Genomic DNA, 72,089 nt, shown 5'->3' with positions numbered 1-72,089 from the left:
ACGCACCCTCTTCTGTTGCTCCCTGCGGATCATTTTGAAAGCACTGGACACTGCTTATGTCCGCCTGAGCATATAGGGAGTCTGCCAGTTGTTGTTGAACCTAAGAAGGGATTACATATGAAGAATACTGTATAAACACATACACACGTGCGTACGTGTGTGTATGCATATTCACATGTGCGTACGTGTGTATGCATAAACACGTACAAACGTGCGTGTGTATATATGCACACACACACACACACACGTAAGTACGTGTGACTGTATATAGACATACACACTTGGGCTCCCCCCTGTTCCCCGCTGCTACACCCCGCTCCGTCGAACCACCCGGCACCCCCCGAAGTACTCGAAAATCGTGGTGCTCGATCGAGTAATTACTCGAAACCAGTAGGTTCGCTCATCTCTATTACAAACCCATCAGAATTTTTAAAATTATAACACCTACCTCAGAATACTGCCGCCTTTCTGGAACATCCTCATTTTCATCGGAATCAGAAATGTATTCCTGCGAAAAAAAGATCAACATTAGTTTCATTATGTTTTTTGGCATGCTTTGCTGCAAAGCCATATTACTAAACAAATTCTATTTGCAGCAAAGTCTTACCTCTCCAACAGAATCGGATGAAGATTCAATTTCAAATTCAAGGTCTTCCTCCAGGTGGGACATGGTGGCGTGTGATTTTGACTAAATAAACAAAATCAAAGTACAAATAATTAATTGCAGTGCTATAACAGTTATGGAAAATGTAACTATTTCCCATTCCCATCTTACATATGTATAGTGTGGCCCACCTTAGAGGTACAGGGCAACCCGCTGTCATATCAGCCAGGGTTGATATCCTGTATGGTGGGTCACCACCCATCTATGGCTGACATCTTTGGTATCGTTCACATGCGCAGGCTATTAGTCTATGCAGTCACTCCTCCCCAATTTGGGCTGGGTTGAGTGGGTGACTGCATATTAGCCTGCCAGGAACAAGCTGCTCCTCCACTTTATTGTCTGGCTGACTGCATATCTTCAGGGCTTAAGGCCATTGTGCCTGCCCTACGGCGATTGTGCCTGCCTTATGGCGATCGTGCCTATGGCGACCGTGTCTGCTTTGCAGACCTTCAGGTATTGTATTTTTGGCTTTTTCAGTGAATAATGTGTTTGTTTTTTTCTTTTTCCTTACCTCTGTGATTTTATGTAATTTATCGTGAGTTAGCATAGGTACTGACGGAAGCGGTGTGACCTCGACGCGGTCCGTCAGCATATGCGTTTTGGCCAAAATGCAGTACCAACACCCGCATTTTATCAGTATGCATTAGTACTTTTGTATGTAGTTTGCTAGTTGGTGGGGGAGCCCAAGATGTCAGCCAGTGTGGCCCACCTTAGAGATACAGGGCAACCCGCTGTCATATCAGCCAGGGTTGATATCCTGTATGGTGGGTCACCACCCATCTATGGCTGACATCTTTGGTATCGTTCACATGCGCAGGCTATTAGTCTATGCAGTCACTCCTCCCCAATTTGGGCTGGGTTGAGTGGGTGACTGCATATTAGCCTGCCAGGAACAAGCTGCTCCTCCACTTTATTGTCTGGCTGACTGCATATCTTCAGGGCTTAAGGCCATTGTGCCTGCCCTACGGCGATTGTGCCTGCCTTATGGCGATCGTGCCTATGGCGACCGTGTCTGCTTTGCAGACCTTCAGGTATTGTATTTTTGGCTTTTTCAGTGAATAATGTGTTTGTTTTTTTCTTTTTCCTTACCTCTGTGATTTTACATATGTATATTGTAGGCAAATTGCAGGCAGATTGCAGGTAGATTGTTGGATGTAAAACAGACAGATTACAAGCAGTAAGTAGGCAGATTGTAGGATGGATTACAGACAGATTACAAGCAGTAAGTAGGCAGATTGTAGGATGGATTACAGACAGATTACAAGCAGTAAGTAGGCTGATTGTTTGCAGATTGTAAGCAGATTGTAGACAGATTACAATCAGTAAGTAGGCAGATTGCAGGCAGATTGTATGCAGATTGTAGGATGGATTACAGACAGATTCCAAGCAGTAAGTAGGCAGATTGCAGGCAGATTGTATGCAGATTGTAGGCAGATTACAAGCAGTAAGTAGGCAGATTGCAGGCAGATTGTATGCAAATTGTAGACAGATTACAATCAGTAAGTAGACAGATTGTATGCAGATTTTATGCAGATTGTAGGATGGATTACAGACAGATTCCAAGCAGTAAGTAGGCAGATTGTATGCAGATTGTAGGCAGATTACAAGCAGTAAATAGGCAGATTGTATGCAGATTGTAGGATGGATTACAGACAGATTGCAAGCAGTAAGTAGGCAGATTGTAGGCAGATTACAAGCAGTAAGTAGGCAGATTGCAGACAGATTGTATGCAGATTGTAGGATGGATTACAGACAGATTACAAGCAGTAAGTAGGCAGATTGTAGGCAGATTGTAGAATGGATTACAGACAGATTACAAGCAGTAAGTAGGCAGATCGTTTGACGGATTGCAGGCACATTACAGGCACATTGCAGGCAGATTACAGGCACATTGCAGGCAGATTGTATGCAGATTGTAGGCAGATTGTAGGATGGATTACAGACAGATTAGAAGCAGTAAGTAGGCAGATTGTATGCAGATTGCAGACAGATTACAAGCAGTAAGTAGGCATATTGCAGGCAAATTGTATGCAGATTGTAGGCAGATTGTAGGATGGATTACAGTCAGATTACAAGCAGTAAGTAGGCAGATTGTATGCATATTGTATGCAGATCGTTTGACGGATTACAGGCAGATTGCAGGCACATTGTATGCAGATTGTAGACAGATTACAAGCAGTAATAGGCTGATTGCAGGCAGATTGTAGGCGGATTGTAGGATGGATTACAGACAGATTACAAGCAGTAAGTAGGCAGATTGTAGGCAGATTATAGACAGATTGTATGCAGATTGTAGGCAGATTGTAGGATGGATTACAGACAGATTACAAGCAGTAAGTAGGCAGATTGTATGCCGATCGTTTGACGGATTACAGGCAGATTGCAGGCAGATTATAGGCACATTGCAGGCAGATTGCAGGCAGATTACAGGCACATTGCAGGCAGATTGCAGGCAGATTGCAGGCAGATTGTATGCAGATTGTATGCAGATTGTTGGATGGATTACAGACAGATTACAAGCAGTAAGTAGGCAGGTTGCAGGCAGATTATTGTCAGTATATAGGCAGTATATAGGAGGTGCTGAGACAGTGCATCAACGGGGACTATATAGAGGGCTGGATGGAGGGGGTTATTTGCTGCGGGGAGCGGGTCGGGTGCTCTTACCTAGGCTTCTTTATGGAAAATGGCAGTGAGAAACATGTGCTGGCTGAATCCTCCCTTGCACGGCCTCTCAAATCTCTCCACCTCCCTACTGCTGGTCGTGCCGTCCAACCAATGGGGTGGCTGGAATAGGCATTACAAGCAGTAGAGTTCCCCGCCTCCCGCGATGACATCATCGACTGAATCACGTGACTGGCGTCTCGGGAGCGCACACGTTGGGCTCCATCAAGCGCGGTGCACCATGGGAGAAAACCGCGGTGCACCTTGGGAAAGGACCGGCGGCCATCTTTGGAAGAAATTTTATAAGTTGCTGAAACGCTGGAACGGTGAGTAGAAACCATCATTAAAAGTCATTTACACTTGTGCATAGTAATGTTTGCTTTAGAAGGGGGACTGGGCAAAAAAAAAATTTCACTTCTGCCTCGGGACAACCCCTTTAATGGACTTCATTAACTACAACGGGGTCCATACAGCTTCCATTTGGCCGTCAGGCATTTTACAGGACAAAACAGTGTTGCCATTTGCCATATGCCCTTCCCCTAGCCAAAGACCGCCTTATCAGTATCGCTGCAGCAGCAGTGACCAGGTTGTCTTCATTATGACTGACCCCCTCAGACTGGACAAGGGGAGGAGAAGAATGGGTATGTCAGGCATGATATCCAGGAGGACACAGTTCTTCAAGGAAATTGGAATCTTTATTGGCTGGGCAAGGCATTTCAGTGCTGCATCAGCACCCTCCTCTGGCCATTCACAGAAAACTTAAAGTTAATAAACACATTTAAAGAGCCAGGATTATCAGACACTCGTGATAGCGTAATGACATCTGACAGCTGTCACACGAGTAGAATACACACAGAATCGATCATGAATGCAATAAAAAAAAAATACATACATATATATATATATATATATATATATATATACACACACTGACTGCTGTATGAATAAAGTAATTAATGCAGTAATGGAGGTGATTGCAAAGTGTCAAAATAGGAAAGAACTGTACTGAGCAACAACAAGCTGCTAAACATACAAAGATAATGCATTCTAGCGAAGCAGACCAGAGAGAATATTAATCCCTTAACAATACAGGGTGTATAGTTATGTCCTGCAGATTCGGGGTATGGATGAACAGCGATCACAGATTATTTACCTCGCACGGTGAATGTCATCAGAAAAGAAAATAACGCCAGAATTGCGCTTTTTTGGTTGCTCTTTCTCTAAGAAAATATGTAATAAAGCGATCAAAAATTCGTATTTACTCCAATATGGTACGAATAGAAACTACAGCAAGTCCCGCAAAAAAATGAGCCCTAACAAAACAACGCTGACGGAAAATAAAAAAGTTCTGGCTGTCAGAAGATGGCAGAATAAAATAATTAAAAAACATTAACTATCTTTGGAAAAAAGTAGTATAGGATAAAAAACCCTATATCCATAGAATAAAGTTATCATGTCATTTTTGTAGCAGTCTGTATGCCATAGAAATCGAGTTGTGACCCACTTACTTTTCCTATTTAGGACCGTATATTTCCTATTTAGGACCTGAAGAATGCGTGTGCCAAATTTCATGTTTGTACTGCATCCGGAAGTTAGAGAATTAGATTTGGTACATTACATAGGGGTGCCAATACTTTTGCACTTAGCATTGAGTAAACGAGTTGTGATCACTTTACTTTCCTATTTAGAACGTAAAGAATGGTCATGCCAAATTTCATGTTTGTACGACATTGGAAAGTTAGAGAATTAGATTTTGTACATTACACAGGTGTGTCAAGACTTTTGCACTGAGCATTGAATAATCGAGTTGTGACCCCTTTATCTTTCCTATTTGAGACCTGAAGAATGGTTATGCCACATTTCATAGAATTAGTGGTGAGTCAGTCAGTTAGTGAAGGCTTTCACCTTTATATAGATAGAAGCAAAGAAGGGAGAGGAGGACATGATGAAAACCATTATATATGTTACAGAACAAGAGAAGGGAGAGGGGGAATATGATGGAAGCCTTTATATATGTTACAGGAATAAGAAGAGAGAGGAGACATGGTGGAAACCTTTATATATGTTACAGGAAGAAGAAGAGAGAGGAGACATGATGGAAACCTTTATATATGTTACAGGAAGAAGAAGGGAGAGGGGGACATGATGAAAACCATTATATATGTTACAGAACGAGAGAAGGGAGAGGGGGAATATGATGGAAACCTTTATATATGTTACAGGAATAAGAAGAGACAGGAGACATGGTGGAAACCTTTATATATGTTACAGGAAGAAGAAGAGAGAGGAGACATGATGGAAACCTTTATATATGTTACAGGAAGAAGAAGGGAGAGGGGGACATGATGCAAATCTTTATATATGTTCCAGGAAGAAGAAGAGAGAGGAGACATGATGGAAACCTTTATATATGTTACAGGAAGAAGAAAAGAGAGGAGACATGATGCAAATCTTTATATATGTTACAGGAAGAAGAAGGGACAGGGGGGCATGATGGAAACCTTTATATATGTTACAGGAAGAAGAAGAGAGAGGAGACATGATGGAAACCTTTATATATGTTACAGGAAGAAGAAGGGAGAGGGGGACATGATGCAAATCTTTATATATGTTACAGGAAGAAGAAGGGATAGGGGGGCATGATGGAAACCTTTATATATGTTCCAGAAAGAAGATGGGAGAGGGGGAATGTGATGAAAACCCTTATATATGTTACAGGAGAACATAAAGGAAGAGGGTGACATGATGGAAACCTTTATATGTTACAGGAGAAGAGAAGGGAGAGGGGGGACATGATGGAAAACTTATACTATATATGCTAAAGGTATAACGAAGTGATTAATTGTTATTTATCCCCAATAAACCCTATCAACAATAGTCTCTTTATACTGCATGTACCAACTCTGGAGTACCCATGTGGATCACTGTATTTCCGGATATGGGGTGCTGACGGAGGTTCATCCGGGACCTATGCACCTCCTTGGTAGAGTAAGTATTCTACTTTACTCTTCCCACTTCTGATTACTGTATGACGATTGTCTTTGAGTGCTTTCTGCCATACTAAGGTTTACGAGGGAAGTGCTTTTATTGGGACCTTTCCCACGGGACAGAATTAGTCTGCGTGGAGATTTCTATGTTACAATGTTGTCCCTATGGGGCTTGAATTCTCAACCTGTTAAAATCTGTGTTTCTTTGCTTTAAAACTGCTCTCGCTCACAACCTGAAGGTTGCAACTTCAATCCCCGCTTGGTTCAGGTAGCCGGCTCAAGGTCGACTCAGCCTTCCATCCTTCCGAGGTCGGTAAAATGAGTACCCAATTTGGTGGGGGGTAATAAATAAAAAAATTACCTGAAAGCGCTGCGGAATAAGTTGGCGCTATACAAATAACAAGATTTATTTCATTTTATTTTGCAGTGGAAAAGCTTTCTGCTGTGGAATTAAGGACGTCTTGTGGAATCGTTGTTGCGGACGTCTAATGTACAAAAGATTTAATTCTGCAATAAAATTTTGTAGGAGAAAAAAGCAATAAATTCAACGAGAGGTTCTGCAGAACGCTGTTAAAAACTCAATAAAATCTGCACCAATGGTCTTGGAGAAAATTTCCATCTTGTGTGAAGCTAAGCAGTAGAACAAGGGAGTGCAATCCGAGACAGATTGGAGAAAAATCAGAAGCAACATCAAGAAATATAATTTTACTGAAAGTGTAGTCAATTCTTGGAACAAACTTCTAGCAGATGTGGTTGAAAAATCAACAATAGATGAATTCAAGCTGTCTGGGAGAAGCACCTATTTTGATATCTATCTATCAGAACTAAATAAAAAAAGGTTCTCCTGCACTTAGAGGTCAAACCCACAAAATTGAACTAATGATGTGACAAGTGATATCAAGTTAAGAGCAAGTTAGGAGGTATGTGGGTCGATAAATTGGTTTGCAGTATAGGGATGCCTAAATTGAGTTGTTTGAAATTTTTATGGTGGTGTCCAAAAAGTTGATTTCTGTGTGTGTGTCCCCTCCCTTCTGCATTTCTATGCTATATTTGTGCCCCGTCCAAACCAGTTTTATTAGCCTGATGAAGGGTCGATAGAAGAACTTGAAAGCTTGCTGTAACATCATGTATTTTTGTTAGTCATAAAAAGGTATCATACCTACATGCAGATTTTGTATGTCTGCTTATATCACACGAGCAGACATACAAAAATTACTGATAAACGAACAATCAAAATCCTAGCATAAGCCTACCAAAGGATGAAGGGATCAGGAACAGGCTCGGGTGGCCATTCACTAACAGACGGGTAGAATAAACAAACAAGAACCAGGAGTCCAACAACCAGTGGACCGGTGGATTTGACATAGGACAGAAAACAGACATAAGCCAGATTGACAGAATGACACGTAGGACTTATCCATACAGGCCTAATACAGATACACATGTGTGACAGACAAGGAGAGGAACAGAACACAAACAACACACACAGAGATCCGTTGTTAAACTGTTTCCTTTACTTTCTTTTCTTTGTATAACAATTCATCCTTCACTATTCTGCTTCCTGTAATCTAGTCACTCCTTCCTCAATACGTGTGCATTCTGTGAAGTCCAGCTAACACAAGAACTCAGGAACTCAGACAGAACACAGAAAACTGTGAACTGGACTCATGGACAGAGATACCGCAAACACAGACGAGGGGCCCAAATGACACGCATAATTCCACCTGGAACATGCACATTCTTTTCATTCTTCCCAACTGACACATGTGAATACTGTAAGTGGCCGAACAGGGCTATGAACAAATATCTCCTTATCTGTGTTAGGCCTTAGGCCTCATGTCCACGGGGAAAATCAGATCCGCTGCAGATTCTACATGTAGAATCTGCAGCGGGTCCCTCCTGCCCCGCGGACATGAGCGCCGAAAATGCAAATAAATCAGAATAAACTTACCTCCGATCCGCTCCGTTTCTTCTCTTCGCTGCGGCGTCATCTTCTCTCGTCGCGGCCGGATCTTCATTCTTCGGCTCGGCGGATGTGGACGATGACGTCGGTGACGTGCCCCGCGCATGCGCCGGGCCGAAGCAAAATGATCCGGCCGCGGCTGAGAGCAGATGGCGCCGCGGAGAAGAGAAGAACCGGAGCGGGTGAGTAAAATATGATTTTTGTGTCCCGCGGATCCGGACGGCTTCCATAGGCTTCAATAGAAGCCTGCGGGAGCCGTCCCCGCGGGAGACCCGCATGAAAATGGAGCATGGTCCAGATTTTTCCATGCTCCATTTTTTTTAAAATCACTTTTATTGACGATCCGCGGGTATTTATGTACCCGCGGGTGGTCAATGCATCCCTATGGGGTGCGGATCCGCATGCAGGAAATCCGCTGCGGATCCTAAATCCTATTTTCCCCGTGGACATGAGCCCTTAGTCAGACGGGCGTTTTTTCGCGCGATTTGCGGATCGCATGACGGATGCGCATCCGCAAATCAAGTGACCGGGTGCCCGAAAATCGTCCGAAAATCTGCTCCTAGCCGCGTTTCATTAGAAACGGACCGGAGCTGTCCAGTGCATTGCATTCAATGGAGCCGGCAATACAGCCCGCTCCATTGAAAACAATGCGCTGCGGGCGAGTGTGGGATGAATTGTCGGGAAGGGCTTAAATATATAAGCCCTTCCCTGCAATTCATCCAGAAAAGTGTTAAAATAAAAAATATATACATACTCACCTGCTCCCGGCAGCCGGAGTTCCGCGCGGCCGTCCTGCAGTGGGTGTGAAGGGGGTGTGAGTCAGACCTGCCCCCTGATTGGCTCAGCGCTGAGCCAATCAGAGGCATGTCTCACTCACACCCATTCATGAATTCATGAATGGATGTGAGTCAGACCTGCCCCTGATTGGCTCAGCGCTGAGAGGCAGCAGTCACTCACCCATTCATGAATTCATGAATGGGTGTGTGAGTGAAACCTGCCTCTGATTGGTCAGGGCTGTGACCAATCAGAGGCAGATCATTCAGCAGGCGGGGATTTTAAAGCTTGCAGCAGAAAGGTGAGTATACAATTTTTTTTATTTTAACACATTTTAGGATGAATTGCAGGGAAGGGCTTATATATTTAAGCCCTTCCCGACAATTCACCCGGCGCACGCCGGCAGCCCATTGCTTTCAATGGAGCGGCTGTATTGCCGGCTCCATTGAATTCAATGGGCAAACATCGTTCTTCTCTGTCACAGCTGTTACAGCTGTGGCAGAGAGGAATGATTTGTCTTCTATATGTTCTCAATGGGGTCGGCGCTTAATGTGCATTCTGAGGCCTTAGTCAGACGGGCGTTTTTAGCCGCGATTTGCGCATGCGCATGCGTCCGTCGATTTTATAAAACCATTGCTTTGCAATGGTATCGGACACATGAGCGCTTTTTATGCGCTCATCCGATAAATTATAGAACAGAAATCGCAGATCGCACCTATCTGCGATCTGCGATTCCTGTTCTCTTCTCTATATGCGCTCAATGGGGCCGGCGGCAGCAGCGCCGACCCCATTGAGAACATATAGAAGACAAATCATTCTTCTCTGCCACAGCTGTAACAGCTGTGGCAGAGAAGAACGACTTTTGCCCATTGAATTCAATGGAGCCGGCAATACAGCCGCTCCATTGAAAGCAATGGGCTGCCGGCGTGCGCGGGGTGAATTGTCGGGAAGGGCTTAAATATATAAGCCCTTCCCTGCAATTCATCCTAAAATGTGTTAAAATAAAAAAAAATTGGATACTCACCTTTCCGCTGCAGCCGGAGTCCAGCCGCGGCCGCTGTCAGTTCTCCTGAACTGCTTCTCGGCACTATTCAGCCGGCGGGGCTTTAAAATCCCCGCCTGCTGAATGATCTGCCTCTGATTGGTCACAGCCCTGACCAATCAGAGGCAGGTTTCACTCACACACCCATTCATGAATTCATGAATGGGTGAGTGACTGCTGCCTCTCAGTGCTGAGCCAATCAGGGGCAGGTCTGACTCACATCCATTCATGAATTCATGAATGGGTGTGAGTGAGACATGCCTCTGATTGGCTCAGCTCTGAGCCAATCAGGGGGCAGGTCTGACTCACACCCCCTTCACACCTACTGCAGGACGGCCGCGCGGAGCTCCGGCTGCCGGGAGAAGGTGAGTATATATATATTTTTTATTTTTACACATTTTAGGATGAATTGCAGGGAAGGGCTTATATATTTAAGCCCTTCCCGACAATTCATCCCGGGCTCGCCCGCAGCGCATTGCTTTAAATGGAGCTGGCTCTATTGCCGTCTCCATTGAATGCAATGCCCTGGACAGCTCCGGCCCGTTTCTAATGAAACACGGCTAGGAGCAGATTTTCGGGCGATTTGCGGGCGACTTGCGCGCACCAGTCACGTGATTTGCGGATGCGCATTCGTCATGCGATCGGCAAATCGCGTGAAAAAACGCCCGTGTGACTAAGGCCTAAGCACCAAAAGACATCGGTGTTTAATGAACTACAAGGAAACAAGATGTTGTGCGGTGTATAATGTTACCAATTATTGTACAAGAAGAGAAGGACAAAGAATGTTCTTATTTGATTAATCAATAATATGTATGAGAAAAAACATGGATATTTAAAGAAAAGTATACAATTAAAATGAACACAGAATGCATGACAATGTCATGAACTTATAAACCATATAAAGCAAAAAAATCACAAACCATGATAGAAAAAAACATACTACCATAAACAATAAACAAATATGTGCGAATGAAATAATGAACCCCTGAATGAAATAATGAACCCCTGAATGAAATAATGAACCCCCTGCTTGAATTTAGTATTTAAAGGGGTTGTCCCGAGGCAGCAAGTGGGTCTATACACTTCTGCATGGCCATAATAATGCACTTTGTAATGTACATTGTGCATTAATTATGAGCCATACAGAAGTTATAAAAAGTTTTATACTTACCTGCTCCGTTGCTGGCGTCCTCGTCTCCATGGTGCCGACTAATTTTCGCCCTCCGATGGCCAAATTAGCCGCGCTTGCGCAGTCCGGGTCTTCTCCTCTTCTCTATGGGGCTCCGTGTAGCTCCGTGTAGCTCCGCCCCGTCACGTGCCGATTCCAGCCAATCAGGAGGCTGGAATCGGCAATGGACCGCACAGAAGCCCTGCGGTCCATGAAGACAGAGGATCCCGGCGGCCATCTTCAGCAGGTGAGTATGAAGACGCCGGACCGCCGGGATTCAGGTAAGCGCTGTGCGGGTGGTTTTTTTAACCCCTGCATCGGTGTTGTCTCGCGCCGAACGGGGGGGGGGTTTAAAAAAAAAAAAACCCGTTTCGGCGCGGGACATCTCCTTTAAGACTGTTAAAGGACATATAATAAATGACTGAATGCCTGTCAGAATATTAAACAGCTGGTTAATAATATATCAAGTTTAGGGTATAGGAATAAGTAGTTAAATTATTAAAAAACTAATGCATTATAATTCCAATAAGAAGATGAAATAAAAGTAACCACAAACGGACCGTAGGGATGAGAGACGTATATAGGTGGGAATGTGTGTGTGTATATATATATATATATGTCACATGGTTAAGAGCAATATTATCTACAAAAATGTAATATATGTATACATTATTTAATAGTAATGGTGTTGTAATAATCAAATAGTAATATATAATGTATACTTCAAACTTTCTAAAACTTAAAGGGGTTGTACCGCGCCGAAACGGGTTTTTTTTTTTTCAATAGCCCCCCCGTTCGGCGCGAGACAAACCCGATGCAGGGGTTAAAAAAGAAAACCGGAGAGTGCTTACCTGAATCCCCGCGCTCCGGTGACTTCTTACTTACCTGGTGAAGATGGCCGCCGGGATCTTCACCCTCGGTGGACCGCAGGGCTTCTGTGCGGTCCATTGCCGATTCCAGCCACCTGATTGGCTGGAATAGGCACGTGACGGGGCGGAGCTACAAGGAGCCGCTCTCCGGCACGAGCGGCCCCATTCAGAAAAGAAGAAGACCGGATTGCGCAAGCGCGTCTAATCCGGCGATTAGACGCTGAAAATTAGACGGCACCATGGAGACGAGCACGCTAGCAACGGAACAGGTAAGTGAATAACTTCTGTATGGCTCATAATTAATGCACAATGTACATTACAAAGTGCATTAATATGGCCATACAGAAGTGTAAAGACCCACTTGCTTTCGCGGGACAACCCCTTTAATTTAAACCATGGGGTTTCAAAGTATTCAGACAAAAATCCAAACATCTCCTTGGGTTTTAAGTGTGATAAATGGAGTGATTCGCATTTTAGCAGCGTCCTTGTTGTGATGGTAAAAAAAAATGCTTGGACACACTTAAATATGAAGACCTGCAGTTTAAAAATTGCTTTATAATTTTTTTTTCTTTATTATTTTTGGGCCCACTCTGTAACATTTTATTAGGGGGGCATCGACAAGAGGGAGCTAAGATGTTCTTGAGGTTGCTGTTTTTTTGAAAGACGACCTTCAGTTTATGTAGGATCTATTCCTGTAAAAAAGGATCCCCCCTCAGAATGCCTCAATGCTTATTTACATTTTTTTTTCAAAAGATGATGTTGGGAGCTACAGTGGGTTATAACGAGGGGTTTAAAGTCAAAAGATCCTCTTTTGATACACCTATTAAACCACTGGTCCAATTTTCCCTATCACAGAGGGGACTTAAAATAAAAGAATGAATTTTATTAGGAAAATTGTTAAAATTGGAACACACTGGGGCACAACAAATAACAAACACAAAGAAAAACGTAGTGTGGTGGGATATAGGACACATATAACACGATCCCTGGGGATAATTTGTCAGCCAACGCAGATCTTGGTCCGATGCGAGAGTATCGGTTGCAACTTTTTGGACCACAACGTCCAAGGCGTAATGGCCTGACAAATAAACCCTTAATTGGAATCCACAAAGGTCTTGTCAATAATAGTTGGATGAATAGAAGACTATTGTGGTTTCGAATTAAATGGAGGAAATAAATATTTCCAGCTGCTAATTAGTCTCAGGAAAGTTAGTGGTGTTCAACAGCCTAGGCACCGTCACCGAGTCTAATGCATGCAAACTTGTTAAAAAAAAATTTTTTCTCTTCACAATTGATGGGTGTTTTTTTAGTTTCGGTATTCCGAATCTCTGAGTGTCAGAGTCGGAATTGAACCAAAAGTGATAGAGTTATGGAGATTTGGTACTGTTGTTTCTGCCAAATCCCTTTTTAACCAAAAAGTCTCACAAAGAAATATGAGACTCGGTGTATTCTTGAGGGTCAACTAACTCAGATTTTGGTTCAAGACCCGTGGCTCCAAATTCCTCTATTTTATTACTCTGTTACTCGACGCGTTTCACCACAAAATTACGTGGATCATCAGGAGCATACTGGAGTTAGAAAAAAGTTTTTTCCATCATGTGGAGAAAGTTAAAAAGTCTAAATAGACTTGAATGAAGAAAAATGAGTGTCCTAACGGACAGGGACAACTGTTTTAGCAGTTTTGGCCGCGTGTTCCTACTATCGTAAATTTGAAGATTGGTCCCTCTTCACTTTAAAGGACCAGGAACAGAGACCTTCTCCGTATTATGCTTACCTTCAGAATCTCCTGCTAAAACAGTTGTCCCTGTCCGTTAGGACACTCATTTTTCTTCATTCAAGTCTATTTAGACTTTTTAACTTTCTCCACATGATGGAAAAAACTTTTTTCTAACTCCAGTATGCTCCTGATGATCCACGTAATTTTGTGGTGAAACGCGTCAAGTAACAGAGTAATAAAATAGAGGAATTTGGAGCCACGGGTCTTGAACCAAAATCTGAGTTAGTTGACCCTCAAGAATACACCGAGTCTCATATTTCTTTGTGAGACTTTTTGGTTAAAAAGGGATTTGGCAGAAACAACAGTACCAAATCTCCATAACTCTATCACTTTTGGTTCAATTCCGACTCTGACACTCAGAGATTCGGAATACCGAAACTAAAAAAACACCCATCAATTGTGAAGAGAAAAAAATTTTTTTAACAAGTTTGCATGCATTAGACTCGGTGACGGTGTCTAGGCTGTTGAACACCACTAACTTTCCTGAGACTAATTAGCAGCTGGAAATATTTATTTCCTCCATTTAATTCGAAACCACAATAGTCTTCTATTCATCCAACTATTATTGACAAGACCTTTGTGGATTCCAATTAAGGGTTTATTTGTCAGGCCATTACGCATTGGACGTTGTGGTCCAAAAAGTTGCAACCGATACTCTCGCATCGGACCAAGATCTGCGTTGGCTGACAAATTATCCCCAGGGATCGTGTTATATGTGTCCTATATCCCACCACACTACGTTTTTCTTTGTGTTTGTTATTTGTTGTGCCCCAGTGTGTTCCAATTTTAACAATTTTCCTAATAAAATTCATTCTTTTATTTTAAGTCCCCTCTGTGATAGGGCTTTATATATAATTTTGGAGACTTTTTCGACTGCCTCCTCTGTGAATATACTGGTCCAATTTTGGCTCAAAACCGTACTATAGACAGACTCGACCAGAGTATTGGGATACCCTTTTTCCCTAAAACGTCTAATTAGAACTTCAGATTGATCTTTAGAATATTCAGCAGTCATACAATTTCTGCGTATTCTTCTAAATTGTTCATACAGGATATTTACTTTCCATTCTTTAGCGTAAAATCCAAGTAGGTGTTTGAGTCTACTGGTTTAAAAAAAGTGCCCTAGTTAAAATGGAACCATTTTTGATATAAATTGCCAAGTCTAAAGAGGTAATTCTGTCTCTATTAAAAGTCCCAGTGAACTCAAGCCCCCATGAGTTTTGGTTTAGGGAATGTGCAAAGTCAGACGATCGATCTCACCCGCATCCCAAATGATCAGAACATCATCAATGAATCTTGTAAAATATTATACGGCGGTCATGTATTTCCAACTCAAAAGCACCCATATACAAATTTGCATAACTTGGGGCAAATTTAGTCCCCTTGGCTGTTCTTTTCGTTTGAAGATAAAATTGTTTATTGTAGATTATTGCGTAAAATGAAATGAATAGATTTTAAAACAACTTCGGATGATTTGGCATCAAAGCATCTGAATCTAAAAGAGGCATATTGCCTCGATCCCCTTCATATCTGGTATATTGGAGTAAAGAAATGTATTTTGTCAAGCACTCATATAATAAAGCTTCCTCTGCCAGTTCATGTAAAGTGATAGTGATTTCTCCTGTAGGTTTATTGTCTAATTTTTTTGGGTAGTTTATATCTTTAAGAATTACAAAAGCCTCTAAATCATAAAATTCATCGTCTTTAATTACAATGCTTCCTCCTTTGTATCTATCTATCATCTACAAGCCTTCCCTCTACAGGCTCATGACAACACTTGTATATCTTCCCCTCCTATTTGCCTGGTACTTAATAAAAAAAAACATAGGACAACTTCTTATATTGGTTTGTGTTGTCTCTGACAATCGAGTCCTGACTCTACTATCTGGGGATGTTATATCTGTGAAGTTACCATCCAGACAGCCACCCTGCAAGGAAGGCCCTCGCTCCCTGTATACATTATACAATGGCCTGGAGGAAAGTGAGCGCTGCAAGGAGACACCTTAACCCTGACCTTGCCAGTGAAAGGGAAAGACCTTCCTTTAATGTGAAGACCCTTACTAATATTTTAATGGAGGTAAGGAGGAGACTCGCATCAGGAAAGCAGTAGGTAAGATCTGATCTGGAAGTCATTGTTGCGCTGCCGGCCCCATTGAAAGCAGTGGTTTTGTGGCAACCCCCGCAGCATGATTTTTGGGGAAGGGCTTGAAATATAAGCCCTTCCCTGAAAGTCATCCCTAGCTGGTTAAAAAAAAAAAATCTTTGCTCACCTCTCCGCCGCTCAGACGTGTCCTCTGGCTGGCTCCCCTGCACTGCTGTCCAGCACTTTCAGCAGGTGGGGATTTAAAAAGCCCCACCTCCTGAAAGGGATGTGCTGATTGGCTGAGCACTCAGCCAATTGCAGGCAGCGATATTCTCCTTATGTTTTCAATTGGGCTAGCGCTGCTGCCGCTGGCCCCATTGAAAACAGTGGTGACATCGCACTGTGAGGTGAGTGTTTTCACTCACTCTCGCAGCGCAAGAAAAAAAAACGCCAGTGGGTGTGAGCCCTTATTCTTATTTTTGCTTTGTGCTATTACTCGATAAAACCTAGAACTCTAATATTGGAAAAGATAGGGAGACCTTTTGACCCCAAAAGGTTGCTCCTCATGGATATCCAACAGGATATGTGTTCCATTGGATCAAGGGATAGGGGACCATAATTGTGATCCTCTCATAACAAACTCAGCTATAAGCTTCCTGATGATTTGAGTAATCAAAAGAAATGTGTCAAACCATGGACCTTGTAAACCTCTAATACATCAATTATACACTAGAACCCCATTCAATCTAAGCCTAACAGGAAAGTACACCTACTATTTAATTTGGCTGATCTCTTTTACCGGACATAGGATTAAGGATCAGTCAACCGAGCAATGCTACTCCTGTATTATGATATAATGGTCAGTCTAGTAACTAGAAAAAAATTTTATTTATTGGAGTATTGTTCTTCCGGTATGGCAGACTGCATACGACCGGATTTGCATTGCGTAAACCAGATTATGCAGCAAATACCTTACATAGCAGGCTATGGAAAAGCAGATTTCCCTGCCCATGAGCAAAAATCACCTAGTGACGGCGCAGTATAATCTGTACTGCTCATGTGCACTGGTGCGACCGCAGCACATCCACAGTACAGAATCACCGGCTGGGCACAGGGTCGGATGCCCCTGCAAGATCCAGCATGTGGAATCCGACCTGGACGTGCGCAGGCGGCCTATATTAGACTGATCTTGGCTGTAAGGACTTGAACCTCTAGTATATCGATTAGAGATGAGCGAACGTGTTCTTAACGAACACTTACGCACCCGGACACCGGCTTTACCGAGGACTTCAGTGTCCGCGCGTAAAGATTCGGGGGGCGCCGGGGGGCGGGGAGAGGCGCGGCGGCGCGGGCGGCAGCAGCGGGGAACAGGGGGGAGCCCTCTCTCTCTCCCTCTCCCCCCCACTCCCCGCCGCACCCCCCCGCGCTGCCACGGCGACCCCCGAACTTTTTTCGCCCGAGCACGGAATTGCTCGCAAAGTTCGGTGTTCGGGCGAAAAGGGGCGGAGCCGAACACGTTCGCTCATCTTTAATATCGATATGTTTCATAACGGTCTAGGAAGTAGCTACTTTGTGGTTGTTGCTAACTGAATATCCATCTGTAGTGATACAGTAATCATCATATGGGTGTATGATAGCTCAGTGAGTATATCTAATAAAAGACCTAAATTCATTTGACAGGTGGTCGACCTACATTTATGTAACTTCTCTCTTCTTAGTATTAGGGGGGCAGTTATACAAACAGGCAAGACATTTTCTCAGTCTGCCTCTTTTTGTCTGGACTATTCTTGATCACACCCTCATTGGTGGAGAACACAGCCTTTTTTATATGTATGTGTGTTTGCTCTCAGACCAATATACATATTTTTAAGTTGCATATAAATAAAAGTTACATTTTAAGGATTCTACCCAGTGAAGGGTTCTCACGGGCATATGGGCACTATGCAGCACAACGTATTTGTGCTATGAATGAGGTTGGTTTGTGTGCATACTGGCACATTTTACTGTATTTTTGTGCACGCAGAGCATTCATTTGCATACAGCAGACAAACCCGCCTAATGAGTTCCAGATGTGGGTACTTGTGGGTTATCTGTCACCACGTTTTTAATTAATTTCACAAATTGTTCACAAATACATATGTCTTACAAAAACACTATTTATTTCTTAAACTCTTCTCCAAAACATAAATATTTATAATATTATTCAGGTGGTATAAACGCGGCAATAGCCTGCAAGATAGCATCGAATGGGTCGACTCCAAAAAGTGGTGACAGATAACCCACAAGTACCCAGATGTGTTATTTTTTCATGAAATTGTACCGTTTATTGTAAGCACATTCTCGCATCTCCCATACACTTCTTTGGGGGACTTTGGTGCACAAATGCGCACAAAATAGACTAACTCCTATTTTATTGCACGCACGAGATACGCGCACACAAAAATGGAAAATGTGTATGAACCCATTGATATCAGTGGGCTCTATTCTCTGCGTATTGTGTACGCACATTTTGCATCTATAACTATGCCAGTGTGAAGGAAGCCTATAAGTACTGCATTACCTTAGCATTATCATGACGTACAAACAAGTCACATAGAAGAGAAACTGTAAGCTTTGCTCTATACTCGTGTGTTCATACTCTGCAATACAGATCCTTTATTTTCTTGCTGCTGGATCATTGGACAGATCTGTTTATTTGCATATTGTTGGTTGGTCACAGTTATAAAATTGCAGCATCCGAGGAGCGGGTACACAGCCGAGGAGATGGCGGGGTAGATAAAGGCTTCTGTCACGGTGGCTCTACCATCTCCTCTCCTGAGGGTAGCTTGGGACCCGTCCAAATTACTGCTGGGGGAGGTCTCAGGGAAAGGGTAACTAGCGGTTACCTTAAAGTCTGTTGTCACTCGTTAGTCGTTACACCACCGTTCCATTCTCTGCGGTGAATCTTGAAGTGAGTATAAAGTAGTCCGCGCACAGGGATAACTTTTTGTCTGTAATGTCCTTTTACTTAACTCCAATAAAGTTCCAATACAACAATAACAGTTTGACACAATTTACACTCTCAGAGGATGGCGTGTCAAGTAGGCTTTCTCGGAAAAATCCGGACAAACCACAGTCCCAGTTATCTGTGTGATCCTCCTCCTGCGACTCACCACTCGCACTTCAGGTGCTTTCCTGCTTTCCTCTCTCTCGTTCCCAGTGCTTAGTGGTAGCACTTCCGCATCCTGGTTGAAGCAGTCCCAGGTCAAGCTGATGGATAATTTTTTGCCTCTTCCATTCTGGAACAAACAGACCAGACAGTGTCTGTGTGGCTCACTCATTTGCAGACTTTTCAAGACTCTTCTAGACTAACTAACTAGCTTGCATTCCACCTTGCAATCACATATATAAGACATAGTCACATGACATAACACAAGATACATTCCTTAGAAATAATAATAATAAACTTTATTTGTATAGCACCAACATATTCCACAGCGCTAACCTAGATGTTAACTCATTCAGTGCTGCAGAGGTGCAATAAACATCAAATGCATACAACATAGAAGACACTGACAATACCATTGCACATGACAAACATACCATTATGGAGGGGCCCCGTTAACTCTGGGCCACTACAGAATGCTCTGAATGAATTATTGTGAAGGTTGATAGAAGCCGGTGGCAGTAAACCTCTCTAGGAAACGTGAATATTTGATGTTTCTGAGCTACAGGCTGTAAATGTGTTTTAAAGCTCCAGAACAAAGTACAAAGAACTGAAAATTATATAATAACCACCACATGCCTCACCGTCTCCAATATAACACAATGCAACAACACCGCATGCAATTAATTGTGATCTTAACCCCTTAAGAACGCTGCCTTTTTTTTTCATTTTTGTTTTTTCTTCCCCAGTTTCAAAAAGTCCTAACTCTTTTATTTATCCATCAACATAGCTGTCTCAGGGCTTGTTGTTTTGCTGTCAAATTATATATTTTAATGGTACTATTTAAGGTGCCATATAATGTACTGAAAAACTATTTAAAAATTCTAAGTGGAGTGAAATGGAAGAAAAACACAATTTTGCCACATTTTGGGGGGTCTTGTTTCTACAGTGTACACACTGCAGGCAAAAATGACAAGATGGTTTCTTCTACGGGTTAGTATGATTGTGACTGTATAAAATGTCTTTATTTTTCTTTCTTTGCTGTACCACTTTTAAAAATTAAATATCTTTAGAAAAATGAAATTATTTTTGCAACCGTAGCTTTTTTATTTTCTTATCGACATAGTGGTGGGAGGGCTTGTTTTTTGTGTCCTGTGGTTTCTATTAATACCAATTTGGAGTACATACAACATTTTGATTGCTTTTTATTAAATTTTCTCCTGGAGACAGGGTGACCAGAAAAGCACAAGTTTGACTTTTGTATTTTTTTCTGAGGATGTTCATTATGCGGTCCAAATAATGTGTTACTTTGATAAACTGGACTTTTACAGATGCAGCAATACCAAATATGCTTTTTTTATTTTGATTTTTTTTCATTATAAGGCCTCGGTCACACGGGCGCTTTTTGCCGCGATTTGCGGATCGCATGATGGATGCGTATCCGCAAATCGCGTGACCGGGGCCGAAAAATCTGCTTCTAGCTGCGTTTCCTTTGAAACAGGTCCGAGCAGTGGAGAGCTGTCCAGCCCATTGAATTCAATGGAGCCGACAATATAGCCGGCTCCATTGAAAGCAATGGGGCTGCGGGCGATCTCAGGATGAATTTTCGGGAAGGGCTTAAAAATATAAGCCCTTCCCTGAAAATCATCCAAAAATGTGTAAAAAGTAAAAAAATATATATACTCACCTTGTCCCGGCAGACGGAGTTCAGCCGCGGCCGGCTGGCAGTTCTCCTGAACTGATGTGAGTAGTATTCAGCAGGCGAGGATTTAAAATCCCCGCCTGCTGAATGAGCTGCCTCTGATTGGTCACAGCCCTCACCAATCAGAGGCAGCTCTCACTCACCCATTCATGAATTCATGAATGGGTAAGTGAGTGCTGCCTCTGATTGGCTCAGCGCAGGGACCAATCAGAGGCTGCTCTCAGCTATTGAATGACAGCCTGACACGGATTTGTTCGGCCAGGGGATTCCTCTTTCCGGCTCCGCGAATGGAGCAGAAAAATGGAACCCCCTCACAGGTGTAAAAGCAGCCTAAAGTACAGCTCGTAATCAAGGACCCTGTCTTCAGCCGAGAATACATGTACTTCAAGACCCGCTCCCAGAGATATGAAGGAGCCATTAGGAACAGTTTACACATGCAGAAGAAAATCAAAGAAATGGGATGGGATGAAAATGGCCGAGAGGTTAAATATATTTACAGGTTATTTACCCACATCCATGTGTCATGATGTTAAAGGGATGGCTGATGCAGTAACTAAAAGGGAACATGGATATTAATATTGTAATTATTAAGCAGCTAATCCTCCAATCTAATCAAGTACCGAGCTTCGTAGGCAGTCAGTGGAGTCTTGGCCACTGCCAGCAATAAAGTGACCTTGCTGGGTCTACTCATTGTTGGGTCAAGGAAAGCGATAAGTGAGGATTTTGCCAGAGTTTCATACCAGACGCAGAAGGCAGAAAATATACACCATGTCTGACCTTCTGATTCTGGTATAAAACTTTGGCAACTTCTTCATGTGAATTTTCCCATTGATTATGTTGCAAACTTGCTGCATTTTTCACATTTTGCTTTAAAAAAACAAAAACGTCTCACAACACATTTGCTTGAACATTTTTTTTTGCATGAAGTCCATTCCCAGTAGATCAGAAGATCCCTCTTAGGGCTCCTACCCATTTAAGTTCTTTTAATGCTGTGATATCGCAGTGTTTTTTTATCATGATTTTCAATGGGACTTTCTAATGTTAAAAACGCATTGCAAGTTGGTGCTTTGCAATTTTTGTGCGATGCGTTTTTAACATTAGAAAGTCCCATTGACAATCACGTTAAAAAATATATATAGACAGTGAGCAGGTTCCCACTTGTAAATGGTCAATCATTCATCTTTGAGTGACTGCCTGATCACAGTGAATGGAGGTAAGAAATCTATGGTGCGCTCTACCTTCATTCAATGAACGACTATAACTACAGTGTGAATGCACAGAAGCGATAGTGGTACTGACCACTGTCAGGCACTTAAGCGCCCAGCAGTTGTCCCATCTAAAAGTACTCTTAGACTTGGGGTTGCCACCTTTTTCACCCAAAAACACTGGCCAATGAATAAACTCACAGCTGGCTGTTACCATTCTTATATTATGGCACTATGCTCCAAGGCCTGTCCTAAGAGTCCAAAGCCTTGAATTGTGTGAAAACTGATGATGGCCCCATAACGAGGCACCAGCCACCTGAAAGTCCTGGGCCCCAAGGCAAAACTTATATGCCATTTCTAATACTAATTTCTTCCTATGTGGCAAAGTTTGGATTTGATTGCCACCTCTACACCCCCTATAGCAGTGGTGGCGAACCTATGGCACTTGTGCCAGAGGTGGCACGCAGAGTCCTCACTGCTGGCACGCGCTGCCAATGGCGGCTCACCACTTGTGAGTACCAGCAGGGGCCATGGCTGCCCAGTAATCTTGTATTATATCGCCACCAGAAGTTAGGGGTGGCGACATAATACAGGGGTTTGAAATGGTGTAACCCCCACAGCTTTTGATAGGCTGGGGGCGTGTGTGGCCTTACCAGGGGAAGCATCGGCAGCGGACGGAGCAGAGGGAGCAGTGGCAGACTGAGCAGAGGGAGCAGCGGCGGACCGAGCAGAGAGAGCAGCGGCAGACCGAGCAGAGAGAGCAGCGGCGGACCGAGCAGAGAGAGCAGCAGGGACGCTGAAGGGAGCGGCGTCGGCAGCAGGAGACAGAGTACCGGCGGCATAAGCACAGCCATTGCCAGTGGAGGGAGCGGCGGTGGCAGCTGGAGAGCAGGACACAGAGCGGCTGCAGCACAGACCGGGGGTATGCTGTGGGGTGTCGATATTACTTTGGGGGACGCTGTGGGGTGTCACTATTATGCGGGGGGGCTGCTGTGGGGTGTCACTATTATGCGGGGAGCCATTGTGGGGTGTTGCTATTACTCGGGGGCTCGTTGTGGTGTGTCGCTATTATGCGTGGGGCCACTTTGGGGTGTCGCTATTATGTGGGGGGCCACTGTGGTGTGTCGCTATTATGCGGGGGGCTGCTGTGGGGTGTTGCTATTACTACTGGGGCCGCTGTGGGGTGTCACTATTACGCGGGGGTGCGCTGTGGGGTTTCGCTTATTACGCGGGGGTACGCTGTGGGGTGTCACTATTACGCGGGGGTGCGCTGTGGGGTGTCACTATTACGCTGGGTGGCACTGTGGGGTGTCAGTATTACGCGGCGGTGCGCTGTGGGGTGTCAGTATTGCGTGGGGGAGCCCTGTGGTCTGTCACTATTACGCAGGGGACCGCTGTGGGGTGTGCCTATTATGCGGGGGGGCGCTGGGGGGTGTCACTATTACGTGGGGGTGGCTGTGGGGTGTCACTACTATACTGGGGGCAGCTGTGGGGGATCACTATTACCGCTGGGGTATGCTTACATGTGGCAGAAATGGGCAGGGCTGTTTTAAAATAGACAGCATGCAGATTTTGACTGCTTTTTGGATGCGGAAATGCTGCAGAATTTTCCACAGAAATTTCCTCTGAGGACATTCTGCAGCATTTCCTCATCTAAAAAGAAGTGCAAATCCACACCCTGTCTATTTTTGAAGCGGTCCTGTCCTTTTTCAGAATGATGGGGGTAAAATCATACGTCGTGATTAGCCCCGCCCCCTGATGTGTTGGCACTTTGCAATAAATAAGTGGGTTTTGGGTTGCAGTTTGGGCACTCGGTCTCTAAAAGGTTCGTCATTACTGCTCTATAGCTTCACTCTTGAAGTATGAGAAACTATTTCTTCAAGTCATGTTGGAATCGTAGATTCTGTGCCACCAAAAATTTGAGCTTCTAACATGTTTGAATATTTGAAGATTGGAAAAATACAATAGTTAGCCTGGAGTCCATGTAGATAGGGGAGATTATATCACTTAACACACATAGTTTTCAAATAAATAGGTGATGGGGTTTTAATATAAGAAAACCTCAAGGCCATTAATAACCGCATTATAAAACAAAGATATTAAATTGGGAGTTCAGTAATACGGCTGGGATGACTTTCACCAATTATCAAAAGCTGCGCTGATCCATTTGTAATGAGAATTTGTGGATAATCGGATTATAACGGAAGGGCCGCGTCTCCATGTTTGTCTTTAACGTTCTCTAAATTACCTCACTATGTTTTATGCTTTACATAAAAAATATGAAATAAATATGTAAGTACTTTAATTTTTTTTTCTACTGACTTTGAGTTATTTGATACCATTTCATCTACTGATTTCCATAGCTTTACTGTAAGAACACTACTGTGTTGGTACGAGGTCTCTCGATATCAGAGTTTCCAGCCGTGTTACTTTGTTTTTCTATTCAGTTCTTTCGATTTTAGGGCGCTAAATGGAGAAACTGATGTTGTACACAATGTCTTTATGAAAATGATCAATGTCCTGGGCACGGAGGAGCAGATTGCCAAGTGGATGAGCCTTGCAATGGATTATAAGATCCTAGGAATTTATGCACAGACTGAACTAGGACATGGTAAGTCCATTCTATCCTGAAGTGACATAAAGCATGCCTTAGAAATAAGACTCATTATTGGTGTGTTTGAATATGACAGTTATGCCTACAATCTATGATCAGATTGATGTGGTGGAGCAGAAGCTGCCATGTGCTCCGAAAAAAATGACACTGATGTGCCAAAAGTCATGGGATAAGTGCTAATATCATGTAGGACCTCCTCTTTGCCTGGCAAAGTGCAGTAATTTGACGTGGCATAGATTCCTGAAGTGGACAAAAATCGTCTGGAGATATGTTGAGTCATCTAGATAGCCATGGTATTTGTAGGTGCAGGATCTCAGGTCCAAATGCACATCTGTATCACATCCCATAAGTCGTTGATTGGGCTCATGTCGGGCAAACATGCAAGCCACAACATTTGTAGGAACTCTCCAGAATGTGCCTCAAACCAATTCTGGACAACTTGAGCCCGATGGTATGGTGCATTGTCCTGCTGGAATATCCCATCATTGTGGGGATACATGAAGTTCAAAAAGGGCTGCAAATGTTCACCAAGCAGTGAAATGTTGTGGGCACCATTCAATCATGTGTTTAGGTGGACCAGTGGACTTAATCCATGTCTTAAACACACCCCACATCAGAAAGGAACCACCACTAGCCTGCACAATGCCTTGTTGACAACTAGGGTCCATGGCTTCATGGGTTTTGTGCCACACATGAACCCTATTATCAGCCTGAATCAATAGGTACTGGTGTCTCTTCAGCTCCCATATCCCATGGAAGCTAAAGAACTCTGCACTGACCTGCGGGATATGCCTGTGGACCATCCTGCATTGAATGTGGATGTGATTTCTGATGGGGTCAATTATATGTTCGCACTGACAATTCTAGCCAGACGCCACTGGTTACAAACATTAGGCACCCATGGGCAGCCACTGCGTTGTCCATTGCGGGTGGTAATGCGTTCTATGGTATATTCCCAATGCACACAGGGACACTGTGAATTGAGGAATGTAACATTGTACAAATTATACATGATAAAAACTATTTCCATTTTATGATCAAAATTAATGAATTTTGCAGGCTAACGTCTAAAGCTGGGAAAAGCAAAAATGTTAACATGACAGATGCATAATTAATGGTAACTGAAAAAATCCCCATAGATCAAAACCGGATCTACATGCGGTGTCACAGGTAAACTATCACTAAAGGGCATTATCACTGAAATATAACTTTAACTGGATCTACATGCAGTGTCACGGGTAAACTATCACTTAAGGGCATTATCACTGAAATATAACTTTAATTGACTATCAAATAAAATAGGTACTATGCAATCTTTAGCACAAAAGACAAAATAGGAACAAAGAATCACAACCACACAACACACATATTAGTGGCAGAGGGGCAATAACCCTCTAATGTTAGGCCCTAATGGCCAAACACTTTTTCAGTTTTTTTAATTGCTAAATTTCTAGAGCTATAACTTTTACATTTTTCAATTGACACAGCTGTATGATGGCTCCTTTCATGCGGGACAAGTTGTATTTTTTAATTACATAATTTTGGGGTACAAATAGTTTATTGTATAATTTTTTAATAGTTTTTTTGGGGGGGATTGAAAAAAAAAGAAATTCCAACCTTGTTTTTTGGATTTCATATCTCCGGCAATCAGCATGCCTTCTCCTGATTGTGGACTCGTATTTCTAATGCTATAGCTTTTCTGTCAATTATCTACAAATTTATTGATATTTTAATATTCCTCTATTTTGTTTTTGGAACAGGAGTATGTACAGTTGTTTTTTTCTCTGTACAAGCGCCATTCTCAGGTCTTGCGCACTCCAGTGAGATCTGGAGCCGCTTGTTGATGACATAGGCACATCATCCAATGTACTCAGAAAGAGGATAGGAAGAATCCAATGGCTGGATGTTCTTAAGGAGGTAAATGTCCAAGAAGGTTGGGAAATACTGCGAAATGAGATTTTCAAAGCACAATCGTTAACAATCCCTAAAAGAAGGAAGAATAGGAAGCAGGATGGACGAACACAGAACTTGCACACGTTAAAAAGGAAGAAAAAAATGTTTAGCAGATGGAAAGAGGGGGAAATATCTAAAGAAGAACATAATGCGGTCTGTAGAAACTGTAGGGCATGTGTCAGAAAAGTTAAAGCTAATAATGAATTGAGGCTTGCAACAGAAGCCAAAAGCAATAAAAAAAGGATTTGGGGGGTATGTCAAAAGCAGAAGAAAAGTCAAAGATGCTATTGGATGCTTATAGATGAAAATGGTGAATAGGTTAAAAATTATGTTGAGAAGGACGAACTTTTAAATACCTATTTTGTATGTGTTTTCTCTCAGAAAGTGTATGGAACATCAACTGATCTTCCCTGTGCTATTGGGGGAATAAAAGAATGCAGCCTATCTGTAAGCAGAGAGATGGTGAGGGAACACTTAGCTAATTTAAATTAATTCAAGTCTCAAGGTCTAGATGAATTACATCCTGGGATACTAAAGGAAGCAGTGGAGGTAATTGCTGAACCTCTCGCCATAATCTTTGAAAATTCCTGAAGATCAGGTGAAGGCCCAAAAGATTGTAAAACGGCAAATGTTGTCACTATCTTCAAAAAAGGGAAGAAGATGGATCCAGGAAACTACAGGCCTGTGAGCCTGACTTCTATACTGGGTAAGATATTTGAACAAATTATTAAACAGCATGTATGCAAGTACTTGGATGAAAATAGAGCAAGTAACTAGAGCCAGCATGGGTTTGTAACAAACAAACCCATGCCCTGGATAAAGCGGCGCCCCCCAGGATCCAAGCCATCAATGTAGAACACGGCAATCCTGGTTCACGCCTCAAACTTGCTTCATCCAGCGGTGCTCTAGAAGTGCTGAACGGCTGTGGAGGAAGTTGAAAACGTTCGTGGACGTTCTCCACTACAAATTCATGCTCAAAACCTACAACCTTGCCCTCCATCATGCTAAACAAGTCTACTTCACCTCTCTCATTTCCTCATTATCCCACAACCCTAAACGGCTCTTTGATACTTTCACTCCCTTCTCAGCCCTAAACCACAGCCCCCTGTGACAGATCTCTGTGCTGTAAAGTTTGCTGCCTACTTCAAAAAGAAAATTGATGACATCCGTCAAGAAATAACTTCCCAATCCCAGACTAGCCCTGACCCTAGTCTTGTCAGCACTGCATCTAGCACCTGCTCACTGTCTGTACTCAGACCCATGACAGAGGAAGAAGTCTCCAAATTGCTCTTCTCTGCTCGCCCCACCACCTGCGCTAACGACCCTCTCCCCTCACACCTCCTCCGATCCCTCTCCCCAGTGGTCATCTCCCATCTCACCACTATATTCAACCTCTCTCTGACCTCTGGTTTCTTTCCCTCTTCTTTCAAACACGCCATCATATCCCCACTAAAGAAGCCGACTCTTGATGCGACTGATGCTGCCAACTACCGACCCATCTCAAACCTTCCCTTCATCTCCAAACTACTAGAACGCCTGGTTTACTCCCACCTTGTAAGCTATCTATCAGAGAACTCTCTCCTCGACCCCCTATAGTTTGGCTTCCGACTCCAACACTCAACAGAAACTGCCCTTACAAGGGTATCACACAACCTACTGACAGCCAAATCGAGGGGCAATTACTCCCTACTGATCCTCCTTGAGCTCTCTGCAGCATTTGACACTGTCAACCACAAACTCCTTCTCAGTATGCTTCGCTCCATCGTCCTCAAAGACACTGCTCTCTCCTGGTTCTCCTCCTACCTATCTGACCGCTCTTTCAGCGTCTCCTTTGCTGGCTCTACCTCTCCTTCTCTTCCCCTTGCTATTGGTGTCCCCCAAGGCTCGGTCCTCGGCCCCCTCCATTTCTCTATCTACACAGCCCCTGTTGGACAAACCATCATGAGATTTGGCCTCCAATACCACCTCTATGCTGACGACACCCAGCTATACACCTCTTCCCATGACATCTCTGCACCTTTTGTCCAAAGCATCACTGACTGTCTGTCCGCTGTCTCTAACACTATGTCCTCTCTCTACCTAAAACTAAACCTCTCTAAAACTGACTTACTGGTATTTCCATCCTCCACTAACTGACCTCATCCATATTTGACTCCGATCTCTCATTTACCCCATACATCCAATCTCTTGCCCGAACATGTCAGCTGCACCTCAAGAACATCGTAAGAGTCTGCTCTTTTCTCACTGTAGACACGCTAAAACTCTTATTGTTACACTCACGGCTCGATTACTGCAACTCGTTGCTGATCGGCCTCCCCTGCACCAGACTCTACCCTCTTCAATCCATCCTGAATGCAGCAGCCAGGCTCATATTCCTGTCCAGCCGCTACTCAGATGCCTCTGCGCTGTGCCGGTCACTGCATGGGTTGCCCGTTAAATTTGGAATTTAATTTAAACTTACTACCTTCATCCACAAAGCCCTCCACAGTGCAGCACCCCCCTATATTGCCTCCCTCATCCCAATCCATCACCCAGCCCGGGCTCTCCGCTCTGCTAAGGAAACTAGACTCCTCTAATTTGAACTTCTCACTCCCGCCTCCAAGACTTCTCCAGAGCAGCACCGATCCTGTGGAACGGATTACCAAAGGCTACCCGGGCAATCCAGGACTCGAAAAACTTCAGGCGTGCTCTAAAAACATACCTCTTCAGGAAGGCATACCGCATTCCCTAAACAAACTCCTCCGTATGCCACCTGACAACGTGCTCCCTGACCTACTGACTGCAATCCCTGCTACAAATATCTGAAGGGTTGTCACACAGCATAGGGATCAGCCCTATTCTCATTTGCACAAGGAAAGACTTGACGCAATGGGATGAAACTGAAAGTGAGGAGACACAATTAGATATTAGAAAAAACTTTCTGATAGTGAGGGTGATCAATGAGTGGAACAGGTTACCACGGGAGGTGGCGAGTTCTCCTTCAATGGAAGTGTTCAAACAAAGGCTGGACAAATATCTGTCTGGGAGGATTTAGTGAATCCTGCACTTAGCAGGGGGTTGGGCCCGATGACCCTGGAGGTCCCTTCCAACTCTACGATTCTATGATTTTATGATTAGGTGCCTACTGTCAGCGCATCAATACACAGGGGTATGAAGTGGAAGTTGCTGCTCTGATGACTTTTACTACTTAATTGCAGGCACTGCTCTCATTAACATCAATGGGAAATTCACTTCCAATTGCAAGTGTTCTCCACTATACAGGGGTCAGAGCAGCAGCTTACGTTCCATACACCTGTGTGTTGTGCTGCTAGCGAGCATCCAATGAGTCCTAAGCAGCAGAATCTAGTCGATCAACTGAAAATAGGTCACCAATAATATTTCCCTGGAAAACCCCTTTTACATCTGAATTGATTCTTCTAGATTTTCACTTTCAAATTTCCATAGGACAGGCACTTTATTGAATTTAAGTGGATAGGTCAAGGGGAGCACATTATTCTTTGAAAACCACAAAGATTGGTGACAATTATAGATCCCAAACTGCTAACTATAGCTGTTGTAAATTAGCCAATTCTTGGGTCCAACTAGAAGAGGCCTGAAGCACAGCTGATTTACAGTGATTGGCTGGGAGCACACACGTTGGACTCCACTAATCCAGATGTGCCACCAATGTCTATGATGAGAAAACCCATATCATGTTGGCTATTTTCAGTTACCTCTTATAGACTGTAATGTAGAGAAAAGTAGTGTGTCTATCACCTACTCCCCTTCCTGGCTTCCATTGGCTATTTGGAGTAATAATAATAATCTTTATTTATATAGGGATAATATAATTTGTTGCACTTTATTAATTGGGGAAAACCTTAACAAAAAGGTCATAACATCCAGTATTAAACCAATGAACATCTTGAACCATCGGTGTGAGGGCCCTGCTCGCAAGAGCTTGCAGACTATAAAGAAGTATACACATAGGATACTATACATACATAAAGCTGTGTGAGTGGATCACCAGCGTGTTTATGAATAAATCTGCATGGATGAATAATGCATGGATGTGGTGTGTGGGGGATGCAATGGGAAGAACGGTCACAGGTTTTCAAGGGAGAGTGTAGAGGCAGTGTAGATTAAGAAGAGTTTAGCTTAGGAAATATGGTAGGCCTCCATAAAAAGATGTGTTTCTAGGGCATGCTTAAAGCTGTCCCTTTAAAAATAAAAGAACTTTGACTAAAAGGAAACCAATGTGGCTCGACAAGACGGTAAGGGGGCAATAAATGAAAAAAAGAAAGCGTTCAAACTACTAAAGCAAGAAGGCAGCGGAGAAGCACTAAAATCGTACTGGGAAAAAAACAAAATATGCAAAGATAGGATGAAAATTGCTAAGGAGGAGGCAGAAAGACTGATCGCCAAAGAGAGCAAAAACAATCTGAAACTATTTTTCAACTATATTAACAGCAAGAGGATTTGCACCGAGAGCACTGGCCCTTTAACAAATAATGCAGGAGAAATCTTTGAAGATGATGAAGGGAAGGCAAATCTATTGAATAGTTTCTTTTCATGTGTATTCTCAAACGAAAAGGAAATGCCTCATGAGATGCAGGGGAATAAAATAAACCCCTCACAAAATATCTCATACCTAACGCAGGAGGAAGTGCGGAACAGGTTAAAGAAGATTAAAATCGATAAATCGCTAGGCCCAGATGGAATACACCCAAGGGTACTAAGAAAGCTAAGTGATGAGATAGCTAGGCCGCTATATCTAATATTTCTGGATACTATCAAGACCGGGGTTGTACCATTGGATTGGCGCATTGCCAACGTGGTTCCAATTTACAAAAAGGGGACCAAAAGTGAGCCTGGAAACTACAGACTGGTAAGTGTCACTTCAATAACGGGAAAAATAGTCAAAGGGTTTCTGAGAGACGCCATTGAAGAATACCTCAAGGAGAACAAGGGAATAACTCCTCACCAGCATGGATTCATGAAGGGTCGATCATGTCAGACAAATCTGATTAGCTTCTACAATGAAGTAAGCTCTAGGCTGGACCTGGGAGAGTCTATTGATCTCGTATATCTGGACTTCTCTAAAGCATTTGACACTGTGTCGCATAATAGGCTAATATATAAAATGAGGCAGCTCGGATTGGGTGAAAACGTGTGTATTTGCATAAAGAATTGGCTCAATGATAGAAAGCAGAGGGTGGTACTAAATGGTTTGTACTCTGATTGGGCCACCGTTGCTAGCGGGGTATGACACAGGGTTCAGTATTAGGCCCCATTCTGTTTAATATATTTATTAACAACCTGATAGCGGGGCTGCACAGTAAAATATCAATATTTGCAGATGACACAAAATAATACAATATAATGAATGCAACGGAGGACAAGGTACGGCTACAAACAGACCTGGGAAAGCTGGGGGCTTGGGCAGAAAAATGGCAAATGAAGTTCAATGTTGAAAAATGAAAGGTTAGGCACATGGGCAGCAAAAACGGATGTCACCAATATACACTAAATGGGGTACCGCTAGGGAAAAGTGATATGGAAAAAAACCTGGGGGTACTAGTGGACTGTAGACTAAACTGGAGTAACCAATGCCAGTCAGCTGCTGCAAAAGCTAATAAAGTCTTGGGGTGCATTAAAAGAGGTATAGGGGTGAAGGACGAGAACATTATCCTTCTACTATATAAGGCATTTATCAGGCCCCATATGGAATACTGCGCATAGTTCTGGTCACCGGTGCTCAGGAAAGATGTTACAGTACTGGAGGGGGTTCAAAGATGAGCAACTAAACTAATACATGGAATGAAGGGACTGGAATACCCAGAAAGACTATCCAAATTGGGATTATTTACTCTAGAAAAAAGACGGCTAAGGGGTGATCAAATAACTATGTATAAATACATGAGGGGACTATACAAGGATCTCTCCCATGATCTGTTTATACCCAGGACTGCGACGGTAACGAGAGGGCATCTGCTACGTTTAGAGGAAAGCAGGTTTCATCACCAACACAGAAAGGGGTTCTTTACTGTAAGAGCAGTTAGACTGTGGAACTCTCTGTCTGAGGATGTGGTGATGGCAAAATCCATAGAGGAGTTTAAAAGAGGACTTGATGTCTTTCTGGAGCGGAAGGATATTACAGGATATAAATCTTAGGTTAATTGTTAATCCGGGTATACAGGCAGGTAGGAACTATTAGGGGTTGATCCAGGGATTAGTCTAATTGCCATTAGGGAGTCGGGAAGGAATTTTTTCCCCAAAAGGGCTAATTGGCTTCTGCTCGTGGTTTTTTTTTTGCCTTCCTCTGGATCAACAAAACAGGAGGATAAACAGGCTGGACTAGATGGACATTGTCTTCATTCAACCTTACAAACTATGTTACTATGTTACTATGTTGGGAATTAACCTGATTGTCTGGGATAGTGCATTCCAGAAAACTGGTGCGGCTCGTGCAAAATCTTGGAGGCGGGAGTAGGAGGTTTGAATTAGAGAGAAATTTACTTTAAGTTCTTAGCAGAGTGGAGAGCATAGATAGGGGAAGTAGACCGAGATGAGGGAAGAGATTCAGAGTGATGCATCGGACTTTATGATATGTTGTATTTACTTTGCTCTGGCACAAAATAAAACTGACAGGTGCCAGATTTAAAGAGATCTGAAGTCTCGTGAGCTGTTTTGTACACCTGTGGTGCCCATTTCCTAACAGAGAGGTTGACGATCCAGAGGCGAAAGAACTCCACTTGCCACACCACATACAAATAAAGTTTTGTCATAAACCGTGGTAGATGTTGACCACTCAAACTCCTGGGAATGTAAAGTGAGGCTATGCAGACTGCCGCAGGATTAAGTTTACTACCATGGATGGAAATGTTAATTATCCGTACATACCATGCCTAAGCATAGTAAAGATACTGCTATGTGAAGGGTACCATTCTTAGGCTATAGAAGATTCCCTTACCATTGCGTATATAACTATGATGTCAGATACTGAAAGGCCATATGTCCTGTCACACATGGGGTCTATCAACAGGATATTTGCACCTCAGAAAAAAGGGCGCAAATACTCCGACTCACAATACAACTCAATGTATGAAGGCAGAGGAGCTATAATGCGTCTCCTGCTTTACAGATGACGAATGATTGTCCACCGGGCAGCTAGAGTTCTGTTGGCTTTCTATACTCTGCTCCCCTCCCTTGCCGCCTAAAAAGGCCTGGAAGCTGAGGGGAAGGGGCTCAATTTTCAGTGCTGTAAGCGAGACATGCATGGAGAGAAGGTTCCACCCCCTGCCTAGAGGTGAGGCCAGTAGCACTCATGGTTGGGAGCAAGGGCTAGGCTGGATACCTAGAGGATTCATGCAATTTTCACCCACACCCCATCCGTCAGGAGTTTTGCCTCCAGTTGTGGTATACCAGCCTAGAGCTGGAGGCTTGAGTTAAGCCTAGGCCAAAGGCGTCTCCATCTTCAAATAGCCACATGGGCAGAGGGAGACCCCTAGTTGCATCCTTTAGGGGTCTAGAGGCTAGGGGCTCGCTGGAGCATAACGTGGCCGGACTGAGAGGAGATGGTGAAGGAAAGTGCAGGGATGACGGGTAATTGCACTCCCTCCCTGCATACTAATGGGACCCCAGATATTGCCCCCTGCCCGCAAAGGTACATCATCACTGCACTGATGGGGGAGGGAGGAGCATGCCAGCAACTACAGTCATTGGAGCGGTGGTGGATAGATCTAAGAGGGAAGGTGAGAAGGGGAAGAGGAGTGGAGGGACGATGGTGCAATATTCACCTACTTCCATCTACTCACGTATCTTAATCCTCTTTCCTTCAGCTCTCTCTGCCACCAGCAATGTCACTGCTTCAGTGATGTTGCATTGAGAAGTCACTGTAATTGGGGGTAGGAGTCAGGCACACTCAGATGACCCTATTGCTGATTGGAAGCAGAGTCGTTAGTGATGTCTGGTCTACTTTACCTTCTGGGAGGAGGGGATAACAGTGTATCTGGCAGCACTGTTTGACCTCTCCCCACTTGTTAGCCAGTCCCTGATGCCCAGCTAGAAGAAGGGAGAAAAATAATGAAAAATAGAAATCCTGCAAAGCAGGAGGTCTGCCTCCTTCAGACACTAAGCTAAAACTGATTTATCCAATGGATAACAGTGATCACATAAAAGTAAACAAAAAGTGAAATAAAGCTAAAGTTTCAACTCCCCTCATGGATTGGATCAATGAGGGGTGCTAAAACCCACTCACCTCCGTCCTCCTTGATGTCCCACATGTTAAATGCTTGGCACATGCATAGAAGGCAGGGGAGCCTGGGAGAATTAAAATCTCCCTGCTCCCAGCTAGTACCATCAACTGCATTTGCACCAGAGACATGTTTTAGCCTACGTACCTGTTGAACTGTTCTGTTTGGATTTACAAGTAAAGTAACACTGCCGTCCATTCCTGACTTTGTTTCAAACTACCCCCTGTGTGTGTGGACTATTAATCCATCATCCGGATTCACCTCAGAGGAAGGAATGGTAGTGTCACCCATGACAACGAACTGCAAGTTAAAACCACACTGCGGTTTCCCGAGACCTCCCCTTAGTAGTAACTTGGACGATTCCTGTGTTACCTTTACAGGGGAGGAGATGGTAGAACTACCATGACAAGTTACAACCCTGCCATCTCCTCGGCTCTGGGCTCACTTCTTGCACACTGCATCAGTACTCTCCAATAAGTAACCTGAGATGAATCTATGGAGGCATTAGCTTGCACTGAATAGACTGGAACAGGGCAAATTATCACAAGATAAATTCTGTTCCTCCAGACTATTACATATGCAGTATATCCCTATCTAGGTCCATTTGCAGCTGTACATGTCCTTCTTTGTATTAATCACATTGTATGATTTTGTATCGTATGCAAAAATCGATATTTTACTGTGCAGTTCCTCTATCAGGTCATTGATAAATTTATTGAATAGAATGGGGCCTACTACTGAACTCTGTGGCACCCCACTAGCAACGGTGGCCCAATCAGAGTATGAACCATTTATTATCACTCTCTGCTTTCTATCACTGAGCCAGTTCTTTATCCAACTACACACAATTTTGCCCAGTCTGAGCTGTCTTATTTTATATACCAGCCTATTATTCAGCCAGGTGTCAAATGCTTTAGAAGGAATTAGATATGCAACATCAATAGAGTCTCCCTGGTCCAGCCTAGAACTTACTTCATTGTAGAAGCTGATCAAATTGGTCTGACATGATCAACCCCTCATGAACCCATGCTGATGAGGAGTTATGCAGTTGTTTTTCTTGAGGTGTTCCAGGATGGCATCTCTCAGAAACCCCTTGAATATTTTTCCAATTATTGAAGTGAGGCTTACCGGCCTGTAGTTACCAGGCTCTCTTCTTGACCCCTTTTTGTATAATGGAACCACATTAACAATACACCTATCGAGTGGTACAACCCAGGTCTCAATAGTGTCCCTAAATATAAGAAATAGCAGTCTGTCTATGACGTCACTTAGTTCCCTTAGAACCTTTGGGTGTATTCCATCTGGGCTTGACGATTTGTCGATTTTAATCTTTTTGAACCATCTCTTTTTTGTGAGGGGTACATTTTATCCTCCTGAATCTCATGTGAAATTTCTTTTACCTTCGTGAATACACTTGAGAAAAAAAACATTTAATAGATTTGCCTTTCCCCTTCATCTTCTATGATTTCTCCTGCATTATTTGTTAAAGGGCCAGTGCTTCCAGTCCAATCCTTTTACCATTTATATAATTGAAAAATACTTTGGGGTTATGTTTGCTCTGTTTGCAATCAGTCTTTCTGCCTCCTTTATTGCAGTTTTTATCTTTTCCTTACATCATTTGTTTTCTTCCTGTATGTTTTTAGCGGTTTCTCACTGTCTTCTTGTTTTAATAATTTTAGTTTTCTTTTCTGCTTATTGCCCCCCTTACCGTCTTGTTGAGCCACATTCTACTTATAGTTCTTTTATTCTTAAAGGGTATGAACTGCTCACATGAGGTATTTAGGATGTTTTTAAACTTCTCCAATTTGTCGTCTGTACTTTTATTTTTGAGGACGCAGTCCCAATTAATGTTACCGATAGTAGTTCTGATCAAATTTTGCTTTACTAAAGTTTTGTTTTTTTGTCGCTTCCTGATAAGACTTCCTATTGAATGACAGCTGGAAATTAACTATTAATAATAAATCCAGAGCGTCGCTCCCTCTAGCAGGCTCCCATACAAGTTGGGTAAGGTAGCTATTAGAGATGAGCGAGGGTACTCGCCAAGGCAAACTACTCAAGCGAGTAGTGCCTTATGCAAGTAACTGGTGGTTCGGGTACCGTCGGGGGGCGGCGACGGAGAGCGGGGAGGAACGGAGGGGGGAGATCTCACTCTCCCCCCCCCCCCCGGCTCTCCCCCCTGCTCACTCCCGCAACTCACTGCACTCCACCGCCGGCACCTGAATCTTCTGAGATGAGCGGGTAGGTACTCGCGTAAGACACTACACTGCTCATCTCTAGTAGCTATGTTTATTTGTTCTCAATAACTTATCACCCTTGTGAGATTCACAGGTTTTGTTTTCCCATATCATATCTGGATAATTAAAGTATGACAAACCATCTAATAGAAGCCCATAGAGCAGTACTATGCTATCAGGAATATTTTCCCATTAAACTGAGCCATTTGCCACTGCGCTTTCCCATCCTCGTGACCATTGTGTGTGTCAGTAGTACTCCACAAATTAGATACTTAACTTCAGTACTGTGGATAGGAGATGCGTTATTTTCATGGGACTGCTCCTGTAATGTTACCAAAACCCTTGTTTTCTGTTGCACAACGTAATAGTATAAATTCCCATTTATGTATGTATATATCTGAGCGCATCTATTCAAGAAGTAAAATAATGAATAAACTAATAGCCTCTGGTATATTTCATGACTGTTGTCAATACTGGTTGGTGTTACCTATAATTGTGGATGTAAATAAGTGTCCTTCTCACCTGTGATCACCTCATGACATCATCAGCCCTTGTTTATACATTCCTTGCTGAAGCAAGCGGAAGTAGCAACTATAATGGCTTTTACTCTGTGCCTGAAATATCCAAGATTTTTATTAAAGAAGGATTTAAAAAAATATAAATTTTATTAATTTTCACAGTGGAAATAAAGTACATTATAAACAAGCACAGAGATTCCGATACATACAGATGTGCATATCTGTCCACAATATTGACAAACATTGAATGAACATTTCCATTAATTAAAGAAGGATTAAAAACAATGCAAATGGATAGCAGACCCAGGTCCATGCATGTGCACTCACGAACCTGGGGTCTACTAGCCATTTTCATTGTTTTTAATCCAACTTGAATAAATATCTCAAATTTTATCCTGGAGTATCCAGTTTCTCACTTGTGTTAAAGGTATACTATTGGCATCTTACTGATATGCCAAAAGTCATGGGATAGGAACTATTATCATATAGGACACCCTCTATGATAATTGTTTGGATATTTGTTTGTGCATGATCTAGGGTGTGAATGGATTTATCCTCCACATACATGCTCCATTGAGCTCATGATGGGCACATGTGCAGGCCTTTCTATTCATAGGAACTCTCACAAGCGCTCCTCAAACTAATTCTGGAAAACTTGAGCCTCATGGCATGGTGCATTATCCTGCTAAAATATCCTATCATCTTGGGGCTACATGAAATCCATAAAGGACTGCAAATGGTCACCAAGCAGGGAAATGTAGCAGGCACTGTTCAATGATGTGTTTACATGGATCAGTGGACCCAACCCATGCCATGAGAACACACCGTACACCAGTATGCAACCACTTCTTGACAACTGGGGTCCATTGCTTCAAGGGGTCTGCACCACACACGAACCTGACCATTAGCCTGAAACAACTGGTAGGGAGGAAATGGTTGAGGAAGTACGGGTGGTTGGGACCTTAGGAGGCATTGATTATGCTATTCTTGAATTTTGGATAACAAGGGGTTGATAATGAAAAAACGTTATCATGCGCTCTTATTAGGAACACTGCAATATCTCCTTCAAATGAAGTAAGTCTTCAAAAAAGGGAAGAAGGTGGATCCAGGAAACTACAGGCCTTTGAGCCTGACTTCTATACTGAGTAAGGTGTTTGAGCAAATTACTAAACAGCGTATGTGCAAGTACTTGGATGAGAATGGAGTAATTAACCAGAGCCAGCATGGATTTGTAAAAAAAACAAGTCATGCCAGACAAATCTAATTTCCTTTATGACAGAATCACTGACTGGAAATGTGGTGGATATAGTAAATCTCGAATTTGGTGAAGCATTTGACAAAATGTGTCATATCATCCTTATTGATAAAAATGACCAAATAATAGGATTGACAAAGCAAATGTTAGGTGGATTTCCCACTGGCTGCGTGGTCATACTCAGAGAGTGGTCATAAATAGCTGCTCATTCAATTAGGTGAATGTGTCAAGTAGGGTACGACAAAGCTAGCTCTGTCCTGGGCCCAGTGTTGTTCAACCTTTTTATAAATTATCTGGAAGAGGAGATTGATGGGAAACTGATCAAATTTGCAGATGAAACAAAGCTGTGTTGGATAGAAGAGAGAGAGAGGGGATTCAAAAAGATCTAGAAAAGCAGGAACAGTGGGAAACGATTAAAAGAATGATATTTAATGAGTAGAAATGCAAGGTCCTACATCTAGGCAAAAAAAAAGAATAAAAGCACCTACAGAATGGGAGTTAACAGGGCCCCTCCATAATGTATGTATGCATTTGTCTTGTGTCTATGTGTTGTCAGTGTCTTATATGTTGCATGAATGTGATGTGTATTGCATAGCTGCAGCACTGAGTGGGTTAACTGTCTGGTATGTGAAGTGTCTGGAAAATGAATCTTGTTGTTTGTCATGTGATTGTGCTATGTATATGTGTTTGCAAGGTGTTTTGCAAGGAGTCTCTTCTAGTCTTGCAAGAGAGAGGAGTGTGTGGAGTTCTGCATGTGAATCACACAGACACCATCTGTTCTGTGTGGGCCGGAATGGAAGAGGCTGAGAGATATCCAACAGTCTTCCCTGGGCCTACTTTACCCGGGAGATGCCAGTGTTACCCCTAAAACACTGTGAGTGAAACAAGAGAGAGAAACCGCCAAGCAGCGCTGAGTGATTTCTGCTTCCAAATGTGAGTGTTGATAGGTAGAGAGCTAGAGTGAAGAAGAGTGACGGGAAACAGAATTCCACAGATAACTTTGGACTGTGGATTCTTCTGTGATCCTGTGATTTCCTCCCTTGTGTTATACACCATTCCCTGCTGCCGCGTGAATCTACTGTTTTTGGACTGTGAATAATTTCTCAAGAAAACGAGCACGGCAGACTGTTCCCGACTTTGCTCCTTAAACGTTTTCCTGTGTTTGGACCATTTATTTAATCATCTGGGTTCACCACGGAGGAAGGAACGGTGGTGTCACAAGTGACAGGACTCGTAAGATAATCTACTTTTGGTTTACCCCCGTGAAAGTTTCCCCAGCGGTAACTTAGATGGGCCCCATGCTACCCCCAGGGGAGGAGATGTTAGAGCCAATTGACAGGGACTAACTCTTCCCCGCTATCTTTTCGCCTGTGGGTCCACTCCTCGGATGCTGCAGGAGGAATTGAACTAAGCAGCACATGTGAAAAAGACTTGGGTATACTAATAGAGCATAGACTGAATATGAGTCAACAGCGTATTGCAGCAGCAAAAAAAAGGCAAACAAAATTCTGGGATGTATTAAGAGAAGCCTAAAGTCTAGATCATATGAGGTAATTATCCCCCTCTAGTCTTCCTTAGCAAGAACTTATTTGGAATACTGTGTCCAGTTGTGGGCACCCAGAATTAAAAGAAGACATAGACAAACAGATCAGAGAAGAGCTACCAGGATGATGAGTGGTCTGCAAATTGTCCTGTGAAGAACAGTTGTAGGATCCGGTAATGTTTAGCTTGCAAAAAAGAAGGCTAAGAGGAGACTTAATAGCAGTCTACAAATATCTGAAGAGCTGTCACAGTGCAGAGGGATCAGCCCTATTCTCATTTGCACAAGGGATGAAACGGAAAGGGAGGAGACACAGATTAGATATTAGAAAAAACTTTTTGATAGTGATGGTGATCAAGGTGGTGAGTTCTCCTTCAATGGAAGTCTTCAAACAGAGGCTGGTCAGACATCTGTCTGGGATGATTTAGTGATCCTTCATTGAGCAGGGGGTCGGACCCAATGTCCCTGGAGGTCCCTTCCAACTCTACCATTCCATGATTCTATGACTCATTGGGCCATGATATGTTGCCAGTCTTCTAGGGTTCAGTTAGCAACTTAACAAGCCCAGGTGCGGTGTTGTGCCCAGTGTTGTGTTAACAGAGGCACTCTGGTGCGTCTTCTACTCCACTATTTCATGGAAGCTAAAGAACACAACACTGACCCCCCAGTCAGTGGATGAAATTTAACAAAAAGAAACTGATTTGTCAACATATTTTGAAGTCTCATTATTCTGTTATCAGTGGAGCTGAGTGAGAGATTTTGTTTGAGGGAGGGATGAGTTGAGGTTTCCATTGATACCATTTTTGGGTAGATGCAACTTTTTGATCACACAGTTTTCCATATTTAGGAAGCAAAGTGACTAAAAAACAGCTATTCTGGTATTGTTTTCCTGTTTTTTTGTTTTTCGCTTCTATGGTATTCACTATGTGGAACAAATAGCCTAAAACGGTTAATGTTTAGGTCATTACAGATCCAGAGTCCAATTCTGTACTTTTTTTATTGTATGTTTTAATTTTTTCCACTAATAAACAACTTGATAATGTAAAATAGACTTTTTTCATCTTGATTTTTTTCCTAAAATCTTTGTGTCTTTGCCACTAATAAAGATTATGGTATAAATTGGAGTTGAATGTTTTTCTATTTAGTGCCCACTTTCTTTTTGAAGTGGCTGCGTAGTCCAGGGTTTTAAGCCCCATTTAGACACGATTATTGCTGAAAATATGCTCAAAAGACAACTTTTGAGCTCTAATTGTTGCATGTAAATGTGCCCATCTTTCAGTTTTCTGTTGGACGATGGATTTCAGTTTGGCTTGAAATCCGTAGTTCAGCAGAACAGCTGATAAGACGGACCGCACGCTGTGCTCTGCTGGTGAGTGCTGATAACAGCTGATTACATTGTCTCAACTGTTCTCAGCTGTCAGCCCTGCAGAACAAAGAGAATTTATTCAGAGAACAGTGTGCGGTCCCCTAAATAAATTCAACTCCCAGTGGCACACACGCTACTAATGGGCACTAATAGGCATTAGTACCAATTAGTAGATTATGCAAAATGATCAATCAAAAGCCATCTTTTGAGCGATCATCGTTGTGTCTAAATGCACCTTCACAAAGCAGGCACTTCAGCACATGGCACAAGCTGCTGGATCTTGGAAATATTGTTTGCATGTAAACGCAGTATTTTAACTAAGGGTGAATGCAGACAGGCGGAAATTCCGCAGCGATATTTTCCGCAGAATTTCCACCCGTGCACTCTGGCATAGTATTGCATACATGCACACAATCCTGCAATCCTATGCGGGCAGCCGCAATCTGACCTTGTGAAAAGTCGCGTGGTAAACAAATTGCGGCATGCCCTATTTCTGTGTGAGCCTCGCAGAGGCCTGCACAGAAACATCACTGGTGACGCGCTGGCTCTGCTCTGTTATGTGCGCTATGCGCCAGCCGCACATAGTAGTGCGCCACGTGAGCCACGGATCACTGCAGGAGCACGGGTCGCATCCCGCTGTGGGAGTTCTCGCAGCAGGATCTGACCCAGCCGTCTGCATTCAGCAGCGAAAGACAAACCAATAATGAAAATATATAGCTGAGTTGCTTATTTTTAAACTTGTATAAGTACGTATGTGCAAAAAAATGAATCTCAGAAAACCTCTTTAATGTATTTTAACATCAAATGTAGAGATATTGAAGTCCGATTATGGAACAAAGATTAAAAAGTAAAAAAATATTAAAGAGAAAAGGAAAATAAAAATGTTAAAACTTCACCTTTCCCACTTCATTATGTACAAAAATAATATATATTTATAAATATATATCATTACAAATCTTGTGATGCCGCGTTTGTAATAACACACAAAGAAAAGTTAGTACATTATTTTGCCCGCACAAAAAACATGGCAAAAATAGCTAATTTTTAGAGATGAGCGAACACCAAAATGTTCGGGTGTTCGTTATTCGTAACGAACTTCCCGTGATGCTCGAGGGTTCGTTTCGAACAACGAACCCCATTGAAGTCAATGGGCGACCAGAACATTTTTGTATTTCGCCGATGCTCGCTAAGGTTTTCATGTGTGAAAATCTGGGCAATTCAGGAAAGTGATGGGAATGACACAGTGACGGATAGGGCAGGCGAGGGGCTACATGTTGGGCTGCATCTCAAGTTCCCAGGTCCCACTATTAAGCCACAATACCGGCAAGAGTGGGCCCCCCCCCTCCCAACAACTTTTACTTCTGAAAAGCCCTCATTAGCATGGCATACCTTTGCTAAGCACCACACTACCTCCAACAAAGCACAATCACTGCCTGCATGACACTCCACTGACACTTCTCCTGGGTTACATGCTGCCCAACCGCCCCCCCTCCCCCCCACAGCGCACACCAAAGTGTCCCTGCGCAGCCTTCAGCTGCCCTCATGCCACACCACGCTCATGTCTATTTAGAATTGCGTCTGCCATGACGAGGGACCGCAGGCACACACTGCAGAGGTTGGCACGGCTAGGCAGCGACCCTCTTTAAAAGTGGCGGAGCGATAGCCCACAATGCTGTACAGAAGCAATGAGAAATAGAATCCTGTGCCACCGCCATCAGGAGCTGCACACGTGGGCATAGCAATGGGGAACCTATGTGCCACACACTATTCATTCTGTCAAGGTGTCTGCATGCCCCAGTCAGACCGGGCTTTTTAATTCATAGACACAGGCAGGTACAACTCCCTATTGTGAAGTCCCTGTCGACCCACAGCATGGGTGGCTCCCTGGAACCCACTGGCGGTACACAGAAATATCCCATTGCATTGCCCAACACAGCTGAGGTAGTAATGTCGTGCTTAATGCAGGTGGGCTTCGGCCCACACTGCATGCCCCAGTCTGACTGGGGTTCTTTATAAGTGTACAGATGTAGTAAAAACTCCGTGTGCACCTACAGCATGGGTGGGTGCCAGGAAGCCACCGGCGGTACATAGAAATATCCCATTGCATTGCCCAACACAGCTGAGGTAGTAATGTTGTGCTTAACCCTTTCCAATCCAATTTGTATATGGTTTTCCTAGGGGGCTTACTCTTTTTCTGCTGTTATACAACGGCGCTATATGCTGGCTAAAGCCAGTACTGCATGAGCTGACACGTAGGATAGGCTCCGACAGCAGAGAGGCTGGCAATATACAGTAAGAGAACCCCGACGGACGTCTACCAACAACGGAGCTGTACAGCCTTAAACCCTAATGTCTTCACAGGTCACACAGTGGACTGGAAAGGGTTAATGCAGGTGGGCTTCGGCCCACACTGCATGCCCCAGTCAGACTGGGGTTCTTTACAAGTGGACACATGTAGGTTTAACTCCCTGTGGACCCACTGCCTGGGTGGGTGCCAGGAAGCCACCGGCGGTACATAGAAATATCCCATTGCATTGCCCAACACAGCTGAGGTAGTAATGTCGTGCGTAATACAGGTGGGCTTCGGCCCACACTGCATGCCCCAGTCAGACGGGTTCTTTAGAAGTGTACAGAAGTATTAAAAACTCAGTGTGCACCTACAGCATGGGTGGCTCCCTGGAACCCACCGGCGGTACACAAAAATATCCCATTGCATTGCCCAACACAGCTGAGGTAGTAATGTCGTGCGTAATGCAGGTGGGCTTCGGCCCACACTGCATGCCCCAGTCAGACTGGGGTTCTTTACAAGTGGACACATGTAGGTTTAACTCCCTGTGGACCCACTGCCTGGGTGGGTGCCAGGAAGCCACCGGCGGTACATAGAAATATCCCATTGCATTGCCCAACACAGCTGAGGTAGTAATGTCGTGCGTAATACAGGTGGGCTTCGGCCCACACTGCATGCCCCAGTCAGACGGGTTCTTTAGAAGTGTACAGAAGTATTAAAAACTCAGTGTGCACCTACAGCATGGGTGGCTCCCTGGAACCCACCGGCGGTACACAAAAATATCCCATTGCATTGCCCAACACAGCTGAGGTAACGTCAGCTGTAATGCAGGTGGGCTAAAAATTAATTTGATTACACTGTAGGCGAGGGCCCACAAAAATTGCTGTATCAACAGTACTAATGTACATCCCAAAAATTGGCCATGGCCAGCCAAGAGGGCAGGTGAAACCCATTAATCGCTTTGGTTAATGTGGCTTAAGTGGTAACTAGGCCTGGAGGCAGCCCAGTGTAACGAAAAATTGGTTCAAGTTAAAGTTCCAATGCTTTTAAGCGCATTGAAACTTATAAAAATTGTTCAGAAAAATTATTTGAGTGAGCCTTGTGGCCCTAAGAAAAATTGCCCGTTCAGCGTGATTACGTGAGGTTTCAGGAGGAGGAGCAGGAGGAGGAGGAGGAGGAATATTAGACACAGATTGATGAAGCAGAAATGTCCCCGTTTTGGATGGTGAGAGAGAACGTAGCTTCCATCCGCGGGTGCAGCCTACGTATTGCTTACGTATCGCTGCTGTCCGCTGGTGGAGAACAGAAGTCTGGCGAAATCCAGCCTTTGTTCATCTTGATGAGTGTTAGCCTGTCGGCACTGTCGGTTGACAAGCGGCTACGCTTATCTGTGATGATTCCCCCAGCCGCACTAAACACCCTCTCCGACAACACGCTAGCCGCAGGACAAGCAAGCACCTCAAGGGCATACAGGGCTAGTTCAGGCCACGTGTCCAGCTTCGACACCCAGTAGTTGTAGGGGGCAGAGGCGTCACCAAGGATGGTCGTGCGATCCGCTACGTACTCCCTCACCATCCTTTTGCAGTGCTCCCGCCGACTCAGCCGTGACTGGGGAGCGGTGACACAGTCTTGGTGGGGAGCCATAAAGCTGGCCAGGCCCTTAAAGACTGTTGCACTGCCTGGGATGTACATGCTGCTCGATCTACGCACATCCCCTGCAACATGGCCCTCGGAACTGCGCCTTCTGCCACTAGCGCTGTCGGCTGGGAATTTTACCATCAGCTTGTCCGCAAGGGTCCTGTGGTATAGCAACACTCTCGAACCCCTTTCCTCTTCGGGAATGAGAGTGGGCAGGTTCTCCTTATACCGTGGATCGAGCAGTGTGTACACCCAGTAATCCGTAGTGGCCAGAATGCGTGCAACGCGAGGGTCACGAGAAAGGCATCCTAACATGAAGTCAGCCATGTGTGCCAGGGTACCTGTACGCAACACATGGCTGTCTTCACTAGGAAGATCACTTTCAGGATCCTCCTCCTCCTCCTCCTCCTCAGGCCATACACGCTGAAAGGATGACAGGCAATCAGCCGGTGTACCGTCAGCAGCGGGCCAAGCTGTCTCTTCCCCCTCCTCCTCATGCTCCTCCTCCTCCTCCTGTACGCGCTGAGAAATAGACAGGAGGGTGCCCTGACTATCCAGCGGCATACTGTCTTCCCCCGCCCCCGTTTCCGAGCGCAAAGCAGCTGCCTTTATGGTTTGCAGGGAATTTCTCAAGATGCATAGCAGAGGAATGGTGACGCTAATGATTGTAGCATCGCCGCTCACCACCTGGGTAGACTCCTCAAAATTACCAAGGACATGGCAGATGTCTGCCAACCAGGCCCACTCTTCTGAAAGGAATTGAGGAGGCTGACTCCCACTGCGCCGCCCATGTTGGAGTTGGTATTCGACTATAGCTCTCCGTTGTTCATAGAGCCTGGCCAACATGTGGAGCGTAGAGTTCCACCGTGTGGGCACGTCGCACAGCAGTCGGTGCACTGGCAGCTTAAAGTGATGTTGCAGGGTGCGCAGGGTGGCAGCGTCCGTGTGGGACTTGCGGAAATGTGCGCAGAGCCGGCGCGCCTTTACGAGCAGGTCTGACAAGCGTGGGTAGCTTTTCAGAAACCGCTGAACCACCAAATTAAAGACGTGGGCCAGGCATGGCACGTGCGTGAGGCTGCCAAGCTGCAGAGCCGCCACCAGGTTACGGCCGTTGTCACACACGACCATGCCCGGTTGGAGGCTCAGCGGCGCAAGCCAGCGGTCGGTCTGCTGTGTCAGACCCTGCAGCAGTTCGTGGGCCGTGTGCCTCTTATCGCCTAAGCTGAGTAGTTTCAGCACGGCCTGCTGACGCTTGCCCACCGCTGTGCTGCCACACCGCGCGACACCGACTGCTGGCGACATGCTGCTGCTAACACATCTTGATTGTGAGACAGAGGAGGAGGAGGAGGAGGAGGGTGCTTTAGTGGAGGAAGCATACACCTCCGCAGATACCAGCACCGAGCTGGGGCCCGCAATTCTGGGGGTGGGTAGGACGTGAGCGGTCCCAGGCTCTGACTCTGTCCCAGCCTCCACTAAATTCACCCAATGTGCCGTCAGGGAGATGTAGTGGCCCTGCCCGCCTGTGCTTGTCCACGTGTCCGTAGTTAAGTGGACCGTGGCAGTAACCGCGTTGGTGAGGGCGCGCACAATGTTGCGGGAGACGTGGTCGTGCAGGGCTGGGACGGCACATCGGGAAAAGTAGTGGCGACTGGGAACTGAGTAGCGCGGGGCCGCCGCCTCCATGATACTTTTGAAGGACTCCGTTTCCACAACCCTATACGGCAGCATCTCAAGGCTGATGAATTTTGCGATGCGGACGGTTAACGTTTGAGCGTGCGGGTGCGTGGCGGCGTACTTGCGCTTGCGCTCGAACACTTGCGCAAGCGACGGCTGAACGGTGCGCTGAACTACACTGCTGGATGGGGCCGAGGACAGCGGAGATGAGGGTGTGGGTGCAGGCCATGAGGCGGTAGTGCCTGTGTCCTGAGAGGGGGGTTGCATCTCAGTGGCAGGTTGGGGCACAGGGGGAGAGGCAGGGGTGCAAACCGGAGACGGTGAACGGCCTTTGTCCCACCTTGCGGGGTGCTTGGCCATCATATGTCTGCGCATGGTGGTGGTGGTGAGGCTGTTGGTGTTGGCTCCCCGGCTGAGCTTTGCGCGACAAAGGTTGCACACCACTGTTCGTCGGTCGTCAGGCGTCTCTGTGAAAAACTGCCAGACCTTAGAGCACCTCGGCCTACGCAGGGTGGCATGGCGCGAGGGGGCGCTTTGGGAAACACTTGGTGGATTATTCGGTCTGGCCCTGCCTCTACCCCTGGCCACCGCACTGCCTCTTGCAACCTGCCCTGCTGATGCCCTTGACTCCCCCTCTGAAGACCTGTCCTCCTGAGTAAGCGTTGCACACCAGGTGGGGTCAGTCACCTCATCGTCCTGCTGCTCTTCCTCCGAATCCTCTGTGCGCTGCTCCCTGGGACTTACTGCCCTTACTACTACCTCACTGCAAGACAACTGTGTCTGATCGTCATCGTCCTCCTCACCCACAGAAAGTTGTTGAGACAGTTGGCGGAAGTCCCCAGCCTCTTCCCCCGGACCCCGGGAACTTTCGAATGGTTGGGCATCAGTGACGATAAACTCCTCTGGTGGGAGAGGAACCGCTGCTGCCCAATCTAAGCAGGGGCCCGAGAACAGTTCCTGGGAGTGTTCCCGCTCCTGAGCAGGTGTCATTGTAGTGGACTGAGGAGGCTGGGAGGAAGGAGGAGCAGCAGACAGAGGATTCGGATTGGCAGCAGTGGACGGCGCAGAACTGCGGGTAGACGATAGGTTGCTCGAAGCACTTTCTGCCATCCAGGACAGGACCTGCTCACACTGCTCATTTTCTAATAACCGTCTCCCGCGTGGACCCATTAATTGGGCGATGAATGTGGGGACGCCAGAAACGTGCCTCTCTCCTAATCGCGCAGCAGACAGCTGCGACACACCTGGATCAGGAGCTTGGCCTGTGCCCACACCCTCACTTGGCCCTCCGCGTCCTCGGCCACGTCCACGTCCACGTCCTCTAGGCTTACCCCTACCCCTCAGCATGCTGTATTACCAGTGATTAGATTTCCCAGGCAGGAAATAAATTGGCGCAAGACTGCAGGCCAAATATAATTTTTGCCCTTTTTGGAAAACGAAAGGCCCCACTGCCTCTAGTGAATGAATTATCTAAGTTTAATAACTGTGCTGTGTCCCTGCTTATGTGTCACAGAACGTGAGGGTAGCAGAGTTATTATAACTCTTGGAGAGCAGGTATTTTTTTTTCCCAATTAAGGAAAGCAAATGGCGAACCCAGCAGTAAAGCGTAGCTGGCTGCGTATGATTTAGCAATGTTTTTCACGCAGCTCACACGTCTACACAGGCGTAAGGACGGACACAGGCTGGACAAATAGATTTCTTTTCAGTTTTTTCCCACCAACAGGCAGCACTGCGTATATTCAATGAACCTGCGAAGTTTAATAACTGCGCTGTGTCCCTGCTTATGTGTCACAGAACGTGAGGGTAGCAGAGTTATTATAACTCTTGGAGAGCAGGTATTTTTTTTCCCAATTAAGGAAAGCAAATGGCGAACCCAGCAGTAAAGCGTAGCTGGCTGCGTATGATTTAGCAATGTTTTTCACGCAGCTCACACGTCTACACAGGCGTAAGGACGGACACAGGCTGGACAAATAGATTTGTTTTCAGTTTTTTCCCACCAACAGGCAGCACTGCGTATATTCAATGAACCTGCGAAGTTTAATAACTGCGCTGTGTCCCTGCTTATGTGTCACAGAACGTGAGGGTAGCAGAGTTATTATAACTCTTGGAGAGCAGGTATTTTTTTCCCCAATTAAGGAAAGCAAATGGCGAACCCAGCAGTAAAGCGTAGCTGGCTGCGTATGATTTAGCAATGTTTTTCACGCAGCTCACACGTCTACACAGGCGTAAGGACGGACACAGGCTGGACAAATAGATTTCTTTTCAGTTTTTTCCCACCAACAGGCAGCACTGCGTATATTCAATGAACCTGCGAAGTTTAATAACTGCGCTGTGTCCCTGCTTATGTGTCACAGAACGTGAGGGTAGCAGAGTTATTATAACTCTTGGAGAGCAGGTATTTTTTTTCCCAATTAAGGAAAGCAAATGGCGAACCCAGCAGTAAAGCGTAGCTGGCTGCGTATGATTTAGCAATGTTTTTCACGCAGCTCACACGTCTCCACAGGCGTAAGGACGGACACAGGCTGGACAAATAGATTTGTTTTCAGTTTTTTCCCACCAACAGGCAGCACTGCGTATATTCAATGAACCTGCGAAGTTTAATAACTGCGCTGTGTCCCTGCTTATGTGTCACAGAACGTGAGGGTAGCAGAGTTATTATAACTCTTGGAGAGCAGGTATTTTTTTCCCCAATTAAGGAAAGCAAATGGCGAACCCAGCAGTAAAGCGTAGCTGGCTGCGTATGATTTAGCAATGTTTTTCACGCAGCTCACACGTCTCCACAGGCGTAAGGACGGACACAGGCTGGACAAATAGATTTCTTTTCAGTTTTTTCCCACCAACAGGCAGCACTGCGTATATTCTATGAATAATAACTGTGTTGTGGCCCTGCCTATACAATTCTTTCCCTGCAGTATCAATGGAGGGTGCAATGCTCTGCAGAGGCGATTTTGAGAAGCCCAAAAAAAATGCAGCACAGCCAACAGCAGCCTGGACAGTACTGCACACGGATAAATATGGCCCTAGAAAGGACCGTTGAGGTTCTTGAAGGCTACACTCACTCCTAACACTCTCCCTGCCTATGCAGCACTTCTGTCCCTAATGCCAGGTGCAACGGTCTGCAGAGGCGATTTTGAGAAAGAAAAAAAAATCCCACTGCTAACAGCAGCCAACACACAGCTATCAGTGGCCCTAATAAGGACCTTTGGGGGGTCTTGAAGCCTACACTAACTACCAATTCTTTCCCTACAGCAGCTCCGGTATAAACAGCACTGTCCCTCATCTAACTCACACCGCATCTGAGGCGAGCCGCGGGAGGGGCCGACTTTTATATTAGGCGAACACCTGATCTCGCCAGCCACTCACAGCAGGGGGGTGGTATAGGGCTTAAACGTTGCAGGGGGAAGTTGTAATGCCTTCCCTGTCTTTCAATTGGCCAGAAAAGCGCGCTAACGTCTCAGGGAAGGAAGTGAAAGTAACCAGAACACCGCATGGTGTTCGTCACGAATAACGAACATCCCGAACACCCTAATATTCGCACGAATATCAAGCTCGGACGAACGCGTTCGCTCATCTCTACTAATTTTGTAAATCTCGCCTCAGAATAAATTAAATAGAAAGTGATCAAAAAGCCATATGAGTCACCAAATGGTACGGACAAAAATTAGAATTTGTCTTGCAAAAATTAAAAGCCTCAAACTGCACAGCTGAGCAAAGAAAAATAAATGTGGGGGGTCTATGAATGCGATTATACAAAAAAACATTTTTAAAAAAGGGTGAAAAAAGCAGTAAAATATTTTTTAAACTACATAAGTTTCATATTGATGGAATCGTACTGACCAGCAGAATTAATTTTACATATTGTTGATACTGCATGGTGAACACCGTAAGACAAAAAAGGGTCCTGAAAATAGAACAAATGAGGACTAGAGCTCATCCCGCAAGGAAACAAGCCTCATAGAGCTCCTCGAATGTAAAAACTAATCATTCATAAAGAAAAGTGTTTTCAGTTTACAAAAATAGCAAATTAAAAAAAACTGTATAAACTTCGTATCACCAGAAGCATGCTGACCCAAAGAATAATGTCATCCCATTATTTATTCTGCATGCTGAATGCCGAGAAAAGGAAATTAAAGAAACAATAGTGATTTTTTTTCTCTCAAACTCACCCCCCAACATATTATATCTACCCCAATATGATGTAATAAAAAATACAACTTATCCCGCAAAAAATGAGCCCTAGTAATGGCTCTAGGAATGTCACAACGAAAAAAACTGACATATCAGATCGTCCTTGGGACATAAAATGGGCCCGTGACTAAGGGGTTAAGTTACCAGACAGCCATGGTGGGCGTCTCATGGGTTCTGCACCGATACGCTGGAAGAACTTACACTATAATACATGTGAATGGGGTTTTAGAGCCGCACTCAGATATTGTACAGAAATAAAACAACACAAATTTCAGGGTATTGGGGATTTTGTCTGCGGATTTTAATATTTGACTGCAATGAATAGCGCCGCACGCAGCAATATTATGCCACCAAACAATGGAAACATTGCAGAAACCTAAAGGGCCGCCATTATAAAACAATGGTGTCTTACAGTCACTATAAATGAATGCCATGATGGTAAAGGCAGCCTAAGCAGTACATGTATCAGTGCTGTATACGCAGTATGCCACGATCTGTATGGCATCACTACCATGATGATGTCACAATCCAGACAGCGGTTAACATTCTAGCAGCCGCTTGGCTGGCCAGACATTGTGGACGGTGGGACGCAGTGGCATCTTGGTGACACTGTGCTCGCACTTTTCACATTTCCTACATAGGATTGATAACTTTTATCGAGAGAAAAACTCATCTGGTGAAAACCTTTATTGAGAGAAAAGCTCATCAGGTAAGAACTTTTATTATTAAGTACCTGAAGCAAAAGCTGGAGTAATTGCCAATAGTCCAAAATATGGGGTGCTGGCAAATGCATTATTTAGGGGGTGGGAATGTACAAGTCAATGTTATAATTGTATCCCCTCCTATAAGGTAACACTATGGTGTCCGTGTAATGAGATAGTTGATGTTATTTAATTCCTCTGTCAGTGGTTGTAATATGATAGCAGATTGCCGTATATAATTCACCTCATATTATTAGGTAGCTCAGTGACTGGATGTGTACAGATGTAGCAAAGTTCACCTTGACACTTAGGCCGGGTTCACATGGTCATATTTGCATTATGTATAATGCGCGCAAAACCAGCGCACATGACACGCAGTGAATAGAACCCAGTGATTACAACGGGTTTGTCCCCATATGCGTATTTTGTACGGGCATGTTGGTAGCACAAACAAATATGTGACATGTCCTATTTTCTGCACAGTGCAAGAGCATAAATGCGCCAGACATATGCAGGAAACCTGCAAGTTTGCAGCACATATGCACAAAATCCATATTATGGAGCGACCTCGGCTTCCGATCGTGCGTCATATTGACCCAACACCCAGAGGACATAAATGTCCATCCTGGGGCGTGAAGGGGATAAGGAGCACTTTGGCTCCTAGGGCTGATACTGAGGGCTACTAGATGTGCCCAGGGGCCTGTGTTCAGTAAATGATCCACTTTCTTTACTTTCCAGAGCTTTCTTTACCTCCGCTCCCCCTTTGGGGGCGAGGGGACGGATTGTCCTCCTCCATTTTGGAAGAGAGAAAGTGCCTGACCTGCATACTGAGGTAAGACCACCATCATCATGTATACAATCTGCACTGTTTGCTGGGAAAAATTCACATGTTTTCTGTCTTGTAATTGATATCAGTTCCTGAGTGGGCAAGTAATGGTCTCATTTGCTGCAACATCAACATTTGGCCGGGACCAGATTTCAGCTCTGTTTTCGGCCATAATACATGGGTCAGGAAGGGTATATTTTAGTGAAAAAACTTATAAGGCCACGTGTGCTCCTCTGGGAATTTTGCAAATATGGGAGATGGAACAATACCTCTGCATCGCCCCCTATTGGAAGGCACCATTCCTGCAAGTCAATGTAGACTTTTTAGACAAGCCTTATAATAATGACTAGGAATTGTTAACTAAGCCAGAATACCATACACAGACAGCTGCTTCTGGGTTTTTGACCTACTGTACACTAATGAGGGGCAAAAACCATGAAACAGCTGTCTGGGTGATGGTGAAATCACTGAAAAGTACAAGAGGGTCCAAGACGCCTTTTTTGAGCAATACAATATTAGGTGTTATAGCCACTAATTACTCCAGAAGGGTCATGATCCGGGGATTATTCCGATTGCCAGGCTGGGCTCAGCAAGTGATTTTTTTCCCCTTTAATGGGGAAAATTGGCTTTTACCTGATTTTTTTGCCTTCCTCCGGATAAACATTAGAAGTGTAATGTTTGGTCAATGTATAGGTGTTATTTGTGCACCAGCCTGTATGCTATAGTTAATTAGGCACTGAATGATATGGTTATATGGGCATATGTATAGGCTTATAACTCAGGACAGGCATTATTGCCTCATTAAAACCCTATGTTTTTTGGGACTAACATGCAAAGAAATCTTTTCTTCTTTAGCAGAAACATGCCTGTCAAGGACGGCACAAAAGGTGGGCAGCCCAGTCTGCCACACTACCCCCATAGGCTGCGTGTGGGGGAATATTATATCGGAAAAACCATAAACCAAGGTTCCTTCGGGAAAGTAGCTGAAGGCCTGCACTATCCAACCGGCCACAAGGTACAGTTTTTATTTCTATCTATTATAAGAAGACTATTGTAGCATCATTCATCACCTACATTACATTATAATGAACGACGCAGACCAATACACACACAGGTATAGCAGAGCTGAATTGTTTTAATGCAGAAGAGCTGTTAATCATGCGTCAGTGTGCCAACATGTGCCATCATATTGCTAGATGGTATCTCTGAAGTTCATAGGACGGCATGTAAACCCTCTCAGTTATCTGAGTGATCAAGGTGAAGAACTGAATGGCTATAATGATAAATTCACCTCTGCTATATCCTAGTATAGTTAATATATAATGTTTGGGTTCATTTCCGCTTGCTAACTGCACATCATGTATCCTGTCTGTAATATAGGTCGCAGTAAAAATCATTAATAAGGCCAATACCCTGAAGACCCCGACTGCCATAAAGAACTTGCAGCGGGAGATCAAGATCCAGAAAATGATTCAGCACCCAAACATCGTGCCTTTATATGAAGCTTATGAGACCGGCAGTTCATATTATCTGGTAATGGAGCTCTGCGAGGGCGGTGACCTCCTTGATAAGTTATCTGAAAAAAATAAAATTGAAGAACGGGAAGCCAAAAGTTACATCAGGCAAATTGTCACCGCCGTAGAGCATCTCCATAGAAAGGGGATTGTGCACAGGTAAAACATCTTTATGCACTGTATATTACATACATTCACTTTCTATATACATTGCATTACTTATTGTGCTCTGATACTGAATTCTACGATTCTAGCTTTACATTTCTGGAGGCTTCAGAGCTGAAACCTCCTGACATTTTTCACTAAGTCAATGTTCTTTCAAAGCTTCCTCCAGTGATTGACATTTTGGAAAGTGGCGTTATTGCAATGATCTGGTCTATGAAGCATAACCGCCTCACTGCGTTATATAGGGACTCAGCTAAGCTGTTATGGAGGAGTCCGCCAGCAAGATTCTTGTCGGTTTCCAACATAAACCAGCAAAACTGTGACTGCGGCTCTGGGTTGTAAAATTCAGGACTAGAGCCGGATACATAATGCAATGCAGTTACTTCATGGCGAATTGAAAATGCCATACATATAATAAAGTAGGGGCTTCTCCACACGACCGTATTTGCACAGCAAAAAGCATAGAATAGAACCAATTGATATCAATAGGTTTGTGTTTTGCACGCCCGTTAAAAAGTAGGACCTGCTCTATTTTCCTGTATTCTGCACAACAAAGATCCAATAGCGGCCTACGTCAGGTGTGCAAATACGAAAGGGGTAATTGTGAAACACTGCGTAAAAGGAAAAGAACACATCTGGACTTTTAATCCATGAAAAGGGTGTGTCGTGTGTGAAATGGCCCTGCATGCCCAAAAAGTTCAGCACTCTGCGCAGACACACCTCGTTCATGCGCTGCAGCGAGCAGTTTTTGCAAACACTCATGTGCAGCCGCCCTAAAGATCATTTCCATTACCTTGTACTTAGCTTGTAATTTATTACTACTGAACTGATTTACGATTTCCTTTGTTATTCATAGAGACATCAAATTGGAAAATATTTTGCTGGATGATGAGAGTAACATCAAACTTGTGGGTAAGTACCTTTCCTGCTGATGCCCCGCACAGCGCCTTCCATGAATGCTTCAGTGAAGACTCCTAGGCATAGAAAGAGCAGAATTGTAGATAAATTAGATACAATTCCTTCTAGATTTGTGTAGGATGTGAATCTATATAGAATTAGGAATCACTTCTTATGAATATTTATTTATAATTTACAGATTTTGGCCTAAGCAACACCATCAGCTATTATGGCTTATGCCCCCAGCCTCTTAGAACCCAGTGCGGGACAAGAGCTTATGCGGCCCCAGAACTACTTATGGGCAAACCGTACGATGCGAAAGTTGACGTCTGGTCAATGTAAGTAGACTTAGCTGGTTTTATAAGGACTCCTCAGGCCCCGCAGGCTTCTCCCTGCCCAGTTCGCCTAGACGGACATGTCTCTTTCTATGCACAAACAGGGAGAGACCTGGCAGAGTAGATGATCCGGGCAAGAAGAAGCCAGTACCGTCCTTCGGCAGCAGAAAACTGATGATGGATTCTATTAAAAGCTTCCATTTAGCCCAATTGTACAAGTACAACAATATGGATAATTTCTAACTTACCTCTTTGATTTGTATTCTCTATTTCAGTGGAGTCACCGTCTACGCAATGCTGACTGGCCAGTTCCCTTATAATTCAGAGCTAAACATCGGAAATAACTTTGTCAACCAACTGAAAGACAGGCAAATAGTATTCCCAACAGAACTGTCTAAAGGTAACATTCAGTGTATGACAGGGGGCTGTTACCATCAAACATGGGACATAAAGCATTGCCTTCAGAACTTGTCTCTGTAGTGTCTAGAATAGAGATGAGTGAGTATACTCGCTAAAGGCAATTGTTCGAGTGAGCATTGCTTTTAGCGAGTATCTCCCCAGCTCGAGACAGAAGGTTCGGGTGCCAGCGCGGGGGAGCGGTGAGTGGCGGCTGTCAGCAGGAGGAAGCGGGGGGGAGAGAGGGAGAGAGAAATCTCCCCTCCTTTCCACCCCGCTCTCTCCCGCAGCTCCGTGCCCGCTGCCGCCACCCGAACCTTCCGTCTCGAGCGGGGGAGATACTCGCTAAAGGCAATGCTCGCTCATCTATAGTCTAGAACAAGAATATATACTCAGATTTATTTTGTAAATGTAATTTTAAATCAGGAGCTGTAAACTTTATAAGGAAACTCCTGCAGCCAGACCCGCGAAAAAGACCTACTCTGAAGACACTCCTCAAAGACAAATGGCTGAATGACAAGCGTTCCATCTAAATAAAGGTAATCATTTGTTCCTGTTGTTTTTATATCTTTATCATATTTTGCAGCTATACAGATATCGTCATCGCTCAAATCTCTCCCTTTCTCTTTTCTCCACGGCAGCGTATTTCTGCCAAGTTTTCCCGACTGGCCGATATATGCGACCATCTGATGCACTGAATCCCAATGCATCAGTTCAGATGGATGATTCTCCTGTCTGTAAAAAAGGCCGGCCACAAAAAATTGAGCATATAGTGTGCATTCTGGCCGGCTATTTTTACACCGGTCAAAAACGACAGTTCTGGAACTATCTTCCAGCCGGAATAAGGCAGCCAGTCCCTCAGACTTCTATGGGAGCTGCTGAAAAAAGGGAGGTGGGAGGGACTTTATCAGAGGCTCTGCTAAACTCCCTCCCTCTTCTCTCCCCCTCTCCTCCCCTTGCCGGCTTCCAGCAAGGGGAGGGGGCAGGAAATTAGCACACTAGCGCCCGCCCCCTCCTGCCTTCTACCTTGCTGACAGCCAGAGAGGGGTGGAGAGGGAGCAGGAGTTTAATATACTTGTACAAACTTGAACTTGTAGTTTGCTGTTTTCAGTTGGATGAAGACTGATAAAACTTTAAAAATCTTTTAGCAAAACCAAATCTACTTATGTGCCACATGATTTATTGTGAAGAGCTCTGAATTCACATGGGCGAGTGCGTGTTCCACCCAACATTCTCGGACAGAAGTCGCATCGCACAACACACGGACTCCCCGTTGTCTGTGTGCCGAGCAGGAGATGCACATCTGCATGAGAATAGAACATGCTGTGATTTTTCCGTCTTACAGCATCGCTGCCAGAGAAAAATCTCCAATGTAAATATACCCATCAGAAATAACGGGCTGTATTTTCGAGGATATTTTGTGCGTTTTACAATGCACAAAACTCGCACGATTTTCTCCCTCTGAGAGTACCTTCACACGGGTATCTCTTTTATAAGGGTGGCTTATTATAATGTTATCGTGATGATATAACAGATGGCTTTGTTACTTGCATCTACTCAGGTATTCTCATGTTTCATTGTTCTTCTAGGGTCCAGTCTACACCTGAAACTGGCCTGATGATCCCAAGAGGAAAACACAGTCATCTTGAAAAAGAAAACAGCGGAACATTTCGTTCTACTTCCTAACTTCCCTTTACCCTTTCTTTACCCTTTACCCTTTCTTCCTACCCTTTCCCCCTTTTACCATTGATATATTAATAATTAAAAAAATTGAAAAATTAAAAAAGAGTTCCTCTACTTAAAACAAATCCTTAGTTTGTGTTTCTTCCAATTCTTCTGTTCTCTGTCTGATGAGTTTAGGGCGTCTTTACAAAGGACAACTGTCTTTCAAATAATATCTCAAAACAGTGAATGTAAGTAATCATTGCGCCGTATAAACAAGACCACCAGCAGGATGATGAGATAGAATTTGTTCACTGGTCACTTGGTTTCAGCTCACCTAAAAATAGTCCCTGATTGGTTGCTTATCATCTGGTATAAGCGGTTAATCATTCGTCTTCCAACAACGAGCCAATAATTTTGCAGAGAGACGCGCTTCAGCACCCGCAAAATGAACAAATCAAGAACATTTGTTCTGTGTAAAAGCGCAAAAACAATAGTTATTCTTATGCTAAAACCATACACAAGTGACTGTTTCCAGCTGCTATTAGAATGACAGTTGGCCCATGTAAAGGCACCCTTGGAGTACAATCATTAGCAAGTTGCAAAGCAGGGTAGGGTGATAGATATGGAGAAGATATAGGGTGGTGCAGCGCTGTGGAGAGTTTTATGGATGAGAGCAAGGAGTTTATATTGTAACCTACAGTGGATGGCAACCAGAACAATGACTGGTACAGGGTGGAGGCATCAATACAGTGCTGGCACAGGGTGAAGCACATTATATGGGTCTTGTTATTAAAAAAGAAAAAAAAACTTGTCTATTCCTCCGCAGGCCATCTTCTTACAGCATCTCCTACAGTCCCTGGGTCACCTCACTGCAAACCGTCCAGATCCTCTTCATCTTGTTATGATGTGTCCTTTGCCAGCATTCTTCTTCCTGCTGGGCAATGTTCGCTACTTCAGTAGTGACGTAACGTTAACTGCCTAGCAGGGAATGCCGAGCTATTGCAGAGACTGTGCATGCTCTCTGTTTCTCTGCAAAAGTATAGAAACTTGCGCGACAAGACAGCGAAGAATCGGTTAGACTAGTAGAGAGAAGGCAGCACTCAAGCTTGATAAAGACCATTCAAGTTGGTCAAAACGTGGCTTAGTGGACCGAATAAAAATACATCTGCACATATGATTTTCTACCAAGAAGTTTCCTGAGTACTGCATGCTCTCTACTTGTCTTGATGATTACTGGTTAATTCTTTGGAGTCGGAGTCTGGACAACAAGCGTGCACCTTTCCAGCTTCCCCACTGACTGTGGATCGATGGGAAACTGCAAGAGCCAAGAAAAGATCAGTGAGGAGAAGATGTGGTAAGTAGGCTGCCTGGGGAGGAATAGGTAAGCATTGTTTTTTTTTCTAGTGACAGAACCCCTTTAACTAAATATTCACCGTGCTGAGAGAAAAAGAAAACACCCATTTACATGCAATATTATCACTCAAAATTTGTTCAAACAACTGAAAATGAGTGATAATCGCTACATGTAAATACTGCCATCATGCACTTTTTGTCTAAACAATGATTATAAGGTGAGAGAGAAAAAGAATCTCTCAACAGACTGCATGCTGTGTTCTCCACAGGAGCCAGAGATTACATTGTATTCTACTGGCAGCCCTGATGAGAGCAGTACAGCTGTGTGCACAGCTGGGTGTGTGAGTAATCACATGCTGGACTTTGCAAACAGCTCCTGGAGGCCCCTTTACCTGCAAATCAAGATTATAAAGTGTTAATGGACATTAGTGTCCATTAACACTCTATGCATAAAGATCGCTAAAAATTTCAAACGTTTGAAAAATTATCTTTCCGTGTAAATGGCCCTTAAGCGAGCCTCTGTGACTTCTGCAAGAGCTAATTGGCAAAAAGAGTTTCAATTAAAGGGGTTCTGTCATTAAAAAGAAAAAATTCAGTACTTACCTATTCGTTCCCTGTCAGTATACTTACCAGATCTTCACCTCCCTGATCTTCTCCTGTCTCCTGCAGTACAGGGGAGTCACCTCCCCTCCAGCTGGCTGATTCCTCTACTTCCTGTGTCAAAGCGTACATTCACAGGCAGTCTCCTTCCTGACAGCCAATGTACACTACGTCACAGTTCACAGGCCAGCAGGGGAAATGCCGAGCTTCTGCAAAGACTACTCATGCATGTAATCTCGGCAATAGATTGGGATTCCTTCCTAGTCAGTGAAGGCTATGTCATGGTCATGTGACCTTCACTGAAGAATGTGAGCAATGCCGGCTTCATAACAAACCGGCACGGCAGGAGGAGACGTGACCCTGGTGACTGCAGAAGATGAGCAAGGAGAAGATGCTGTAAGAAGACCGCCTGTGGAGGAATAGGTGAGTATAGGATTTATTTATTTTTTTATGAGAAAACCCCTTTAAGGAAATGAGATGGAAGCGTGGGTTAAACAGGTGCCTTGCCCATTAATTAAAAGCACACAAAGTCTTTTCAAGAAAGACTGGTTCATGCAAACAACTTTCAGAAGACCTCACAATGCATAATACAGAGACACATAAGGTTGGAAAAAGCTACAGAAATTGCGAAGTATCTTGGTGTACATCAATCCATGGTTAGAGAAATTATCTACAAATGAAGAAAATTCATATCAGCCGGCATAAAAAAATGTGACTTCAATGACAGCAATGGAGCATTTTGGATTTGTTGCAGATTTGATGTAAATTCGATGTCAAATCCGCTGCAAATATCTGCAGTGTGAATATAATGTTAGGGGTGGGTGTCCTGTTAAGATTTCTCCAAGAGCACAATGGGTAATCCTAAAAGTGGTGACAAAGAAGCCAAGAGTAACAGCAAAAGGCCTACAGAAGATTCCAGAAAATGCTAAATAAACTCTGTCCATGTGTCCACTAATAGAAAACCAAGTGAACACAAATGGTATTCATGGAAGGACACCATGAGGGAAGCCACTGTTATCCAAAAAAACATTGTTACTCATCTAGCTTTCCTGAGACACCTGGATGCTCCACAATGGTTCTGGGAAAATGTTCTATGGAAAGAGAAGACAAAACTGGAACTTTGTAGCACAAATACACAATGCAATGTCTTGAGGAGAAAGAACCCTCACACCGACCCCAGAACCTCATCCTAGCTGAACCTCATAAGGCTTAAACAGCCATTAAATTCAAGAGTGTGTGTGAATGGGCCTTGTGTGCACAAAAATTACAGTAATATGTGCAGAAGCGCAAGCAACACGCTGATTATGATCCTACTCAAACCTCGTTCATGTACAATTACGCAGCACAAACGTTCGTGTGATGCCGCCATTACTGAGAGAATCTGGGCTGGGAAGTCATATAGGGGTCTGTTCTGGGGTTTGCATTTCTTCAGGGGGTTTGGTCCCTAAATACCATTTACCATGTACCGTTCCTCCGTTGTGCATGGGAAGGATGATTTGTGTTTAACTAAGCTATAATTAACTAAGCTATTAATATGAGCAAAATGACAACCATTTTAGAGCTGTCAATGTCAGTATTTGGAATGATATAGAATTTTATAACAGACTTCATGTATCAAAAGAGCTTAGATAAAGAGAAGTGACTATGCAGGCTGTGATGACCAAAGTTCTGATTTTGTATCTGGTACTATGGAAATAAGTTGCGAGATCTGATTGTGTAGTGGCAAAGAATTAATAGGACCCCTATAAAATGTCTGCTGTATATTGTCTGTATTGTCTTGTACATTGTCTTGGAATGGGAAATGAATCAGCAGAATGTGTATTACAGTTTGCAGGAATGAAAAGGTTAGTGTCTGCAAATGAGCTGTCTCTGTCTGCAAATGTATCATTTTATGTTGTGAGTTTGGAAGTCAGGTGACCATGCTTCATATATGTGATTGCAAAGATGATGTGCAAGTCAGTCAGTGTTTTGGCCAGGAGCGGAGTCATACACATAACTGAGACTGTGGGCCCGATATTCATCCTGTGATTTCCTCCCTGTTGCACCATAAACTGCATCTGCACCAGTGACTTGTTTTGACCTATCTACCTGTTGAACTGTTCTGTTTGGATTTACAGGTAAAGTAACACTGCCATCCTTTCTTGGCTTTGTTTCAAACGACCCCCTGTGTGTGTGGACTATTATTCCATCATCCGGATTCACCGCAGAGGAAGGAACGGTGGCGTCACCTGTGGCAACAAACTGTAGGTTAAAACCGCGGTTTCCCGTGACCTCCCCCTAGTAGTAACTTGGACAGGTCCCATGCTACCCTTACAGGGAAGGAAATGGTAGAACTAACGTGATAAGTGACAACTGTGTCCCCCTCCCTTCTAGGTAGCTCACTGCACTTGCTTTGGACACCCTGAACGCTTTTTACAAGACCTCTTGTATCTCAATTGGTTTAGTTGTCTTTGTACAAGAGCGCCCTATAGAAACATATAGCTGCTGCACACTACTTATGCTCTTACCCAAACTACATCCGTGTTTCTAAAGACCCATTAACATTGGACAACTGTCAGCTACATGTTCTGCAGGAGCGGGTGACGTCACCGCTAGTTGTTCGCACTCCTGCAGAACGTTTAGACAGGTAGATCATCATTGAGAATCGCTCACTTGTTGGTAACTCCTTGCTCAGTGCTTCCCATTCTATGTGACACATTGAGCGGGGAGCGTTTAGACGCGGCGATAAGTGAACGAAACAGCGAGGATTTTTATGCTGGCTGAAAGTGAGAAACAAACGAATAGTAAATGATGGTTTGCATTTAGATACAATTTGATTAAATGAAATTTGCATGATAATTGTCCCATGTAAATGGGGCATAAGTGACTGTGTAAGGGGGTACGGTTTAATTTAATTGTTGTATTGTTGATATTTTTGGGGGGTCAATGCAAGCGGGTTACCCTCCAGGTGGGAGATGGTAGTGCCACCGTGACGAGGCCCTAACCTAAACCCCGCTGTCTCCTAGGCCAAGACGCGCTCCTCGGACGCTGCGAAAACTCTGATCGCTATGGTAATGCATTGCAGTACTTCTGACTGGAGCTCCTTCACATAAGAGGACAGCGGGAAATAGATTTTATCACTAGGTAATTAAGGAATTGCTGTGCATGCAATTTCTTTCTGTAAAAGCATGTGCCCTATTCTTTTGCCTAATTTAGCAGAATTGTCGCTGTAACCCCTTAATAACCGCCCTTACATCTTTTGATGGCAGCTGCATCAGAAGCTTGGCTGGGCTCTTGTGCCAGGGGGAGCGGGTGCTTGGATAACAGCCTGGTACTTGTAACACCGAGTATCGAAGAAACCTCCGATTTCAGGTGTTTAACCCCCTCACACGTCATGGTCAGTGTGATTGCGGCATTTAAAAGGTTCCCTCTGTCACTCATCAGACCACCCTGATGTGATCGTGAGGTCCTGATGGGTTGGTTGAATACAGCCTCTGGGTCTGCCAGCTACGGTGGCCTATGAAGTTTAGTCTCTTGGCTGAGCTTCATACTGTGTTTCCCCGATAGTAAAAATATAAGCCCTCCCCCAAAAATAAGCCCTAGCAAAACTACATTGAAAAACTGTGTTTGGATCCTTCGTGCTGGGCTGTGGTTCTACTGCAGGCTTCCGTGTACTCCTGAACGCCTACAAAGTATTCTCTTTCTGGTAGCGGGGATGGAATACCCCGCCTTCAGCAAGCGATTGCTCTGATTGGTTCATCGAGCGCCATGTCAGCCAATCAGAAGCGGCGCTCAATGAACCAATCACAGCCATTCAATTATGTCATTCAATGGTTAATCGAGTGCCAGCTCTGATTAACATACACTCATTGTAAAAAAAACACACACCTAGAAGGAGTTGTCAGAATCGAATGTAACTTTCTCTGTGTGATTGTAATATCGATATAAGTAAGTGATTACAATATCAGAGCAAAGGGATAACTTATTATGGAATCCGAACATTTGAAGGGAGGCTCTAGTACCCCGTTGTACCACCTCTAGCTTGGATGCAAGATGTGATATGGGTGGGCATGTAGGCTCTAGTACCCTGTTGGGCCATCTCTAGCTTGGATGCAAGATGTGATATGGGCAGGCATGTAGGCTGCAGTACCATGTTGTAGTGTCTCTAGTTTGGATGCAAGATGTGATACGGGTGGGCATGGAGGCTCTAGTAACCTGTGGGGCTGCCTCTAGCTTGGATGCAAGATGTGATACAGGAGGGCATGGAGGCTCTAGTACCCTGTTGAGCCGCCTTTAGCTTGGATACAAGATGTGATATAGGCGGCCATGGTGGCTCTCGTACCCTATTGTACTGCTTCTAGCTTGGATGTAAGATGTGATACAGGAGGGCATGGAGGCATACAGGTTCTGTATGGTATCCTGTGGTAAATCACTCCACTTTTGCTGTATGACTGATAGAGAGTACGAGAGGAGAGAGAGAGTGTTGCCTGGAGCAGAATCTCACAGATAACTGAGACTGTGGATTGATTGGATTACCTCAAGAGTCCTCCTTGTCACATCACCTTCTGAAAATGTTAAGTATTCTTCTTCTGGATTGTCACTGTTGTTGTTGGAACTTTGTTGGACTTAAGTAAACAGGCATTACAGACTGTCCCCATTTTCCTCAGAAAGTTATCCATGTGCATGGACTACTTTATTTCCGTCTCAAGGTTCACCACACAGGGAGGAACGGTGGCATCATGAGTAAGAAGAACTGTAAGGTAACCCTAGTTACCCTTTCCCTTTAACCTCAGTTAGAAGTCTTTTAGAAATGAATGTACGGTACGTGTTTTTGCAATGTATACAGAGAATGTGAAATTAATTTTTTTTTCCAGTCTCCAAGACTGCCCTAGGGGGATTTTCACACAGGATGGAAATGCTGCAGAATTTCCAGATGGAAAATCTGCAGCATTTACACTACAAGCCATGTAGATGAGATTTAAGAAACCTAAAAATGCTAATGTAAACCCAGCATTAGTGAGTTATGTATACACGGTGAACACAATACATTAGGTTTCCCATTGAGTGCATCCAGTCAATGGGGTTATATGTCTTTTAGGCTCATTCACACTTTTTATCAGTGAAGGTTTTCATCTCGGCTCTGAATTCACTCACCGATCAGCCTGATGTTAAAGCCGTTCTGAAGCGGCTCTGTGACCTGTATGCTTTACATGGAATAGTCACAAGTGCTGGTGACTTCTTACAACATGGGTACCTATCAGGGAAACAGCTGGACGTGGTCACTACAGCTTACCTGAGCCTCCTGGCTGAGCTCTGGTGGGTAACCATGAGGTTTGGTGCAGGTTGGCACCTGAAGTGCAGTGACTAGAGTTGCATCCTATTGATATTAATAGACTGAAATTTAGGAGAAACTTAAATTTACTCAACTCTAAAACATTTTCTTTTTCTATTTGTAGGAAAGATGCAGTTCTACTGGTTGATGCTTTTGATTTCACAGATGAACAGTTGTTATCGGCTCTTGGGATGTATGATGGGAATGTGTATCATAGCCTGCTGGAATGGGCTCAAAAAAACCCTGAGAACAAGAAGGTGAAATCTGAGCGAGATGACTAGTCACATTCCAGACCTAGTTTCTTTTAAAGAGGTTGTACCAGAATCACAAGTTCCACAGGATAGAGGATAACTTGCTTATTGGTGGGCGTCTCACTGCTGAAAAGTAACCAATCAGCTTGCTTCTATGATTTAGTAGAGATCATCTAAAAATGAAAGATGAAGAAAGCATATTAGAAAAAAGTTAAATGAACCCATCAAGTTGTGTACAGTAATGTCCAACTCTTCCCAATATTCACTGTCACTCAAAGAAGGATGGGGAACATTGTTCTCAAGGGTGATAAGCCCAATGAGAATACATGCATGCTTAACTCGTGTGGGGAAGTCAGGGTTAATAGGTGTTGACTAAAGATGAGCGAGTTTACTCGCTAAAGGCAATTGCTCGAGCGAGCATTGCCTTTAGCGAGTATCTCACCGCTCGAGACGGAAGGTTCAGGTGCCGGCGCGAAGGAGCGGTCAGCAGGAGGGAGCGGGGGGGGGGGGGAGAGGGAGAGAGAGATCTCCTCTCCGTTCCGCCCCGCTCTCCCCCACAGTTCCCTGCCCGCTGCCGGCACCCGAACCTTCCGTCTCGAGCGGGCAGGTACTCACTAAAGGCAATGCTCGCTCGAGCAATTGCCTTTAGCGAGTATACTTGCTCATCTCTATTGTTGACTAATTGAGTTGACAGCTAATTTAAGGTATGTGAGTAGCTTTAGGGACAGAATTGCCAGAGACCCAGAGAACAGGAAGACTCGCTGTGTCCTATTTGCCACAATAAGGGTGGCTCTATCACACTTGTTCTCAGAGGCGTAACTTGAAGTTCCTGGGCCCCAATGCAAAACCTGTAACAGGGCCCCCACCTATCATGCTTTATTCATAGTACTGGGCTCCCTATATGGAGAAGAGAGTAGTTATGGGCCCCCCAAGGCTCCTGGGCCTGGGTGCAACCGCATCCTCTATAGTTACGCCCCTGCTTGTTCTAACAGCTTCATGTGCAAAAGGAAAATAACAACATAGTGTGTAAGGCCAAAAGATGCATGTCCAACCACTTCAGCTTATTTTCCCCCAATGTCCATCCAGAGGAAGCCAAAAAAAAAAATCAATGAGGTAGAAGCCTATATTTTCTCATTTAGTCTGTCTGTCCACGGGCAATGATCTCCCAGCGATAAATTGCTCACGGATCACGCTCTGTGTCATCCATCACCCACAGACTACTATTGATCTGGATTACGGTTTTCTCCAGCAGGTTTCGGGGTATTTTGTAGCTTCCTAATTGTGTAGAAGCAGTATGCGCACACTGACCAGGTCAAACACGAGGTATCAGTCTCATGCTCAAAATGGCTCTCTGCCTAGAAACAGCCAGACAGGGCCTTTTATTGAAAAGGATAACACCTGCCCTTTATGGGCGTTTAACAGATTACATCAGTAACATATATGATTCTCATTTGTCGGATCATATAGAATCCCCCCTCCTTCCTGCCCACCTTCTCTCAAGTCCAATGTATAAGCAAGTCTTTGTCTCACAAACATGTGCTCGAATCTGAAACTGAAAGTAGATATCTCTTTGTTCAAGAAGATTCTGTGTGGGGGATGGGGAGGACTGGGAAGACACTGAAGCAATAACATAACACTGTGATTTAACTCTTTCCTTATGCAGCAGAGTTTCACATTAGGCTGAAGTCACAAAACACACATAATACGTCTAGTGCAAATCGATAGACATTTTATACTAATTAATTATCATGTCTACTACAATCCCCCCTTAAAATGTCTATCCTTTAACTCTCTATCTGATTTTCACAGTTCTCTGCGCGTAAGCCTATAACTGGAGCGCGTTGAAGGTTCGTTTTAGAGTCTTCAAGGGGGTGTAGGACTTGTCCACTCCTTCTGGGGATGCATCCAGCAAACTCATGGTGGGAGCGGCTTTTCCAGCATCAGTTTCACAGGTCTCTCTGACACAGGGGATAACACAGCAGACTAGAACAGAAAAGGTAATTATCAGTTCACATACAACAGCGACGCCCGTCTGTGCCAGGATCCTTTACCACCCGCTCATCCATGGCGAGTGCTGGTCCCAAAAGTTAGCTCTTTTTAGTTAGCGCGGTCAGCTTCTTAATGGCAACTGCGTCTTTACCCGCGGGTCACGTGTCGTCTAGGATGTAGGTACCACAAGTCTCCCCTATCATCTTACAGACACTCCCCTTTTTAGCTAAAGTCATATCTAAGGCCATTCTAATTTTTTTAAAAAGTCATAGTCGAGGTAGGTCCTATTGGTTGACTAGTCCCTATAAGGCATCTCTAGTATAATTTATAAACCACTGCTAATTATAATAAAACATAATTAATCCAGTCAACATTTATTTACCATAATGATCAGGAAAATGGACTTGAATCTAGTTTTAACTTCGTCTCTAATTTTTAAAATTTGTCAGGTACCCCCCTTGGCTATCCTATGACGTCAATGTATACGTGTAGATCAAAACTACCACCAGGGGTCTCTCTTCTCGCTCTAGTATAATGTTACAATACTAGTAGTGTGCACAGGTACGCACGGTGTGGGACTCCCTAATCTTCACCCACACCAATGTCCCTCCTGGAGATAGTCCTAATGGTGAACACGTCCAGGTCGCCTCACCCTGACCCTACACTAGCTAGTGACAAGACTGGAAGGAACCGCCGTACCTATGCGGAAAACAAGGATAGACCAACATGACAGGATAACCACAGAACACAGACTGAGTTGGATCAAGATAAATTAACTATTGGGGGTAACCTCATTATCCTCAATGCTGTCTGACAGGATGTGGAGGAGCATAAGGGCTTTACTAAGGCACACTCCCCTGTCCAATTACCCTCCAGGCGGGTCCTCTACCTCATGTCTCCACAAAGCCAGTAAACGTCTCCTAAGGACTGGACCTGATTCTGCATCCATTCCCCTCCTATCGTACTGTAGGAGGAGCAATACCCGTTGGTGAGTTCCCCCCAAAAAAATCTCCCTCCACCCTGCCTATTTGCCTGGCAGGTGTAGTTTCCAGGGTAGTCAGTAATACTCTCTCCGGTACAAAACACTTAAGTAGTTATAGAGTATTCCTTCTTCTATTTCTCACGGACAGTGTAATTAGCGGAAATGTTCATGAAGAGACTAATAAACCACTCTTCAGCATCTACAGGGAGATTTAGGGGGACCATCCCCGAGTGTAGTCGGGCACTACCGCACACGCAACAGTTAGACTTGTTGCTCCTGTTAGCATTGTACCTCATCAACTCCAACTAGAGATTCTGGTCAGAGTAGCCAGTCGCTACTGTCAAGGTGTCCACTAAAGGTAGGGTCAGCTATGATCATCATGTTCGTCAAGGTCTTTATCTTACGGCGGAGGGGGTTAATTATGGGCACGGGACTAAGTGAAGGCTTCCATTCGGGTGCATCTACCATACCCCTTATTTTAAACTTCCCTAAGGGATCTGTCCTCCCGTACCGGTATGTCCACAGACTATAAGTCCCTCCGTCCCCCGGGCTTGGATCTCCCATGGTTAGTGTAAAAACCGCATTAAAACCAAGCAGCATACTAAGTTCAGCCTTCCAATACCCGCTGTCCTTATTATTCTCAAGGAGGATTATACGACTAATTAGGGATTTCCCGCTCTTGTCTTTCTTATTTAAGGCACTTCGCGGTTTATAGGACCAGTCTATTCCTGCGTTACATCCCACTAATCCCCGATAACGGCAGTCTTCTCCCCAGGCGTTATCAGTGGCGCAAACATATTGTATTCCCCGGGTATATAAGTCCTATAACCAGCTGGACTGAGCTAAATCTGGCCTGCGGTGGGATCTTGCGCCTAGACACGGGACCACAGTACAATAGTCGAAGGAATATGCAGCTACTTGAGCATTGGACGAGTTATACTAGAAGGTAACCATACCCTCATATTCTTCCGACTAAGGATTCCAGTTGCCACCCTCCTCTCTCACTAGCCCTAACCAGAGTAATGTCTTTGTCACAACTAAGACTGGTCTCCCGGATCTGAAGCTTTCTTACAGTATGAAGCATGGATCCATGTAAGTCTTTCGGCTAGTTTCACAGCTGTGGCAGTAGTCAGAAGCACCTGGTAGGGGCCATTAAATCGGGGCTCAAGAGGGTGCTTCCTGAGGAACTTCTTGACGCACACCCAATCCCCAGGCTGCAAGATATGTGTCCCAGTGTCTGCCTCTGAGTCTGGAAGAGAACACCTGTGCATAGGCTTTGGTTAGTTCTTTAACAACGGAAATCACATACTCAGTCAACACATCAGATTGTAATTGTAACTACTGAGGATAGTAACGACCTAGCCTTGGGGCTAGCCCAAACAATCTCATAGGGAGATAATGTATAATCCCCCCTGGGTTCATATCTAACACTGTATAAGGCTATTGGATGACAGTCTTTCCAAAGTGGCGTCATTTTTAAGTATCTTACTTTTTGCGTGCCACTATGTCTCTCCACCTTTCCATTACTCTAAAGATGGTACAGTATGTAAAAGGCCTGGGATACACCCAGAGCAGACATGACATGTTACATTCACCTGCGAAGTTTGTACCTCTGTCTGACTCTGAATCACTTCTGGTACCCCATATTCACAGTTTACCTCGTTCATGAGCTTCTTTGGGGTTACCTACTTGTACGCCTTGGTAACAGGGTCAGCCTCTAACCTGCAAAGACATCAACAACAACAAGCACGTATTCATACTTCCCAACAAGTGGGAGCTGAACGTAGTCAATTTGCAATCCCTGAAATGGGTAGAGTGGTCTAGGCAAGTGTGATGTGGCAAATTTACTTCTGCCCTGACTCACCCATGGCATAGATCATGCTAAACCGGACAAATGATGCAGCAGCTACAGAGAACCTAGAAGTCGCCCAACCTCTTTCAAGCGTCGTCGTCATTGCTGCTTTACTAGGTGGGTCTTTCCGTCCATCAGCTGGGCCATCATGGGATACAGGAACTGTGGTAGGCAAGTGCTGTTGACTGTTCACCACACGCTGTCCTGTTTCTGCTGCTCCCATATTAGTCCATTTATCCTTTCCTTCCTTGCTGGCTTGTAACTGTAAAAGTCTTTAGCATATCAAAGTCCAAATTTTTGTCAATGTCCAAAGTTTTTACCACTGACTCATGCCGTCAGTATCTTTTTCTTCTTTCTTCCACGGCTTAAGGGCCGCTGCCTTTGCTGCGCTGTCAGCGAGGGTGTCGTCTCTCACCTCTCCAGTGTAGGAATCGGTGCGAACTCCCAACTTTGTCAGGTAGCAGTAGGGCCTCCATGCGACTCTGTACCGCTGCACCATTCTCAATTGGTTGTCCTGCTAAGGTAAAAAACTGTCTGGCCTTCCATATTGGGCCGTAATCATGAGCTATGCCAAATGCATACCAGGAGTCACTGTAAAGGGTTGCCGGTCTTACCTCTCGCCACTCTACTCGCCTCAGTGAGGGCCTTCAATTCCGCTTCTTGTGCTGAGACATGCGGAGGCAGAGCTTCTGCTTCTAGGACATCTTGTTGTGTGACCACTGCATATCCGATGTGGAGTCATCAATCCTCACCCTGGTACCATCTGCAAAAAGCTCAACATATGCATTATCAACAGAGGTTCTGATAACTGTTTGCATACCTGCAGTTTCTTACTGAATTAGTACTAAATAATCGTGCTGATGTTCTATTTCACATGGCTCGGAATCTTGTTATCTTATTCCATTTATTTTTTTAAAAACCCAACAGCTGATCTACAACACCTAGATCATCTATGACCCAGATCATCTATGCCTCCCCCCTTTTGAACCGGAATACTCAATGGAAAAAAAAGAGTAATTGCGTTCAAACTAGTAAACCAAGAGGCACAAAAACAAACACTTTGTAGGTCAAGGTGACATTGTATGCAGCGAAGTCTGAGCGAAAATCTCCTTACAAAAAAAAAAAAAATTTTTTCTTTTCAGGTCGCAGTTAGCATTTTTTAACACAAGGGGGCGCAACACAAGTCAAATTTTACGTCACCCAGTGTAATAGTATTTCAGGGTATGGCCAGCGTTTAGCTTTTACTCTCCTGTCGGAATATAATTATAGCTTCAGTGTAGACTGACACTAGAATATACAAAAGACTTAAAGAAAAACTAAAGAATACGGATGAATTAACATCCTACTCTGGGCAATTCAGTCCCTCTTTCTTCACATAAAAAGTAAAATTACTTCACCAAATTGCGTGAAAAAGTTTGCTGGGTGACTATAGGGAAATTATTTCATCTGTAGGAGCCTTCCATAACATCATCGGTCTGAGTATCCATTGGAGAAGCGGGCAGTGGAAAACAGAGCCCCTGGGAACATGAGAGAGCGTCCCCTGTCATGTATTCCCGGCCTCTGCCCCCCCATGCATCAACTCCAATCTTCCATGCACTATAAATCAGCTTAGTCATCTACTATGTCCCAAGCTGCATCTTCACAAAGGTTTGTTTCCCTGAACTTATCACGCATCCAAAGTGGCCACATCTTGGAGCGTAACAAAGTCTGG

At 44.2% G+C, this 72,089-nt stretch overlaps 1 protein-coding gene across 1 annotated transcript; it reads left to right on the top strand.

The window, feature by feature from the left end:
- Positions 1-21,212: 21,212 nt before the first annotated feature.
- Positions 21,213-65,585, top strand: LOC136593667 (hormonally up-regulated neu tumor-associated kinase-like). Its single transcript, XM_066588656.1, has 10 exons — positions 21,213-21,334; positions 24,503-24,651; positions 52,183-52,250; positions 54,449-54,741; positions 55,604-55,659; positions 55,844-55,982; positions 56,084-56,197; positions 56,255-56,379; positions 65,093-65,288; positions 65,429-65,585. Exons 1-10 carry the CDS (start codon positions 21,213-21,215, stop codon positions 65,583-65,585), a joined length of 1,419 nt encoding a protein of 472 aa, XP_066444753.1.
- The last annotated feature ends 6,504 nt before the right edge of the window (positions 65,586-72,089 follow it).

Source organism: Eleutherodactylus coqui, unplaced genomic scaffold, assembly GCF_035609145.1.
Source record: "Eleutherodactylus coqui strain aEleCoq1 unplaced genomic scaffold, aEleCoq1.hap1 HAP1_SCAFFOLD_34, whole genome shotgun sequence".
Classification (NCBI taxonomy): domain Eukaryota; kingdom Metazoa; phylum Chordata; class Amphibia; order Anura; family Eleutherodactylidae; genus Eleutherodactylus; species Eleutherodactylus coqui.
The sequence above is the reverse complement of the archived record's forward strand: the minus strand, read 5'-3'. Positions and strand labels throughout refer to the sequence as shown.

Coding starts and splice junctions, on each gene's coding strand:
- LOC136593667 (XM_066588656.1), top strand. CDS start 21,213: ATGTACTTCAAGACCCGCTCCCAGAGATATGAAGGAGCCATTAGGAAC. Junction 56,198..56,254: donor CATTTAGCCCAATTGTACAA/GTACAACAATAT, acceptor TCTCTATTTCAG/TGGAGTCACCGTCTACGCAA. Junction 65,289..65,428: donor AGCCTCCTGGCTGAGCTCTG/GTGGGTAACCAT, acceptor TTCTATTTGTAG/GAAAGATGCAGTTCTACTGG.